The following is a 72,089-nucleotide window of genomic DNA, read 5'->3' on the forward strand; positions in this document are numbered from 1 at the left end:
CATAGAATCTAAGTCTCAGTACACAAAGCATAGTAGCTAATCAGATACAAAATGTTTGCACAACTACTATATATAATTGGAAGAAATTGAACACATGATTTAAATTCTACTTACCAAATTCCCACTAAAGGTCACTTTAATCATATATCCAAATATATAGTTGCCCTATTTTTCATTTTCTTCATAATGAAAGCTAATAAGTTTGTAGCAGAAAATCAAGAGGCTTTTATTACATTTCTAAAGGTTTGCTGAATTACTACGATGAGACATAGTGAGAAAAAAAGAGCAGAATTACACTGAGTAGAACATCTACAAGGTTGGATATTTACTAACGAATAACCAAAAGTGGGCTGACTAACTTGGTATATATGGTTGAAAGTACATGAAAAGAAAAAGCTAGGACTTACTTGGAGGTGCACTTTAATGGATAACTGAATGTGGCTAATAGGAACTCAGGGTACAGCCTTGTAATCTACAACTCTCAAGAAGTTAGGGAATAAATGTGTTGACTTGGCTCTCCATGAAGGAAGCACAGAATTTAATCTGCTTTCACAAAAACCAGAAGGGATGTTTGCTTTCTTGTGCAACAGAAGAAAATGTTATGACTTGAAAGAAAAGGAATCACTCATTAAAGTAAAACTTAAAAAAGTACCAAGATACTAAAAAATCCCATGCCACCTTAAATGTTAAATGACTAATAGTAGCAACATAGTCCAAATACAAATTGTTTTACGGTTGTTGGAAAAAATATGCGTACCTTTACTGTCCTTAAACCTTACCTTGGAGTAGAACGTGCTTTGGGTTAAAATTATCCTTGGACTCTCAGTAATTCCAGTTGACGTCAGCCCATAGAACGAGGCAGGAAACTGAAGGAAATAGTCCCTGCTCTTGGTTTGTTGTAACCTGCTCTTTCAAAAGCCAGGGTAACCAGTTCTTTTGCAGAAACGGAAAGGAAAGGAATTTTGAAGTGAGGGTGCTGATATACTTTGGGAAGCTGCTGGAGGTTACAGTACCCTGGCTTAATAACATACACCTGCGCATCCAAGCAGGAGAAAAGACCTAATCAAGAAGACACCTGGGCTTCTGGTTCCACACTCTGCAGGGCGAGTTAGTAACTAAGCCCATTTGAGCTGAAGCTAACCTGTAATGGCTTTGCCTTTCTTCTGGCTTAAAACTGAAGCAATTGCATCCAAAAATAACAGAGAAAGACGGGTTAGGAAATGCTAAAAGAAGGGAAGAAAGGTCCCTTTCTTTGAGGTCCAAGATGCAGGTGCCTTTACAAAGGATTCCAGCAGGCCACTTACTCTGGCGTGTTGTGCCTGAGGGCTAAGATGGCTGTAGCTGTGATCCTGCTATGAAAAGTTACCCCAGGGAGGAGGAGAAGGTATTTGCAACTCCTATCCCAGACAAAGGATGAATGGCCAGAATATATGAAAAATTCCTACAAATTAATGAGCAGAAAAACCAGCCAATTTTAGAAATGGACAAAAGATTAACTGGTCCCTTTGGAGAGAAGGAAAAGAGTCATGCTTGCATTTATGACAACATGGATAAAACTAGAGCATTTTGCTAAGTGAAATAAGTCAGAGAAAGACAAATACCATAAGATTTCACTTATATGTGGAATCTGAAAAACAAAATAAACGAAGATACGAAACAGAAACAAACTCATAGATACAGAGAACATGTTGATGGTCCCCAGATGGGAGCGGGGTTAAAGGGATGGGTGAAAAAGATGAAAGGGATTAAGATGTATGAATTGCCAATTATGAAGATAGTCATGGAGATGTAAAGCACAGCATAGGGGATACAGTCAATAATATTGTCATTACTGTGTATGGTGTCAGGGGGGTACTAGACCCATCAGGGTGATTATTTCATAAGGTATATAAATGTCTAATCACTGTTATACACCTGAATCTAATATAATATTGTATGTCAACTGTAATTGAAAGACAGATAAAACAATAACCATCTAAAAAAAATTTTGGAAAAGAAAATAGAAAAGGGCTGGCAGAAGTGAGTGCAGAGCCAAGTGTCTGTGCCAATGCCATTGAACTAGAGTGTCACCACGTCGAAGACCTGGAGATTCTGTTAGAGGTGCAAGTCCCTGATGGCTAACATACCTAGCTGGCCCAAGGGTTCTCCTCCTGGTCTCCAACCCCCTCTCTTTCCCAAGGTACTATGGCAGCAACACTTTGAACAAGATCTGTGTGATGATAAACCGGAGAAGTGCTAATGTAGACACAGCGTGGCCTGGTTCCTGGACTCAGATAATCTTGCTCTTGTCAACATTAGGGATTCTACTCACTTAGTTTCCTAATAACATTAGGTCGAAAACATTCCAGGAGTCAGAACTCAGTTCAGCCCCGTAAACCCTGAGAGGTTTGAAGCAGAGAGCTGGATTGGAGACCCGATCTATCAAACCACCTAATCTTTTGATACATGTCCCAAACACCCAAAAGGTTATGGGGAGAAATGTAAAAGTGAATGTAAGAAAAAAAAAAAAAGAAGAAGAAGCATTCTTAAATCGCCAACACTCATTTTCCGGAGATACAACTTTATTTGAGGCATCAAGCAATATACTGAAAGAGGTGAGTCATGCACAAGTAATGTCCTTATTTCCATAACTGTACATTTGATATTCTCTGCCCTCTTAAAAGGGTGGGTAGTGAGCGAAGATGAGAAGCACATAGCTTTTATACAAAACAGTATCTATATAAGTGCTTAAGAAAGTCCCCTTTAAATTTAGTTCTTCTTTCTTTAAAAGGCATGTTGGTTTTATTTTCGAAAACTAAAACAAGCTAGTTCTTCCACTGAGGATGAAGTTTCTCCCCAGAGTTATTAAGAAATAATGCAGCTGCCTTTTTCTTTAAAGGGATTCTTGTCTTCTGGAATTCCTTTCACCAGAGGATCCTCTCCAGAACGTTCTTCAATGTAGTTCTTTATTTCTTCAGAACATTTAGACACCTTACGGAAAAAAAGAAAGAATTAGGTCAGAACTGTTCAAACTTTGGCACTACCTTTCAGTGACATTAATATAATTGGGTACAACCAGCATTTTAGAAAATAAAATAGAAGAGAATAAAAATTTTAGCGTGCATGTATAATATAGTGAATGATACAATCTATGTAAAATATATTTCTTACTATGGTCAAGGTCAAAAAGTTTGAAAGTCACTGTATTAAATAGGTCATCCCCAGTAATTTCTTTCCACTGTGCTTCATAGGATTTCCTTCCTCTGCTAAAACAGTTATGACGTGTCCACAATAGTTGAAGAACTAAAACATACCCTGCTTTCAATTTTCCATGCTAATGAACAGGTGCAATAATAAATTCCCAAATGTTTTTGGGGTGCATCCTGCCAAAATTCTCACTTACTATGGGTGTGTGCCATGTTCTGCAGTTTCACAAATACACAGAAGCATTGGAGAAAGTCTGACTCTGAAAGGCTGAAGTTGCCCAATCGTCTGATTCTGTGTCTCTGCTCAGAATTCCTTCCTGTTAGTTGCTGGAGGGCAATGATCCTAATAAAAGACTTATCTGAGGTTTATTATGGTAAACTGAGTGAGAGTCTAGTGTGTGTATATAGTCCTTTTAAACTTTGTGTGCAGTGGAGAAAGAATTAAATAGCTTCTTCAAAAAGTCTATTCTTAAGAGAGAGTTTGCAAGAGTATGTAAAAGAAAAAGGACTAACAAGGGAAGAAAAAAATAAAAAACAATTTGTGTATTCATTAAGGCCTGCATATTACTACCGTGTTTTGCTGAAAATAAGACCTAGCCAGACCATCAGCTGCGCCTTTTGGTGCAAAAATTAATATAAGACCCAGTCTTATTTTAATGTAAGACCGGGTATAATATACTATACTATACTATACTATACTATACTATAATATAATACCAGGCCATATATAATATAAGACCGGGTAATATAATATAATATAATATTACATAATAAATACGGGGTCATATTAATTTTTGCTCTGAAAGACGCATTAGAGCTGATGGGCTGGCTAGGTCTTATTTTTGGGGAAACACAGTAGTAAGAAATTAGAAGTAAAACTTATAGAAGCTCCACCAAATTCCAATAGACACCTCTTAAAATGAGGCAAACGTTACCACTGAATTTATAATCTCAGTTAAGAATCTTCAAACTGTGATTAAATGGGTGACCACTAAAACATGTTTGCATGTATATCCCAAAATGTATATAATTATTTACTTATAAATAAGTACAGATACTATTGTGTTAATACATCATGCATAATTATAAAACGGAAGCTGGAAATTATTTTTTAAATGAGATTTAAAACCAACCCAAAATAGAACTTTTAATATTTTACTCCCATACCACAAAGACCGCACACCAGTGTGGAGGCCACTGATCTGAAATTTCAAATGAGGTCCTGGAGTTAGCTGGCTTCAAATGTGGCAAAATAAAATCTTTTCAAGTACCAATCTCTCCATTCTTGTTGACATTCACAGTGTGTGCACTTTAAGTGAATTTTCAGAAGTGACCATGCAAGTATCCATAACTTGGGGTCTGTGGCCCCAGAGAAACTTACGGATAAGATTCAAGTTCCCCTAAATTGTATCTGTTCTTAAAGAGGCTTCCTTGTTGGGTTTCCAAAAAGATCTGCAACCTCCAAAAAGAATCAGCACTTCTCTGATGCATTTCCTTCCGTGATGAAGAGGGTATGTTTGAACACTAATTAGCTGCAGCCAGAGTTCAGCCTGTGAATTTTGTGTCCTTGGGCTGAGCAGAGCACACAACTCAGACAAGAACAGTTGATTGACCAAATAACAGACTGGGTATCAGAAGACATGTGTTTTAGTAACTGCCCTATCATTATCTCTGGGGTCTTAAATGAGGAGCTAGTTAGATGCTTGGAATTCAGGTTTTTTAAATCCTTAAATGTAAGAGAGTTAAATGATCTCTAAGAGCCACAGTGTTTGTCTCGCACTAATACTCTATCATTCAAACATAATAAAATATGTTTGAATATTATTATTAGGACTTTGATGCCCCTCTCTCTATCCCCTAAGGCTATCCCTAAACATTTCCCTCCCTCTGGCATGTACACTTGGAGTTTCTGAAGTTGGAAAGAAAATCTAGCAGGATGTGCCCTAGACGTAGAGGTTGGGAGCTGGCAGGGAGGACCTGCTATGAATGATTCTTTAATTTCCACACAGTCAGCTGCATCTAGGTCCTGTCCAATTTCTAATTTGAAGTCTTAAGTAACCAGAAGACACTTTTCTCTTCTTTCCCCTATAACTTCTGCATAATGATACCAGATATTAAGATTCTCTAACTTTGCACACAAATGCTTCATTTCTATATATGCAACTGTTTAACATGTAACCTCTAAGATTAATTGTGTGAAAAACTAAGTGGCCAGCACATGCTGTACTGTGGCCTTTGCCACCCACAGGACCTCGAAACTGGATGGGTCCCTTAAAAGTTTCAAGAAACAAGCCTATTCGTGGGTCTCTTAACTTTGTTTTTTTTTTTTTTTCCTTTAAACATAGCAGAATTTTTAAAGCTACAAAAAGTCTCAACATGGATAGAAAGGACTTTGTACTACAAAATCTAGGAAGAGTAGGCATATTTGGAAGTGAAAGGTTAAACTTGAGAAAAGAAATGTGTAAAGAGGAAAACTCAGAAAAGCTGGCATCTTCCAATATCACTCAAAATGTACATCTTGAATAACAAGACTCTTGGTCATGAATGGATTTATTATCACTAGAGTAGGAAGGTAAGTGAGCATATTTACCATACCTGCTTCATAGCTGTTGTTTTTCTTAATCTTTTTTTTTTAGCATTAAACCATAGAGAAATAAAGTCAGTTTAAATTTTTCTTAGTGGGGAGAAAGGATGAGATCTTTTCCCTTAAAAAAGATATCTATCCAAAACCCTTTTCCTGGACTACAGGTTACCTGATTGAAGGGGAAAAAGGAAGAAATAAAGGCCCCTATTAACAGTAAGAAATTGAAGTAAAAAATTATAAAATCTCCAACAAATTTCAATGGAGACTTCCAAACACAGGCATATATTTTCACTGAATTTGTAATCCAGTTTGGAGGTCTATACAGTTTTTCATCAGGATCACTAAAAAGAATTTTCATATGCACCTCAGTATATGTCTAATTATTTATAAGTAAATACAGATACTGCTGTATTAGTTCACTAAGTATACTTATAAAACATAAACTGGAAATTATAACGGGATGAACTTTACAAATAAAGATAGACATTGTAATGTTTGCTTCTGAGCCACGGACTGTTCACAGCACACCTTTGGAGAGCCCTGGTGGAACTGAAAACTAGGTATTTCAAGACTTTGCATTGTGATTTTAGAAAAACCTTTCAAATACCATTCTTTCCCATAATGAAAAAAATCAAGGAACTAAGTAACCATCTGTCCTTTTTCTACAGCTTGAGGTTTTTGTTTTTTTTAAAACCAACTGTCTATAACAGTAGGCAAAATTCCTTGTCTGTTTTCGCCACTCTAGGTTCCTCACATGTTCGGACATCTGGCTTTACATTACTCATCGGATCCCTGCTTTCTCCTGTACTCCCCGTGATTCCCCCATATCAACTGGCAGTTCCCAAGAACCACTTCAGGAAGAAGCCCTATTTCAAGAGAAGCTGCAAAAAAAAACAAAACAAAAACAAAAAACTACTTTACCAGGAAAAGCCGACCCTGGTTCATTTCAGAGAAGGAAATATTCTGAGACAGGCAACTTACCTGTTGTCTCTGCAACTTCACTTCTTTGCGAAGTTGCTCAACTTCCATCTTCAGTTTCTCCTTTTCTGGCAAATCTTCGATGTGAAGGGCCGGCATCCTCGCCCCAGAACTGGGCCCGGGGACAGTGCTGTAAGTGGAGCGGCTGGAAGTGCTTGCAACCAGGGCGCGTCCCAAAATAACTGCGGTGCCTGCGCACCGCGCCCACCCGCTCAGGACGGGCCCGCCTCCCCGCGCGCTGGTCCCCAGAGCCCAGAGGGCTCAGCTGCCTCCGGGCGGTGCCCTCACGCCAGCCCTGCCCAGCGACCCGGGATCTTAAAAGCCCTGGTCTCTCTCTCAGGTCCCCACAACCCCAGGAGGCCTGTCCTAGGGAGGGTTCAGTTTAAAAGGCAGCCTAAGGATCTTGAAAAGCTTCGCGCTGCGGGATCTCCAGCGGGGATGCTGGCCCGGGACCTGGCCCCCGTCCCAGCCACGCCCGCGGGGCACCAGCCTGGGCTGGGGCCCAAGGTTTGGGGTTGTGCTAGCCCCCTTTCCTGGTGAAACAACAAAAGCTTTACTTTTTGTTCCTTTTTTTTTTTTTTCGTTCCCAAGTCATATCCGGGTTTTGTTTGTGAAGCAAAAAAAGGAGGACACTACACGGCAGGAAATAGCGGCCCTTCACCTCTCCAAGAGTTTCAAAAATATACAGCACTTAACTTTCCCCCAGTTACATACATGTTTATTGTGGGAACTGTGGACACTTAAGACAAGTCCCAAGAGGAAAATGAAACTGAGCTGTGATCTCAGAAACACCCACCACATCTGTTGATGTCTATCCATCCAGTGTGTTCAACACCTCGGAAGGACTTAAACATTTTGGAATAAAAGGGGGATGGGGATGTAAGTAGCATTTACAACGTGCAGGGCCATTTTCTGACATTTAACAATTTTCTGCATCGTCACCAGCATAGTGTGTATTCTTTCTTCAGGGGGTATTTTGTAATGATTGGCGGATAAGCAGATGATACTAGAGAAGACAGAAGAAGGAATCCTGTTCGCACCAAAGATTTTCTCCCCTCCCTATCTGCCAAGGTTTGGGTGACACTTGACACCAAGGGTTTTCAATTCCTGGGTGGAGCACCTTCCTGGATGAAGGCAGAGAATTCACGTAGTATTGGTTTCTCCACTTTCTGGAAAGCAATATTCTTCTAACTGCCACTGTGTAAAACCAGGAAAAGTGTCTAATGTGAAAAATGTTTACGTGCAGTATAAACTTTCCCTTTAACTATAAACCAAAACCCTGTTAGTGGTGTTTAAAAGACTGGAAGAAAAATAAAGCATGAGTGTAAGCAACCTTCCCAAGCAGTGAGATATTTCTCTTTCTCTCTGGGGATTACCTACTTCCTATAGAGTCAAATTCAAATAAGAGTGGAGACATTGACTGAATATTTCGGGGTGCTTCGCCTTACCCAGACATAGCCACTCCCTGTTTTGTGAGCAGAGGTTTTGTTTGTCAAAAAACACAAAGAGCTACTTGATGAGTACTCCTGGATTCTTGTCCCAGCTCTGACACTGGCCATCACTGGAAAAGGCACTTATTTTTTTTTGGATTTTGGTTTCCTAATTTGTAAAATATGTGATGGGTCAGGAGAGGGGTGAATTAGCTAAGTTATGTTTATTTCTTGTTATATTTATGTATCTACATCTGATAAGTCACTTTCACAAAGAAAAATGTAGAGGAGTTTCTTTTTCTGTATTAGAAATACCACGCATTCCAAATCTCCCAGACTCAAAGAAGTTAGATCAGCTGCTGGTAAGCAGTGAACCAAGACAGAAACCCACATCTGTCTCTAGAACCCATGCATTTTTTTGGATTCTCCATTGCTTAAGTTTAAACGGTTGGTTAAAAATAAGTTAAATATGTTAGGGAAAGTAGTTAATGTGGCCTAAATTAAATAAGTTCAGCATCCAAATTAAATAAGTTGGTTAAGTAAATTAATATATATTCCAAATCATAAACATAGAATTACTTCTGGTTTGTAATTTTTTCCCCTGTATAGTCATCTAGTTGCATGCAGTGAAAAATATTTATAAATCTAGAGTGATTCTAACTTCTTCCACAGTATTATGAGACTTAGGGATGAAATACATATTAGTCTACTTTTTTTAAGGTTTTAGTCTTATCAAATAATTCACATGCTAACATTATATTAACTAAATTGGTTAAAATGAATTGGGAAACGCTGAAATCCTTTGATCACATAGGGATGATCATTTTGTAAGTTACATAAATGTTATATAAATGTCTAACCACTATCTTGTACACCTGAAACTAATATTATATGTCTGTCAGCTGTAATTGAACATTTTAAAAAAAATCATTGGTTACATAAAAAAAAAGTTAAAAAAAAAATTAGGGCATTTGCGTAATAAGAATAAAATTAACCATGTGGTTATTTTCACTTTAAAGCATAAATGAGCAAAGACCATGATATATTTACTTTGGCATGAAAAACAAAGAAATACAATTATTTGACTATTTTTCTCATGTATTAAGTATGTTGTTAAAAATCCATATAAGGAAAACTGTTTAAGAAAATGTTAAAGGCAGTTATATTGGAATGAATTTAGTACTAACTTGAACTCAGAAAAGACCAGGGTTCTGGTCTTATTTTATCTTATGACTTTTGAAAGACAATGCCTCTGTTTTATAGGTGTAAATACACTAGGTTACCACCCAAATTCTGCTTCTCTGAAATTTATAAAGTAAATGATGACTGTTTAGGCCATCAAAATGATGGTTTCTTTAAGGAAAATCTTTAACAGACATTTCGTATACTCTTGGTTCACTTGATACTTGGTTCTATTTATTACAACAATCACATGGAAATTTTCATGAACTCAACCATTCCATGTAACTACGTGTATAAGATTCCTTTTCTAGATGGAGATAATATGAAGTCATAGGATGACCTGTGTCTGATGCTCTGGTTACCTAAACAACTAATAAGTCATCATGTCAAAATGATTTATTTTTTCAGTTTTGTTCTTTCAAGACTTTAACTTCCTTCACATATAATTGGCCATTCTCATTACGCAGCTTATTGTTTTCCTCATGTTAATACATTCTTTTAGGAATTTTGTAAGTTTGATATTAGCCTTGTTTTAAAATGTGGCTACAATCAAATCAATCCAAATTAAAATAACACTGAGGTTTTTGTTTTTTTCTTGCTAAAGCTTAAACTCACCCATGTATACATAGTGCAACTATCTCAAATGATATAGTAAGTACATGTATGTATACTTGACCCATTCTTACTAAAGGTATCAAGAAGTTTTGTTGAAGGGCAAAATGCTAAGACTGTGCCTGGTGTATTTTTTGCTTCCCCATAGTTTTGCTTCATTTTATTTAACCTAGTAATCCGTGGCACTGAAATAACTTCTGTGGAAAACAAATAAAACAGTTACTCACTGCCGCTTGTAGCTGTATAGCCTGTGGGACAGTCATGATTTCATTTCCTTCTTCCTGGATCATCTTTCTTTATACTTCCTTCCTATGATTTTTATCTTATTCAAAATTCTGCTGACAATCTATATTTGTAAGCAATGGGAATTTTACCCTACTGTTGATTCAATTAATACGTCAATAAGAATTCTGAATTATCCAATATAAAAAGTGCCTGCTTTTAATGAAATTAAACATTTATTAAGCCAATTGTAGAGACAATTTATTGGTAATCGGTATGGTCGTTTCAAAGATGAACAGGACTCTGGCTTGGGAAATTTACAATATACCATTAAGACAACCATACTAATTATAATAAGAGAAAGCAAAGTAATGTTAAATGACTTAAGAGACATACAAAATACTCTTGGGATGGAGTGAGGGACAGAAGAGATAGTTTCTTGTGAGCCTCAGAAGAGAAATAGGATTTCAAGAGATGGAGTGGAGGGACATTTCAGGTGGAGATCAGTATGACTATACTCTAGAAGGTGGGAAGACGAGGCGCCACCTCAGGGATAATTTAATATTTAAGTTTGTTGACTATAGGAAGTCTATAGGGCTTATAATAATAAAGGACATTTATTAGGTTTTCTTCTATATGCTCGTCTTTGGTCTAAGTGATTTTAAATATTCATATAATTATTCATTCTAATCCCCCATTTATACATAAAAAAAAAACACACTGAAGTTCAAAGAGCAGAAGTTACTTATGTAAAGTCCTCAAATAGGCAGTGGATGAACAAAGATTTTAATTTAGAATTGACTGACTCCAAAGTCTATTTCCAGCTGTTAGATGAAAGCTAGAGAGGTTGGTTTGGACTGTACATGTTACTAAATTCCATAGCCAAGACTGTATTTTTTAATCAGAAAAAAAAGATATATGGAACACGTTAATAAACACTAAATTGCCCATGGAAAACCCCTAGAGACAGACCACAATTAAACAAACAAACAAAAAATAAAATCTATAGTAGGCTAGATGGTGATAAGTGCTATGGAGGAAAATAGAGTGGGGAAAGGAGACAGACGTGCTGGGGTGGTTGGAGAGGGTTTTTGTAATTTTAAACAGGGAGAAAAGAGCTTCACTTGAGGACAAAAAGCTAAGAGACTCTAGTATTATATTCTGGAATGCCTTAATACCCAAAACATGTTTGATATGTGGTAGAGTGTGTTGCTAACCATTCAGCCAGAGAGCCAGAGTCTGGACCCGAGAAAGTTGCTAATTCACTTCTCTGGGCCTTGATTTTTCTCCACTCCAAAATGAAGGTGTTGGACAGGAGTCAATAGATCTTTGTTGAGCATTTGCTATGGCCAGAGTGGGAGGACACAGTGCACATCCAAACTTGGGACGAACTTTAGATTCCCTTCCAGAGCAAATAATAGATAATTCTTATCTCGTTGTTAAGAGGATTATGATGAATTAGCATTTCTGATGACTGATGCATCTAAAAACCTCACTGTAAATGTGAGAGAGCAACAAGGAAACACTAACAACAAAAATAGTTTCCCAGCGGGGTCATTTACACGTCTTTTGTTACAGAAGCAGAGGGGAGATTATCTCTTAGTCATTAGCACAAAAGTAGTGAAATTTGGCTTATGCAAACTTAATAAGATGCCAGGAGGAAAGGAATTAGAAAGAGGATGCAAACGATAGCTATTCTTGTATCTTGACTTTACACTGTCACAGAAGAAAGGACTGAACTGGTGAGAGTCATCGTGGAGATGGAATAGCATGTATCTTATTAAAGGATTGTGGATAGTTTGTCTAGTTCCTTTCCCAGTAATAATACTAATTAACACTTATTGGGCCTTACTATGTGCCAGGCAATATGCTAAGTGCTATAGTCACCCTAGTATAATATTGAATCCCCAAGAAAAAGGGGATAGAATTATCATTATCCTTATCCTACAGTAAAAGAAGCTGAGATTTAGAAAGATGAAATCGTTTTTCCAATCAGTTAGGCAGTAAAGTGCCAGAGCCAGAACTCTTTGGATTCTCATAACCTTCATTCTGGTGCTGGTTAAATCCACTGTGACCCTACACTGAACCCTTAATCCAGTTGGCATACTGGGAAAAAGTCACTTTATTGGTGACAAGTAGAACCACTGACTGGGGATTGAGGGAAAAAGGGAAACAGAAAATGAAACATCAACAACAAAAAGCTTTACAGCACATATTCTGCCAGGATAGGTCTTCTGTGAATCAAAAGTATAGACTTCCTAATTCTGTAGGCAAGAGAAAGGTTGGGAAAAACATAAGTCTAACCATAGAATTTCCAAGTGGAATACTATGAGTGTTGAAAGGGGAAGTAAAGAAATACAAAACATTAACTACAGGCAACTAAAATAATATAGACTCATTCATAAAACATAATAATTATTATTAAAGAAAGAGGTGAATCAATATTTCTTGTCAATTGTGTATTAAACCCTGTGCTAAATACTTGAACAAAAACAGGCATGCATGATCACATCCCAATTTTCATTAAAAGTTTATGCTTAGAAATTTAAAATTTCATGTACATGCTTAATATTGTTATATATGATCAAAAATTTATATTGTCATTAAAGCTCAAGATATTCCAAGGATTTTTAAATTTGTTATTATTATTATTATTATTACTTATGAAATCACACAGCCTCCTTTGAGCTCCTTGAAGGGATTTTTGTCCTCTGGAATACCCTTTACTAGTGGATCTTCCCCAGATCTTTCTTCAACATAATCCCTTACTTCTTCACAACACTTGGATACCTTAAAGGAAAGGAGAAAGAGATGACTCATTTGGTTTCATATAGAAACTGCAGAATCCAAAAATGTATTTATTATAATTTTTGTGTTCTATCTTTTACGTGTTATTCTGCTTTCTGCCAATGTGTATGTACTTTCTAGGAGAGAAGAAGAAATAGCTGCACCCTCCCCTGTCCTGGATATCTCCAGGCAAAGGATAAACAGCTGGCCACACTCCAGCTAAGGGTTTCCAGCAGATACTGCCTCCATCCAGCCTCTTAAAAGGAGACAGGATCCAGAGATCAGAACACAGCTGGCAACATAAGTCAAGAATGTCACCAGAGAGAACATTAATTAAATCTTTTCCTCATTCCAAAAATGTGACCTGTAAAGGTGGATGGGAATGAATAATTGCTAAATTCCAGGCTTATAGCCACTGCTGGAGTCTCAGAAGTATGCGTATGTAATTTTATTTTAAACTCATCTACAATGATTGATCATGACAGTACTCTAGAAGGTGAGTGCCAAAGGGTCGCGGACCTTTGGCTGATTTGTTCACATGTATGCCAGGCAGACAAAACAGAGCCTGCGTTTGGTTAGTATTCAGTAAATAAATGTTTATTGCAATGAATCATTTGTTTTGTTTATGCGCTTGCACTACACTCATCTGCACCATTGTAGTAATGACTTAGTGAAAACTTAGGCTTTAGTATTTTAATGGACTCAGCTGGAGCCTGTTCATATATCATTTAACACACTTTTTAAAGGCAATGTCCTATACATGTGTAAATATAAGTGTGTGTGTTGCGTGTGTGTGTGTATACATTTATAGATACACATGGGATCAAATTATTCATGTTTTAAACTTTCAACTTGTTTTATTTTCCCTGAATATATCATTCATGAGATTAACACAGAACAGCTTCATTTTTGGCAGTCCATTAAGTGGCCATTCCCTTAGTTACCTAACCAATTTATTGCTTTATTTTTTTAATAAAATCTCTGTGCTCCTTTTGTATGTAAATTCCAAGCAACATTAGTCATACAACTTATTACAACTCTGCAGATTCATTATTTACATTTTAGGACATATCATTTCTAACTGGGGCCAGGCACTGGTCAAGTGGCTCCTTCGTATGATGATACTTGGGGGTTATACAGTTTTGAAATAAGTTGTCATTTAGATTCACATTTCTTCTTCCTCAAAATGCAAAATTGAGATTTAGATTCACTTCCCCTCCCCGGCCCCTCACTCCTCCCAACACCAGTTCTTTTGGATCCAATCAGATGTCAGGAACAGAGGTTTAAATTGCTGTCCTAATTCAGGAGTCAGTGAAGAGTTGGTTTTGACAGTCTGGGCAGGACCACAGGATATAAGAAGCAATAAATTACCTAAAATCCTATGTGAGTGTATATGTTTAAAATTATTTTAGTGATACTTATTTTAAGAACACATATATATATAGTGTAATTCAAGATTACATGGCATGGTGGAAAGCTTCGACTGGATTCAGGACACGCCAGGCTTGAATTTTGGCTCTGCCCACTGACCAGCTAAGTATCTTAGTTAATTAAGATTTCTCCTCTACAGTTTAGTTACTTCATGTGTAAACTAGCAAGAGCAACACTGGTTGCAGTAAGTGCCTGACATATAAAGATGCTCAATCAAACGATGGCTCTTGTTATCTATTATTCCGAAGATTATCTTTAGTCTTTGCCTATTACATTTACTTTAGTTATTGCAAATCTGTCTGTCAGCTTTAGAAACTGGATGCAAAGAGTTGTCTTACTCTGATAATACTACTTCATTGACAGCAAAATAGGTTGAGGCATATTATGAATTAGTTTGGTTCATCGATATCAATAATAATTTTAAAAATAATGGTAGAAAGCACTTGCTATGTGCTAGGCATTGTTCTCAGAGCTTTGTATATATTACTCCATTTATGCTTTCCAATTGCCATCTGCATTAGATGTTACTATGCCCATTTACAGAAGAAGGAAGAGAGGCACAGATAAGTCAGATAACTTAGATGAATGTTACACAGGGAGAAAGCTGTGGAGCCAGAACCTGAATCCAGAGTCTATCCACTTAACCATACTGTAATGACACTGTGCCATCTGGTGTCAGAGTTGTGGGTTCAGGACCTGGAAGGTGTGTGTGTGTGTGTGTGTGTGTGGTTTTGGCAGTCTGAGATTCAATTAGTTTGACTTCCAAAGTAAAAATTCCCAGGTGAACTGGCCACAAGAGAATAATAAAAATATGAAGACAACGAAATTGCCTGCAAAACAACAATCCTGAGTATATAAACAATAAAACAGCTTTTAGATGTTTCAAGTAAAGAAGAAAAAAATAACTCTCCTTTTACCTGAAAATTATATTTTATTTTCCCCAAATTCTAAAGATTTGAACTTTTTGGGGTATGTGTTCCAAGCTTTTATGCTGTTTATAGATTGAATTTTATCTTGACAACAAGACATGTTTTGCTTATACGGGAAGGGCCACAGGGAAGTTTGAGACAATTACAAACATAAAATAAGCCAAAATTCCTGTTTGTATAGGGAGTAAGAGTTTTGAGCAAAGTCTGAAGATAACACAAACTCCTTTTTTTGCTTTGGCCTGATAAAATGAATTTTTAAAAAAGTTTAAAATATACTCTTATCATGTACGGAGGAACTTTTGTTTCTACGAACTTTTCTAAAATGAAGAAATCTAAAATACCTATCTACATTTGCTAAGCTTCAGTCACTGTTTGCTTGGTGGAAACTTTTATTCCTTTGCCATTTCTGCTCCTTCTGATGGCAAAGAACATTCATTTCTAAGACCTGTCAGATGTTTTTGAGAGCAACCAGTGAGTTCTTCTACTTGAACTCATTTTTATTTGCAAAGAAGGGATAGAATGTACTTATTCATTGCAGGCCATGACAGTACTGGAGGTCTTGGCTAAAAGTACTTGAACAATATCAAAGTATTGTATTAAATAAAATAAAGCTTATCAATTTAGAAAGGTAAAAACAAAATGCCTATATGCATTGCTTCATTTTATTGCTTTGCTAAAATATGGTCTCTGTCTCATAGTCTTCATTTTTTTCTTTCTTCCCTTTTAAACAACTCTAAAAATGTAAAAACATTTCTAATTTAGTGGTCATACAAAAAACAGGCTAAGGGCTAGATCTGGCCCATGGGAAATAGTTTGCCCAACCTTCCTTCGGTTTAGAGTCTAAATCAAGAGATAATTGTGAGTATTAATTTTCTTAATCTCCAATGAATTTTTACCTGAAAATTTTATTTTTAACTACATTGAGCCTCTCCAGTGAATGGTGTGCGGCACGATAAATAATTTCCCGTCCACCTTTCTAGGTTCTTGGCTGAAAACCCCCAGTAATAGAAAGGCAGATTAACAGGAGAAAAACAAACAGAAGTTGAATAACATGTAAACCCTCTGTATACATGGGAGATATACCCAGAAAACTGAATAAGTCCCTGAAATGGCCCAGGGCACCTCCTTAAATATATCTCCAGCCAAAGACAAAAGAAAGATGGGGTGATGGATGGTGAGGACCATTTATGAAAGGCTCCCAGGCAAAGCATAATATACGAGGGTACAGTGTTAAACGCACATTTAGTCTTTGCCTCTCCACTGATAAGAGTTTCTAGAGATTTATTCATCCTTCTCTTCCTGGTACAGAGACACCCTTCCAAATAGAGATTTCCCTTATAAATGTAAATGTCTCTTACAGACAGGTAACTCCTGCTTGGTTTTCAGAGCTTCTCCTATATCTGCTGTATCTTAAAAATAACCAGCCTACAATAATCCCAATCCTTATGCGAAAGAGGCATATTTTGGGGCAGCAAATTCTGCACCCTTTCAATGGTTTCTAATCTGGTAAGTCCTACAGTATCTCTAGTTTAAAATAAAATTCAAAAGAAAACAGCAGTTTACCAGCATTCTTTCCAGTGTCACTTCTTTCTTGAGCTGGTCCACCTCCATCTTCAACTTGTCCTTTTCTGTCAGATCTTCAATATTGATCACAGGCATCTTTTGCCAGCTTGGGGAAAAAATAAAAAAGGTAGAACATTAGTTTATACACCTAATTTCTGGTGTATAAAAAAGGTAGAACATTAGTTTATACACCTAGAATTTCTGGACTTGCTTCAAGTCCAATGTTAGCCAACCCTTCCCTCAGATCTTAACTTACTAAGTGAATGGATTCTTTCTTTGTGTGTTAACCAATTTCTCACAAATGTTCTCTGAACAATTCTAGCATTGAACATTAGCCTTGGGATTTTAAAGCTTCTTTGTAATCTTCACTAATATGATTAAACCAAGTGCTTGACTCTAAACATCTGCTAGTTGGTTTGTGGGGGGAGGTCAGTTCAGTGAGTGGGTAATTTTAGATACTCCAAAACTGCTCCTTTCCTCCAATTTTTGCTCAGCGTAAAGCTTTGGATTTCCAACCCTTTTCTCCAACTCCAAAGCCCTCCACCACATGATTAATCCATTTAAGTTAGTTTAAGGTCATTTTGAAGACTGCCCATTAATGCCCTAAATCACTAGAGTATTTAATCTGGTATTAACAGAGAAACAGACAAAAGGTGTCATTATAAGTTCTGTATAAATAATGGATTGAAATATGCACCAATAGAATGGAAATATAGCAAACACCTTTGTTCATCGGAAATAACCCATGTTACTTCAAAGTGTTTCTCCAAACAATACCTGGCATCTGTATGTAACTGTCACAATGAATTGGACATCAATGATGAGCAAATGTAACAGGTTAAAGGGGACATAGTGAGTCTTGATCATGAAAGAATAGACTCTTCTGCACTCTTAGCAATCTCTACTCTTCAGTTAGATAGGTAGGCTCTAGGAAAGATCCATGGGCACAGTAGCTGGTGGTACCCGCGTGAAATTGCTTGGAAAATATTTCATTATAGCCAAGTGGCGTCATGCTTGTAATCTCTATTTCTCTTTTGCCTCTCTGGTCCAATTTGTATAACGACATATTTTATGAAAGTAATCATATTCAGATCACATGCTATTTCAGAGAACAACTTATCAGACATCTACATAAAAATACTCTGCTAATCATACATCAGCAATTAACTTATTTCCTAGTAATTAGATAGTGTTTTCATTTCCAAAATCTTTGAGGAAATATTATTTCCCCTCCCAATTTTATAATATCCTGTTCTTCCCTGGGAAAGAGGTAGTTTAGCATATTTTTAGGAGTACCTGCCTACACAGGCAAGCACAGAGGTAGAAAAGAACACCCCACGTGTACCCAAAGCCAATGTTTCCTATACTTTTTATTTTTGTTATTGTGTTCTTATTTTAAGAAACAATGTGACAACAAAAATCTTATTTGTTCTTGTGTAATTATCGTTTGATATTCGAGAGTCCATTTTCAATTTTATTCTCACCTTCCTTCTCACTCTCTTCTTACTAGAAAAATTCACAAGCGCATCTATTTCACTGATCATTTTTACCTGTTGACATTGTCCTTTGCACAACTTTTCTCCATCTTTGGAAACTTCTTCCACTTGGCAATGGCTCTGACACTTCAGTGTGTGTAAGAATCACTTTGGGAACTTGTTAAAATATGAGCCCAACCTAAGAGGTTTTGATTTGGGGTAGGGCTTAGAATTTCATTTTCTCTGTTCCAGAGAAACCGTACCAAGTTAATTTCTCTGTGCCTCAGTTTACTGAGAAATAGAAGCAATATTACCTACACTGCAGATTTCTTAAGAGGAATAAAGATTGCATAACAATGTGTAGCACAGAGCAAGCACTCAGTACATGTTAGCTGAATGTACCCCTAGACATTCAGACTATGCTGTCTTACATGTCACTTGCTCATAGGGGACTTTATAAGTGCTCTTAAAGGCTATCATGTAGACATGATTTAGCTCCTTTAATATTACATGCAGTAGATACTCTTGGTGCCCTGCCTAAATCCTCCTTTCCGGGGGGTGGAGGGATATTTACCCTACCAGCAGCTGCAGGTGTTGACTGCCAAGGGCAAATCTTCTGCATAGGTCTGTCCTTAGCAGATAGGAACCACTTCAACTGGTGATATCTTGGTGGTGATGTCTCCAATTGGCTCCTGCAGATGACCTGAACAAATGACTGGTTGAAGTGGGATTCTAATAACTCAGACCATTTACCTCTAGGCTGAAAACCCTTTGAATAATTGAGAACCTTCCTGAGCTCCCCATGGGTTCAAGGACGAAGCAAGGTTTCTGAAACCATACGTTTGCTTAACTTCTGTTTTATCCTGCTTTCCTCCTTCCTTCAGATGTTTCTCCTGAGAGCTCCCCCTAAGTAAATCATTTGGACAAGGATCCCTGCCTTGGCTCTGCTTTTAAGAATCTAAAACAGTATGGATTGTAAGGACCATTACAAGAGCATCTGTATCTTTCATAACTTTTATGTTCTTATTACTTACTGTCTGTTGTTCTGTATATTATTCGGTATACAGAAGAGAATCATGAAGTGTTGATAAACCACACGCAACTTATGTCATAAATATTCACCTAGACATAGAGAAATAGTGCAATGCATCTAACATCACTTTATTCACAAATGATTTCACTTTAAAATGCTGCAATTCACCACGTTTAAGAATATTTTAAGTAAAACACACTTCATTTCATGAAAGTGAATATTAGAAGATTCAAGAATGCCTTGCCAGATTTGATGCCACAGGTCTTGTGTGAAACAAATTTAAAGAGTGAGGACCAAAACTCTCACCCCCCTCAAGGACACCCAGACACACAGAGAAGGGAAGCGTATATTGTCTGCATGAAGCGTCTAGATGCTCAGAGTTGTATTGAGGTCAAGCGTTTAAAGGGATTCAAATACCATCTAATTTACTCTCTCCCATTTTGCAGATGAAGTAAAGGTGGTCTGGAGAATTAAAATGCCCCAAATCGCACAATGGGTGGCCATAAAGCTGGGGTTATAACACAGGTGTTGCTTTTCTGCCCTGGGCTGTTTTCCATTCCAGCACACTTTTCTCAGTTTCCCTTCTTCAAACCAGTGTAAATTAGTAGATTTGCTTTTTCATACTCCAGAATTCAATTCAATTATATATATATATATATATATATATATATATATATATATATATATATATATATATATATCAAACAAGAATTTATTTATTTACCCCCCCACACACACACACGCACCACCCATTCCTACCCGGCTACCTGGGCTGCTCATATTCTAAGCTTTCAAGATTGGCCACCTCTCCATGAAGTTCTAAGTCGGGCTAGATCAGTTTACTGGCCCTATTCCCAAGTATCCCCACCCCAAACATCACCAGAATAGAAGGGGAGGACTGAAGACTTATAGACCAACAAGCTAAGGTAGCCGTTACTGCTAACCCAGGGGAGAAACATACCACCGTTACGTAGAACACATTGGCCTTTACCTCTTCCTGCATCCTGTACTACCATCAGTGGAGCAGAGATCAGAAGCAGAAGAGGAGGGGAAGGACACATATCCCAGTTGTACCGTTTTTTGGAACAGTGGGTCTCAAGGGGCGGCAATACTGCCCCCTAGGGGGACTTTTGAAAATATGTCAGGTTGTTTTTTTCGTTTGTTTGTTTTCACTGTTTTTTGTGGGCTTGGGTGAGGGGATGTAGGGAAGCTAGAACTACATAGAGTAGCTTAAGTGTCTCACCGACGTCATTCAGAGTTTTCATCAGGTTTCTTGCTAATTTATTTCAGAATTAAAACGGGGTAGTGTAAAATTCAAAGGCTACCTGTTTCTGCTTTATATATTATAGATAAGCACATTTTAAAGTATGAAAACTTGACAAAACATCTAACACGTAAGGGCTATATTAGAGGAAATTTGTTCAAATTATTTTAAAAAGTCCTTTGTTTTCTACAGAGGATCAATCACAGATTATTTGAAATAGAAATCTTGCTAGCACACTTTAAATATTTTGAGTTATAAACAATTCAGTTTGACACATTTGTAAACAAACAAATCCACTGTATCATGTACAATAAACTTGTGATCATATGGGTATACATTTTCTTATCTTCTATTCTTTTTTATCCTGACATTATACTTGGGAGTATAAAAAATAAGAGCAAATATTTTATTCATTCATTCAACAAATATTTACTGAGCACTATTATGTGTGAAACACTATTCTAGATAAATGCTTAAGGGTAGAGCAAAGAAAAAAATTAGAAAACTTTGCCCACAAGGAACTTACATTCTACTGAGGGAGACAAGACAACGAACACAATCAAAAATAAAAGGTACCATATATCAGATTGTAATAAGTGATAAGGAGAAAAACAAAACAGGGAAGCAATAGGAATAGGAAGGGTCAAGAAAAGTGGTTCAATTATTGAGAGAGTGATCCGAGAAGGCTTCTCTGAGACAAGGCTAACAGAGTGAAGACCTGAAGGAAATGAAGGAGTGGGCCATGTCTGTAACTAAGAGAAGATTGTCCCAGGAAATAATAAGTGCAAGGTAGCAGTGAGCCAGTCTGAACATGAGGAAGCAAAGGAACATGAGGGAAGAATAATATATGTTATCAGTGAACAGGTAGGTGTTGCATTGTAAAGACTGGCTTTACTCTGAGTGCCTTAGGGAACATTGGAGGGTTTTGAGTAATAGAGAGACAGTATCTCTATAAACAGGCTCATATCCTTTAGTGGCATTACTCTGGCAACTATTTCCAGTAGACCTTAGAGGGCAAGGGTGGAAGCAGGGAAGAGGCAATTTCGGTAATTAAGGTGAGACACGATAGTGGCTAAAACCAGTGTAACAGGAGTGGAGGTTGGGACAGTTGCTGAGGTTCTAAGCATATTTTAAAAATAGAGATAACAGGATGTGCTGAGAGATCAGAATGAAAAAGAAAGGGAGAAGTCAAGATAACGCCAATGATTGGGGCCTGAACAACAGGAAGAAGGAATTCGATATTTTCTGAGATCACAGAGATTGTGATAAGAGGAATCCAAAGTTTGAGATGCCTGTCAAACATTCATTTCAATGGGCAGTCCAGGAATTTAGGAGAGAGGACAGAGATTAGGAGAGAGACACCAGAACAGATGAGAAAAACCAGGGCAAATAGGAAAGACAAAAGAATGAAGGACTAACCGCGGGAGCATTCTAAATAGAGGAAGATAAGATGAAGTTTACAAAGGACATTGAGTTGGCTGCGATGAAGATTAAATGAGATGATATTAGCTAACAAATTTGGAATGTGTATTGTGTGCCAACACTGTGCAGAACACATGTATGCAATGCCTCCATCTATGTATCTACTCTTTTCCTTCTGGATCTACTCTTTCCTTCTGCCTTTCTACATGGGCCAATAAAATGATAGCAGGTAACAAATATTTATTTATTCATTCAGAAAATATTTATTGAATAACTACCATTGACCAGGCACTTCTTTGATTGCTAGGGGTTGCAGCAAGAAACAAAATCAGCTTTCTTATTTCTTACTGTGTTTATACTTCATCACTATGTAAATCATTCTTTCCAGTTGAGTTTTTTTTCCTGTTACATAACAGGTAGTTAGTCTTTTTGTTTTTTTCATTTAATCAGGTTGGTCATGCATTTTACCGCATTTGGTTTTTGAAAGCCAGCTGCTTTTGTGTCTGTTGATATTTTATTACATGACTACCATTCTCTCTCAGCCTGTTAGTTTACTCTTAAAGTACAGGTGCCTTACAGACATTCAAATATATTCTATGATAACTCACTTTCTTACCCAGAGCAACTCTGTTTCTCTGTTTCTACTGAACCAGTTGGGTCTTCAAGACACTTAAAAAGAGGAGCGATAATGGTGATAAGTAACTTTTCCTTTCCATAGACATTTATGAGATCCTACTTTCTAGGTCTTTTTTATTGGCACTAGAATACAATGGTGAATACGGCAGGAAGTTCGCTGCTGCCACAGGACTTATGTAATACTGAGAGGATCAGACAAGTAAAATACAATTAATAAACATCGCGATTTCAAATGATAAATGCTATAAAGATGTGTTGTGATACCAGAAAGTCCTCAGGAGTGACTGGGATAAGGAACAACATCTCGTGGACTGATGAGAGATAGTGCCAGGAAACCAAGACTCAATGGCCAAGGAGACAGTGAAGATCAGATGGTGAGCATTTCGCGCAGCGTGAAGGGCTAAGCAGAGGAAACAGCCCATGCAAAGAAACAAAGTTTTTGTACTAAGAGAATAGAAGACAGAGTGTAACTTGAGTACAGTAAAGTCAAGGGAGAGTGACAGGATCAAGTTAGTAAGGGATACAGGGGTCAGATCACATAGAGTCAGAATGAGTGACCTTGCATGGTAGGTAAGGAATAAAATGAGGAGCTAATGGAGGGTTTTAATTTTTGTTGAAGGAGTGAGGTATGTGATATGGTCTGATATGTTAAAAAATACTCTGCTATGTGGGCTTGAGTGGGGAACCAAAATGGAAACTGGGAGTTTCGGTAAGCATCTGATGTAACGGTCCTTTAAGAACAGTTGGATCTGAACTGTATTGGTGGCCGTGGATATAAAGAGATAAAGGAAGATTTAAAATGTGATTTGGAGATAGAATTGACCGGACTATTGATGGATTGGGCAATGAAGAAATGGGAGGTGTTAAGAATGATTCCAAAGTTTTTAGCTTGAGAATCTAAGTGTCATTTACAGAAAGGCGGAGGATTGGGGGTATATGACCAAGACTTCAGCTTAGAATGTATAATTTTTGAGATGTTGTTAGACACCCAAGTGGAGATGTTAAGTAGATATAAGTGTTTGGAATTCAGAGGTGAGATCAAGACTATACATAAATATATGTATATGTGAATAGATGTGTGTGTGTGTATGTGTGTGTGTGTGTGTGTGTGTGTGATTTATATGTATATATACTTGAAATTATATAAAAAGAGGGTACAGTTACAGAAGAAATCTCAAGGTTGAGCCTTGATTCACCCCAACCTTTACTGGGCAGGCAGAGGAGAAAGACAGATTGATTGAGAAGTAGTAGTCAACTAAGTAGGGGAAAACCAGAAGAATGTGGTATAAAGATTAAAAGAAAAGCATTTGCAGAATGAGGAAGTATTTGAAATTGTTAAGTACGGCTGGGAGGTTAGACAAAATGTAAATGGGAAAATGTGGTCTTTGGTGACCTTACAGAAAACTGCTTTGGGTGTCATGAAGAGTTGCCCTTGATAAGAGCACTTTCTATTCTCTCTTTTCCCAATATGAAAGTTTAATTGGAGTAGCATGTGCAAAAAAAGGGAAATAAGAACATGGAGGCAGATAGTGAAGATAACATTTCTGTTAAGTTTTACTGGAAAAGGGAGCAGTGAAATGGAGCCCTAACAGGAAAGGGACATGCAGTAAATTGTGAACTTTAAGTTTGGGATGAAAGAAAGTCAGATATAGGTCACTCCAAACAGAAACTATTAAAACCTGGAGGCTGAAGAATAAGATGTTGCAAAGGGATGCGAGGAGCGAAGTCCTTGAGAAGGCAAGAGGGGAAAGGACCCAGAAGAGTAGCCAAAGGGTTCTTTTCTGCCTAGAACAGGGCATGATGTCCATTGTAAGAGAAAGGAAGATAGCGAATACAGGAGATTCAGTTGGCTAGTAAGAACAAGTCTCTCTTCTCTGCGGGGTTCAGTACATCTAGTCCAGGCTAGCGGACTCAACTCTCTTCTAATACAGACTTTTCAGTTCAATTCTGTTTTTCCCTCAGCTAATGATCAACAAGAGAAAAAAAAAGGGAGAGTCGTAGGAAATGTATGCCCCTTTCAATCTGTAGCTACTGCCTCTTCCTGTCCCCAAATGGCAGGCTGTCCCTCTGATGTGACTTGACACAAAATAATTTGCACACAAAGCTAGAACAAATGAACATTTGGAAGGCTAATGACACTTTAGTACATAATGTATAACCAACATGAGATTTGGGCTAGAGTATAAATATGACAACAGTTTTGCAAGAAAGAGTGTCTTTATACCTGTAGAGGTCAAAGTCCATTACTTTCTGCTAAATATAACTCTGAAAATAAGGACTTTAGGGATTAACTCTCTCAATCCTCTAGTCTGATTATCAACTTTGGCAGATGTTTCTTTTAGAGCATTGTATCAATGTATTGAAATTGCACTTATCTTTTTCTTTTTTTTGTTTTGTTTTGTTTTGTTTTGTTTTCAACGATATACTTTATGTTTGAGTAAAAAGAAAATCTGAAATAGAGCTGCCCAGGAACTGAACTAGGGTCATGAGCACATGTTATATATAATAAGCCTGACTTTGGTCCCCACTAACGTGGAAGAAAAGGATGTGTGCGTGAGACCAGGGCATTACAATGAGATTGCCTCTTCTGGCTCCATAGTAAGAATGAGAATAAAACGAGGCATAAGGAATGTCTCATCCTTTCACGTGGCACCACCTTATTACATAACATTCACAAGTGCACTGTGTGTCCGACAGAGGGCGCATTAGAGCAAACATTTCCTACATGGCCCGACTTGCTAGAAAAATGCCTACTTGGTGAAGCAGTTACCTAAACTTTAACAAAACCCTCGTGATCCCTAATCTCTCAGAAGAGATTAACTGACTTTCTTAGTAGATGTGTAAACTCCTCGTTGGTGCCAGCTGGACTCATTTCAGACTTTATTTTGACAGGGCTTAAACTAACAGGCAGCAAGAACTTCTTTTTTTAAGGCGTTTATCCATGTAACTCTTTTCGTGACTATGCTTTATATAATATGTATGCCCAAATCACTGGCCTCAATTAATTCTCCTCATTCACTCATGAGCTAGACATGCCACTTCTCTCTAAGGTGTCTGACAGAGAGGAAGACCATCTGCTTCAATCCTTTCCTTAAATTCACCGTTACCTTCCCTGCCTGTGGGGCTCTCAGAGGACAGAACAACAAGCTAAAAGCTGAGGAACTCTAGGAGCCAATGTGTTCCAATTCAACTTTATATCCATGTGTTATGGGGCCCAGGGGTCCGTGAGAAAGAACAGAGGCAGGGATCTGACACATGCACAAATACTCCTGAACTCACTGTAGCTTTTGTGTGTTTTAATTCTGTATTTATTGTTCTACTGTAAGGTTTTGGTAGAGTAGAGCCCAGGTCTGGATATATTCAAATGAATACAGGTCTGAGTATCAAGAACTTGGGTTGTAGTCTCAGCTCTGCCAACAACTAAGGTTAAGTAAACGTGACCAGACGTTTTATCTTGCTATGTCTCAATTTGTAACTCTATAAAATGAAAATACTGGAACAGATGGTATTTATAGTTCCTTTCAGCATTCTCATTGTAAGAACTCCATGCCTTATTTTACAGAACGCAAAACCATTTTGAGCCTCTGTCTTTTGCTGTAGCCACTCAAGCGATCTATCACTTGGTAGTGCAATGACAAATCAATCTCGGTGACTGTTCTTCCCAGTTCTCTCCAGCCTTGCATTTCCTGTTGACTTTGGATAAAGGAATTGTTTTCCTTAGCTATGTTGTAACCTTTTGGCTTAGACACTGGTTTAAAGGGATAGAAGTACAATGACATCCCTGTGGAAGCCGATAGTGGTGATCACATAGCTCCTTCCACATGGTCCTAAGGAGAAATTCGGTAATTTAAAGTAGTCTGAGAAAATTTAGTCCCTGTATATTGGAAGATTTGTTTTTTTTTTTCATAGATATAACAATACTCAAGTGTTTTACAATTAATTTCCTCCCTGATAACCTAGCTTGACGATCTCAAAATGCTAACTACTCCGTTTGTTCAATTCTCCTTCTTCTCTATTCCTGCTGCATACTCACGGAGGTATTAAAGATGTCCCCTGTTTGGCATGGAACAAGGGAAGGAAACTAACATTTCTAGAGTACCTCTGGACATGGATTTCAACCTGTGTCTACCTACAGACTCTACTCCACAGAGGGGTGAAAAGCCTGGTTTTGGTCCCTTCCCACTCCTTGTGTTGCACAGCAAGCCTAAGTGGACTCAGTACTCTGCTCTGTCTGAGAGAAGCCCAAGCTCATTTCCTCAGAAGACACCATCACAAAGTGATGTCTGATTGTGTGCCTCCTTCCTGGGCAGAGAGGTGGCCTCTGACTCAGCCAAAGAGAAGAGCTGACGGGAGCCAAGTCGCAGGTTTCAGTCCTACAAGGACAGTTCAGATGGCTGTTTCCTGATTGTGGTTGATGCTTCGTCTGAAAATTTTGTGCCGAGGCACAGTGGGAACGGGGCCATGGGGTGATGTGAGTGGATTCTGTGCCTGTGTGTGAGGAGTTGAAGCACATCTCTCTGAGTGCCTAGGCATTTTCCCATTAATTCTCATAACACACTTCTAACGTACAGTTATTATATCCGTTTGACAGATACGGAAACCGAGGCTGAGAGTTTATATAACTTGTCCAAAGGAACAAGGAATAAAATCCAGGTCTCCTCTGACTCCTACATCTATTTTCCCATAACATCATGCAATTTCCCAAAATAAGTTTTCCTAATTAAAAAGATTCCTCTTTTTATATGAAGCAAAACATGTCCAAAAAATGCCAAACAAAAAACTGAAGTGACAACAGTCAAGAAGAATGACAAGTTTGACTCAGTATCCATCCTTGAATGTATTTTAGTCCATTTGGGAGATATTTTTAATCATATTCAGAAGAATGGAAACAAGTTTGAAGTTGAATTAACTTTTTTCCTGAACATGATCCTGGCTAAATGTTGGATAAAAATTTCCTTCCTCTAATAATACGTGGGGATTACTGGGAGGGTCTAATCTGATTCTCCTAGGAATGCGTCTTTCTAAAACCAGCTGGCTGTCTCACTGGTTGGTGTGCTGCAGCCAGCTCACACTGGTTCTGGCAAACTGTACCCATCTATTTCCAATTCTGGTCGTTTGACATTAGTCACAGTGGGAGCATTTACATCATGGAAATCAGTAATCTATACAAACCAGGCTCTCCACCCCTGTTTTTCCTCCTGGAAAGTTGGCTGTTAAACATTTATCCTTGTATCTCTGTCATTCTTAATCATAGATATCTGGTCATCTGACAGCATAAGCGATACTGAGTATTTCCAGACTGGGCTAGTTTTCCTAGGGATATGATTCTATGCCACTACATCAGAATAATGAAAAATGACACAAGGGGGTATAGTGTGCAAAATGTCCCAGACTATTGACCCACTGTGAGCACAGAGGGGGTCGCAGAAACTTGGAGAACGCCTATAAACTCCCTCTACTATCCTCAGGAGGAGCCAGGAATAATGATTCTCTTGAGAATAGTGAATAGAACAAGAGGAAAAGGGGGCAGAAGGGAAGATACATTCATCGAGAGAACTCAGTAAAATCTCCAAAAATATCTTTAAGATCTCATGTAAAATCCCAGTGTAGAACCTGTTTTTTTCTCTTTTCTTTTTTGGTATAAATACAATGTTAGACTCAGGCTAATGTGACAGAGGAGCGATGAACTTTAATAGATTCACTGATATTAGGATATGTGTGGAGCAGGGCTGATCTGGTCAAACACTCAGGGTCCCCCAAGGCCACCTCTCTTTGGACATTTATGCTCCTGCTCAAAAAACATAGCTACAACTGTCATATATGGCTGATGGGTGTAAGATAGTAAAATCATTTTGGAAAACGGTTTGTCAGTCTCTCATATTTCTAAATATTTTACCCTTGAGTAATAAAAGTTGTATGTACACACAAAGCACCTTTATTCATAATAATCCCAAATGAGAAACAACACAAATGTCCAGTAACAAGACATTCATGGTATATGTCATACATTGGAAGATTCCTCAGCACTTAAAAGGAACACACTTTACAACAGCGTGGGTGTGTCTCAAAAACATCAGTGGAGCGAAAGAAGTACAAAACAGTACTTGCTTTATGATTCTATTTGCGTGAGATTGAAGAGCAGGCAATACTAAACTCATCAATGGTGATCAGAACAGTGGTTGCCCTTGGTCTGGGGATGGAAGGATTGACTGGAAAAAGGTACGAGAGAACCTAATGGGGTGATGGAAATGTGCTAATTCTTGACTGGAGTGGTGATTACAAGGATATATACATAGCTGTGAAAAATTCATGAAACTATACACTTACGAGAAATTAAGAGCTTTTTATTAAATATAAAGTAGATGTCGATTGAAATATGTATAGATGTATATATGTATAAATGCAAATAAATACACGAATGCTTAAATTTCTAATCTTATTAAAGTGTCTATTACAATGAGCCTCAGCTCTACGAATTTCACACTTTCTCTCTGGCCTTCAAACACGTGGGTTTAGTGCTTTCAAAAATGCAGATTCAGGCTTCAGAGTGATGCTATACCTTGGAACCCTGCACAATCATTTCCCTCTAGTTTGCCGATTTCCCATCACTGACACAAAAGGCCCCATTTGGTCATTCCCGCCGGGCCGCAGGAGAAATTTGGGGCAACAGGTTCAACTTGGAGGGGAATTCCTCTCCTCCTCCGCACGCACTCTCCAGGGCCGGGACAGCAGCGGGCGTCACAGCCTGCGGGGCATGAATCAGCGTCCCCCAGGCTCCGCAAAGACACGCCCCGCCCCGTCCGGGGTCGGAAGGACTCTCTCCCTACAAAAAGCGGACACCCACAACCGACACCCAGGTCAGGCCGCCCTGAGTGTGGACTCTGCGCACCTTTCTCCGGCCAGTGCATTCTGGAGATCCCTCGCCTTGCGGGCCACTGAAACCTGGACACCATGGACCCTACCGGTACCCTCGGGCTGTTGGTTCTGCCCTTGCTCGTGATGGGGACTGCCCTGGGCGATGTTACTCAGGACCGGCCAGGTATCGCCCGCCCCATCCAGGACCCCCTCTTCCGTCTGGGCTTCCTCCCGGCCAGGCAGGGAGGGCTCCCTGCACCCGCCCTGTCTCTGCCCGCTTTTCCCCAAGGCCCCCTGCCTGGGACCGGGCACTCGTGCCCCAGTATGCACTTTTAATATCGGGGGCCCCTCTGTTCCGAAGCAGCGGGACAGAACTCCCTGAGGACCGAACTCCCCGAGCACCGAACTCCCGGGAGACCTCTCCCTCCCCGGAGATGTGGCTGACCTCCTCCGTCTCTTTGACTTGCCTTCTGCTCTTCCTGTAGGAAACAACGCGGAGGTCTGCCTCCTGCCCCCAGAGGTAGGGCCCTGCCGGGCCCGGATCCCCAGTTTTTACTACGACAGGTACACGCAGAGCTGCCGCCAGTTCATGTACGGGGGCTGCGAGGGCAACGCCAACAACTTCGAATCCCCGGAGGCCTGCGAGGAAGCTTGCTGGAAAATCGAGAGTAAGTCGCGGCGCGTACACACGGAACCCTGGCGCCGCTCCTCGCACACGGGAGGGCCGGCAGTAACTTAGCTAACTTGCTAGGTCCTGCTTCCTACAGGAAAGTTTAGTCTCAAATATTAGGCAAGGCTCACCGGTTTTCAGTTTCCCGAAAGTCATCACAAATTTGCAACCACTCACGTATTTTCCCTCTCTTAACTGGTATTTATCATAACTCTGAGCCTGTGCAGACTGGGAAAGATTTCATCATAAGGAAAAATAATGCAAGGGTATAAGGTAGTAGGCGCGACCCAAGTGCTTTTGTCTACTTACCATTAGTTCCAAACCTAAGATTTTTGTGCCTCCCTGAGAACACCTTTTCCTCGTGTCAATTAGCCATCCATCTGAAATACTTTGAGTGGATTTTGTTATTTAACTGTGATTTAGCTCATTATAACCTTACTTTTGTCCCCTGATAGTCAAATATGTCTTTGTTAGTATAGGGATATAATGGAGATACAGTATACTGTTGTCTGTTCTATTTTAATTATGTTTATTGTATCTGTGAAGGCCTGTAACAGAACATGGGGCTTCACCACTCAAGGAATTGAACCGAGGGGAAATGTGTATTCCTGTGAATAGTTATTTAAACTTCTTATGTAGGAACAATCAGAACACCCCAAGAGAACAGAGTGTTTCTACTGAATCACAGTTCAGTCAGGTCTGGAGACACTTTATAAAAAAAAAAAAAAAGCTAAATAAGTGGATTAATGGGCAATCTTTGGGGATTTACTATCCCAGCACTAAATATGATGCCAGTTCCCCCCAGATGTTTCTGAAAATACAGTAAAGTTCTGAAAGTAATACTAAGAAGGATAATTTTTGACTAACATTGCTTTTTGCCCTCCTTTTCTTAGAAGTTCCCAAAATTTGCCGGTTGGAAGTCGGTGAGGGGCAGTGTGGTGAGACCAGAGGAAACTATTTCTTCAATCTAAGTTCCATGGCATGTGAAAAATTCATGTCTGGTGGGTGTCACCGCAGTGGGAACCAGTTCCCGGATGAAGCTACTTGCAGGGACTTCTGTACACCAAAGAAACGTAAGTACTATTTTTATGGTGTTTCTATTTCATTTCTTAACTAAGACTTGAGGGTGAAAAAATCCCATTCGATGTGGAATTAACATGGCTTGTCTTTAGGTAATTTCATATATAATACAGTATCAATAGTCACACTATTGCTTTGTAAGGGAGCATAATTCCCATTTTTACACATGAGAAGACAAGCTAGGAGAAGCTAATGACTTGCCAAGTTCTCAGGGCTGGAAAGCAATAAAGCCATGATTCAAATTTTTGCTTCCTCTTCTGCATTGTTTCTTTAGAACTATTTTTCATCTGTTCAATTTACACATTAAAAAATACAGTACATATTTATTACTGAGTGCCATGACCTCAGGTTTGTATAGAATCAGTTGTATATATGAAATAGTGGACTATATATAGACTGAAGATGGTGAGACTTGAAAATTTCTTCCTCAAGTTTTTGGTTAGATTTGTGTATCCTTTAGTAATTGCAAATTGCAGCACAGAAAGATCGCTATTCCATGTTTCTCTTCTCCCCATTTCTTATCTACCCCCCACCACAGTCCCTGAATTGATGAGTTACTTGGGTAGTATTTAATATTTGTAGAGAGAGATAATACAGGCATTTTCCCTAGGCACAGCAGAGACACATACACACAGATAAATACATTCAACAAACCAGGAAAATTTGCCTTGACAGAGACTTTGATAAAGCTCTACAGCTATACTGTATTGAATATGCAAAATGTTGAATCAATGAGGAGGTGGTTACTGCTGGTGTTTTTTTAAATTGTTTGTGTTAATGTTCCAGGGGCCACCTGGGAATTAGATATAGGGATACTTGATTAATAATGGAAGGAGAGCTGATAAACATTTAAAACAAAACTACCAACCTAAGAAAGTTTACAAAGCATGTCATATATTATCACTTGAAACATGATTATCTGTTTGTTTGTTTTTTTACCTGACCATATCTGTTTTTTGGGTTCAATGTGTTTACATATTCAAATCATACAAGGACATAGCTTCCGAAGAAGTTCTGTCCTGTTTCTAAACATTTAGAATTAACAAAATATAGCACGTAAGCTTTCTTGAAATTTGAGGAACACTTTTTCGATGGTTTAGTTTGATATTTTGGATTCAGCATGAAGCTTCTATGGGATTAGTCTGTCTTCAGTCCTTCAGGAATCATCACAGTGTAGTGATTCCGGTATCGTTGCATTTCTAATTTTATTTCCTTTTTCATAAAGGTCCATTATATTGCTACAGTCCAAAAGATGAGGGCCTGTGTTCCGCCAGTGTGACTCGTTACCATTTTAATCCAAGACACAAAACCTGTGAGGCTTTCACCTACACTGGCTGTGGGGGAAACCACAATAACTTTGATAGCATAAAGGATTGCAAACGTGTTTGCGTAAAAGGTAAAGAATTTTTCGTACTCAGTTTTCAAACTAATTTTGTAAATAATTCCTAAGCAAAACTGTATGTTGTGTACCCATTTTACTAATAGCATACTGCCATTACTAGACGACGTCTACATAAACAGCACTGTGGTACTGATCAGCTTTGAAACAATGCTTATGCTGGTTCGCTACAGTAGACAGTAGCTGTACCCTTGTGTTTTGAAGATAAATTATTATTAACTGAGTGGACAGTAAAACTGATTTTATAATTATTAAAACTCAGGTGAGGTAATTTTGTAAGCATGTTGGAAATGGTAATTTACAGTGAACCTACAGATTGATGTGATGTTTATTTTTATTTTGTTGACTGTAGGCTTGAAGAAGAAAAAGAGTAAGAAAATGCCAAAGTTTCTGTTTACTAACAGAAACCTGGAAATTCAGAAGAAGCGATTTTAACCAGTTTTTTTTGTTTGTTTGTTTTTTGGGTATTACCTTGTGAATGCTATTGCCTTTATGGTTACATCTGAAGAATAATATGAGAACCTGAGTAAATGAATCACTAGTGATTTATTCACCAGTTTTTATTGATCAAAGTTACTTTTTAAAAATGTACATTTTTATACACCATTAGCTGCTACTTAAATGTGAATCTATTATTTTTCATGTGCTGTTCAACGGTGTTTTATGGGTTTGAATTCTTGCTGTGCATAAGATATAAAAGTAAATATGACTCACCCAGTTGTTGGGGTTGCTCTTCTGATTTCAGACGATGATAGTAACTGGAAAACATAAGACAATATAGTCATGTTCTTTTAACCCATATGATGATAAAAAGAGCCAGCAAATACATTTAATTTTGCATTTAAATGTTAGATTACATTTTAGGCCCAAGGTGACAAACTTGTAGATTTACCAACGGTTTGAAAATATTACAACTGGAATATAGACACTAACTTACTTCCATTGCTGTTGTATCATTTAAAAGATAATAAATTTTTGACTGAATTAAAAGCTTGTAAATTTATTAAAATCAGAAATGTTCTTAGAGGGAAAACATTCTCTTTCTTTGTCTCTCTTTATCTATTTACCCGTCCATCCATCCATCTCCACAGGCATATATATGGTTTACTATACATATAGATAGATGGCTTTTAATAGTTTTCCTGTTGTTACATTATTTGCTAAAACTAATGGATTGGAGACCACAAAAGTTGATAAAATCTTTCGACTACTCAAGATGTTTATTTACATCATACCAGAGACTTAAATTTAATAATTTAAATTCTACCAATAAGTTATTCTTGATAAATATGATCATTTTAAACAGTTTTCTCTTTCTCTGTAATAAAAAGATATTTAAAATTCTTTTTTTTTTGGCAAAATTAATATGTTTATAACTATGCCCCTGGGATCTAGAAAAATTATAAATGCATTTGCCCTTTGCTTTAAGGAATCCCTCTTTTAAAAATCTATCCCAAAGGTATTGTGACAAAAATACAACATGGTGTATGCCTGAGGTCATTCACTGATGTATTATTTGGAATAACTGATAACTGGGAACAAACCAGATCCTCATCGATAGGGGATTGGTTAAAGAAATTATGAATGAAAAATGAGCAAAATATCTATATATAGATACCATTTGATCCTCAGAATGCATTAAGGAAAACAGGTTTTAGAGCAATATGTATAAACACATATATATATACACACACACAAATCACAGAAGGTATAAAGATATTAAAAACGGTTGCCTATGGGGGAAGGAAGAAACAGAGGATTAGGTAGGTATGGAGATAAAATTCATGTGAATATACTTTGCAACATAGTTTTGATCTTAGACCATGTAAACATTTTACATACTTAAAAACCAAAATTAAATAAAGAATTAAAGCATTCCCTTCAAAATTGGAACCAAACCAAAATAATTGAACCCAAATGAATATCAAATAGTGGCATAACTATACAAAGGATATATGATTATTTTCAGAGACTTTCAAAACAAGTATTTAAGTACATATCTTTTGGAGGATATACTCTAAGGGTCAATTAAAATCTGAAAATGCATTTAGTAGACTTACTGCCAGTAATATTGATATTGTTATTTTGAAACTATCATATAGAAAATACTATCTTACACTATATATTCTGTAAGAAAATATAAGGACTTACATTTCTTTAGAAGTCAAGATTTTCAGTGTTAAGAGTAAAAGAGATATAAGTACAAAATTAAGAAATTACCTCTAACTTTTAAATTGGAATTACATATACTAGTATGAACTCAAAATCTATTTTCTCTTTCCAAAAAAAAAAAAAAATGTGTTTTCCACTCCTCCATTGAAAGTCCTTGAATCAGTGACAACCCAGTAGCAGTAAATGCACCTACCATCCAAATTGTGGTCTCTAAATATTATTTCTCACTAAAAGGAACTGGAGCCAGGGCTCTTAGGAGTAATTGCTGAGTCCAGGTCTAGAACAGGGCATATGTAAGATGAACCCGGGCAATCTTATTCCAGAAATCAAGGAACCTATCGAAGACTAATAAATCATGTCACAAAAACAGGAGAGTAACATTAAGGGGCTCCCACTGACCTAAAACGAGATAATCTGAGCATCAAAACAAATAATGACCGCAATATATATAAGTGTATAAATATGAATATAAAATGAGTTCATAATTACACATACACACACACACGCCTGAGGTTGCTAGGGCATTCTCATTGCTTTGTAAAACTGGTGAATTAACAGAAAGAATAAAGCCTTTATTCTTTCTTTTTCTTTATCTTTAAAAAACTTTACACAAGGAAACTAGTGTATGAGAGAAAGTTACTCATAGAGGCATCCCACCTAATACATGCATTAAAATGTTAGAAGATAGCCTTAATGAACGTAGGCATCTAAGTAATGATCACCTGTGGACGCAGAAACCATGGCATGAAAAGTTTATGGTGAACAGTATCACGGAGGAATCAGGCAAACGTCTCTGAGCTCATGGAGACTTTATTATCATTAAAAGTGTGCCAGCAGACATTGTTTGCTGTCTAATCTGATATAAAAAGTGTACACACCCTTCCCATGAAGTAATCTTTCAAAAAGAAATAAACAAAAAAACTTGAACCTGAAATTAGTTGAGCCTCTAGATCTTATTATTGTATTGCCAGATTCTAAGGCAGTATTGGGGATAAAGGAAAAAGAAGAAACCCGCGAAAGTCAATCAGTCAAATCCATAATGTTGGCCACTCTACAGGACAAATAGTTTTTCCAACAAACCAATAAAAATTTTAAAAGAAGGGGGCGAGGGAGGCAGTGATTTTACAGACAAAAAGCCGCATGTCATTAAAAGGTTTTTGGTTGAATAAGGCCTGTATTTGTAGCTGTTTTTGGTGGGTTTTGTGAATGATTACAGCAGAAAGATCTTGTGTGCGCTCTGGGGTTATCGGGTAAGTGCTACAGAGCCTTTGGGAATTTGGGGGATTCCTAGTGAAACAAGGAAATTTTATTTGGTATTTGCTGCCTATAATCCCGCTGTAGCCAAAGACCTTAGGGGTTCGTGGACCCCACTCAGCCTACAGCTGCCACTCTGTTCAGCATGGGTAGGAAGTCCATCTTTTTGACACAATTGTTCTAATACCCCAAACCTCTGCCATTGTATTTTAACGAAGAACCAAATGGAGCTGCCATAGGATATTCTGCTGTCAAAGGGAAATTCCTTTTTTGCCACAATCTGCTTCAAGACAAGTCACTACTATGGTTTCACCAGACAGCCTGACTGAAAGGAATGTCTCATTCTGTGACACAAAAAGACAAAAAAGAATTGGTTGGCTTTAAGTAACAGTCTTTGACCGAAAAAAAAAGTTACTCTGGACCACTCATACCTCCTTTATGCACACAGATTGTCTTGTCACATGTTCCACCATAGGAACTGCAGCGGAACCTTCAAGATTAACTGGATCACAGTACTTCCAAGTACACATGCTATCTCCCCCAACAGTCCTGTGGACATTTAGCTAACAATATATATTATCCAGTGACGGGATGTTTGTCCCTGTATTGTAATAGTGGCTGTATAAATTCCAGCTGTGGCACATCCAGAGATAAATCTCTGAGGTGTCCCCAGGGAGTGCAGCTGAAAAATCAACATCAGAAGGATGCCTATTGGTTTTTCTTTAGCCTCTTAATGACCTTTTGGACTCCATTATAAGAGAAGGAACTTGTCTTTATGAGCTTCACGTTTCTCGTAAACTATAGGTCTTGTGATAAAAATAAGGAAAAGTGGAGTAATGCTGAGTTGTAACTTTAACATATTCTTTTCTGTATATTCTGTTATAAACAGAGATGGACGCAAGCAAATGTGGAATCCAGAATCATCCAAAATTATTTCTTCTCTCTTCACCCACTTGTTCTATTAGTCACCAAGTGTATCTATTGAAGTCTATTCTAATCCTTCTTATCTGATTCTAGGAAAATTAAAACACTCTCCCAAGTTTTCTTCCTGCCTGTGTCTGCTCCATATCCAATCATCCACAATGATGCCAGGCTTCTCTTTCTGGAAAAAAAAAATTATCATTCTTTTGCTTGAAACTCTCCAGTGGTTTCTACTGAATCCTCACATTACTTTCCAAGTCCCTAATGTGTCACTGAATCGAGACTTCTTACATGTATACCATGATATTCTTCTCTAGATTCATGCCCCATTTCATCATCACCTATAACCTACAATTCAGTTGGACTAAATTACGTTCAGTTTCTAAAGCATGTCATACTGCTTGATTTTTCTATAATGTGGTTATTAAATTTTGTACATGAGAGCCATCTGGGGAGCCAGGCACACTGCAGCTCCTCTGCCCCATGCCCAGGGATTTGATGTAGACGGTTGAGTTGGTGTACATCATAAACAAAGGTGTACGTTATAAGCAATGGTTCTGGATGGTTAGGCTGTACATTTCACCACACTTTGAGGACCACTATTTTATGCCTCAGCATAAGGAATTTTTGTTTTTGTCTTATTGCCACTCCAAGATTGCCACCTCTGTTTTTGCAACTTCCACATCTCTTCTCCCTCCCAATTCCCCAATAGACTTCCATCTACCAGGCCTCAGACTCCAGCTGGGTTAAAACCCTCTTTTTCTTAGGGTAGCATTATCTGTATTTTACCAACTGTAGGATACCACTACACTCTCCTGTTTTTTGGATAATCTTCACATTATTTCCTCAGTTACATGTAAATTGAAGTTTTGCTTCAGAGGTAGGCATAGGTGGTTTTATTAGGTCTCCTTATGGCTCTGTACACTCTTTGGAGGGTACGTGGAGTGAGTGATTGTTTAAGTATCCAAATTATCCTAGGGAAATCTAAACATTATGTTAAAACTAAAATAATATTTTGTTTTAAAAACCATAGGTTAATGTTTCTTTTCTGTTTTTTATCCTACTTTGATTTTTATATTTCATACCTCTTAATGTGCATAGAATATAAATTATATGTTGACACTACCTTCAGAGCCTAAACTCCTTAACCCAGGAATGCATTTGTAACCTTCTGTTTCCTAGTATTTGATGCAAATATATTCTTTAGCAAAGACACAAATTGATATAATCCTAGACTAGCTGAGGCCAGCTGTTCCCCTCTCAGACTAAAATAGGGGTTAATCTTATATTAATCTTATATCTTTTGCTTAGGCTGTTCTTTTGATATTTGATACTGAAGAGGTCTGCCTTCTGTTCTTAACCATCCTCTCCTGGAAAATTTTCATCTGAACCACAGCTATAATTCACATGACAAACTGATATTCCGCCTTGTGTTTTAAAGTTAATCCTTTTGGATAACTTTTACTTGTAAAATATATTTTTTACAGTCAGCTACAATTTTAAAGGATATATTCTCAGTCCTTTTTTATTTCTTGAGTTTGTTAGGACTAGATGAATGATGGTATACCATCAGTTTAATTATTTCTGATGGAAATAAACTTTTGTTTCAAATATAGACTACAATTTTAAGTGAACAAAGCTGTTTACAACTTTTTAACAAATATTCCTATCTATAATAAAATGTGGCAAAATGTTATTTTCTAAATTAAACTTTCGTATATAAATGTCATTTCTCATAACTAATAATCAAGCCTATATTAATCTCAAATTAAGTGTTACCATATGCTTCAAGGAAACAATTATCTTTAAAATCAGGATATTTCTACATTATTAAGTCAATAGTCCTAACATATGTTAAAACAAACATTTAACTACTAAAGGCCAGGAAATTGTCCCTCTTAAATAATAGACAAATGAGATGAAATAGTACATGAATGGATCTTGAGATTATAATGCTAAGTAAAATAAGTCAGACATAAAAAATAGAGAACCATATTATTTTAACTGATATGTGGTATATAAAACTGAAAAAAACAAAAGGACAAGACAAACAAATGAAGAAACAAAAACTCATAGACCTAGACACTAGTTTAGTGGTTACCTGACGGTAAGGGGCGAGGGCAGTGGTAGACGAGGGTAAAGGGGATCAAATATATGGTGATGGAAAGAGAACTGACTCTGGGTGGTGAACACACAATGTAATATATAGATGATGTATTACAAAATTGTACACCTGAAATCTATGTAACTTTATTAACAATTGTCACCCCAATAAACTTCAATTTAAAAAAAAATACAAAAAAAATAGACAAATGGTTATTTCTGGCCTTTCTTTGCTAAGGAATCATATTGACTTTTATAATGGTGTCACAGAGTTTTATTTCTCTTTAAAAGTAATTTCTTCACTATTTGGATACATTCATTCTTCAAAGTAATTTTAAAATCTGTTTTTCAAGTTAAAAAATAATCCCAATCCATTAATTCAATTTACATATACAATTGCATTGGCTGAAATTTCCAGAAAAAAATGATGCCTAATAATGAAGAAAGTGCATTTTTTATTTCTGAATTTTATCAACATACCTTTTGCGTCAGATAGTTAAGAATGCCACTGACTACAGGTTTGAAATTAATATAATTTATCAAATTAATAAAGTATGATCATCTTCCTAATTACTAGGAGGCTTTTCCTTATATCAAGAATATATCATGGATCTAGTTAGATTTTCAACACATAAATGTGATCATATGTTTCTCCTTTGATGTTTTGATATGATAAATTATCTAACAGACATATCAATATGGGTTTATCAATACATTCCAAAAAATAAACATTGTATGAACATTAAAACAATATAATGCTGAGTTACATTTGATAATTTTTAAAGAAATTGACCTAAAATCTCTAGTCTTTTTCTTTCTAATGCTCTCTCAAAATTTAGCATTAGTGTTATGCTTATATACAAATATTCTAAAATATTCTATCTTTTTTATGTTCTAGGATTTTATAAGATTTACTTATTTCTTTTTTTGGGGGGGATTTTAATAACTTACACATTTAACAATCTGAGCCTAGCACTCTTTTAGAGGAAGTTCTTTGTTAACTTTTTCTATTTCATTTATGACTTTTAATTTATTTAGGCTTTTTATACCTTTTGGAGTTAATTTTAGTAATCAGTCTTTTCCTTTGATGGAGGCTTTGAATTGGATTTTACATCATATATTTTTAAGAATTTTTTATGCTTGATTATACCTTTATCTACTTGATTAGACTTTTTAATGAACAAATATTCAATTAAACATGATTCCAGTGTATGTATCATAATAAATTAATTTTTGCTTTTATCTTTATTAATTCCACCACCTATTTTTGTAAGTACATAAGTTTTGGGGTTTTTTCTTAATTGATTTAAATATAGAAGATTTGAAGTGTAATATAGGTTTGAAATGTAATAAATGAATTTAAAAAGTAGAAATCTGTGGTTAAATCTTTAAAAATTTATGCAAAAAATCAATAATACTAATTTTAGGGGGGGGCAAATATGATAGAGTTAAATTGAAAAATTAAGCTTACGTGGAAGGGAGACTGACTGCAATTAAAATAGTCAAGGAAAGTAAAGGTATTGACTGATATTTTATTTTATTAGGTTAGATATGATCACTAAAAAAACAAAGATACAGTATGTGGTTTACAAATTATTAAAGAAAAAAATGAAATTAGGAACATAATCAATTCAAATGAGGGTGAAAATGCAGTAAAGAAGAGTCCAACGATACAAAAGCTAGGACCAAAAGAAAGCACAATATAAGCCAATAGAAATAAATTTAACAGTAATTACATTAAATGCACTTCTAAAGACAAAGAACTTCTAAAGACAAAAATTATCTTCTTGGAATAAATAATAAATTCCAGCTCTTTGCTGTTCAACAGAAACAAATCTAAAATATAAACAGACAGAAATATTGACCATAAAATGATTGAAATACATACCAGGCAAATACCAACGAAAAACGTTAGTATATTTCTATTAATAAAATGCCAAAATTCTATCCAATATTCAAATTTAAAAAACTGATTCACCAAGAAAATGTAACTATTCTAAACTTATGTGCACTGAAGAACAGATTATGTCTGTATCTATTTACAGCAAAACTGTAAAACTTAACAGAACTATAAGGATAAATGAAAAAATATACTACCAGAGCGAGAAATCTTGATACAGTTCTCTCAGTAATCAAAAGTTTAAGAGAGAAAAAAAAATCACTAAGGATATGTATCCTATTTAAGTTAGTATAACATCACTGTAGTATAAAACAGCCAAAGACCGTACATAAATAAATGGGTTCAGTTGTGTTCCAACAAAACTTCACTGACAGAAACAAGTGACTGGCTAGATTTAGCTTGTAGGCTATAGTTTGCTGATCCCTGTTCCTAAGTATACACTAAACGTTAATGAAAATTACCACCTAACAAAAAAGCAAGACTCAACCATTTTCAAGGTATTGGTATATCAGTCATGAAAACAATACAGTTAAGTTAGTTATCATCAATACAAACTTAACTAGAAAATTTCTTTTGAAATTTAGAAAAACCCTCATGAGTCAGTAAGAAGTAGTTGGAAATTAGAAAATATTTTGAACTGAATAATAATGAAAATATTGGCTGTCAAAACTTGTAGAAGACAGTTAAGCAGATACTTAGAGAGAAATTGTTAGCATTTAATGCATATATTTAATGCACCTTATCCTAAAAAATATGAAATGCTTAAATCAATGAGTTGAGCATCCAAGTTAAAAACTGAGATTTTTAAAAAAAGAAGGTTGAATTATCAAATCAGACTCATATGAATAAGAGATCAAGCTTTATTAATCATATCAAAGATGCAAATAATCAAAAAGCATAATCAAATCACAGAGAGGTCCAGCACTTCTGGCAGGGCTTTTTTTATTTTTATTATTATTATTTTTTAATGGTATTGGAAATTCTCTGGCCCAGAACACTCATACTAAAAGAACCATTTATGTCATAAACCATCTCTGTTTTATATTCTGATGGTTATAGCTTATATGATATTTTCCAGGCAATCATGTCCTATAAATCTATAGATTTCAGATTCTTAACTTTAAATAATTCTAAATAACCAAGCATCTCATACAAAAATCCTCTCACAGATAAGACCTCTCCTTCTACAAATCCACTTGGTTTGTTTGTTATGAAGTCTGTCATGAATTTATTTACACAGAGATTAGACTGAGGCATTTGCCTTCTTTTCCAGGGGCATCTGCACCCCCAGCCAGAAATGCATTGCAAAACTTCTGCTTTAATCATTTATTTCCCAAGAAAGAGTCAGAACAATGGAATAAAGCTAAAAACAAAACAAAACAAATCCCCCCAAACCCAAAGCAGAAAACCATAGAAGGATGAACTAAGTAGAAACAAAGATTAGTGGACAGAATAAATGATGCCAAACAAACAAACAAGCAAACCTGTTTGGATTCATTGGCAATATAAGTAAAATGGATAAACTTCTGGCAAGATTAACAAAACAAAAACAAAGAAAGGGGACAAAAGATAACAAATATCAATAAGTACATCTGTGAATAGGGATGACAAGGATAATAGGAGCATATTTATCACAATTTTTATGACAACAAAACAGAAATCTTAAATTGAATGGACACAATCCTAGAAGAGAACCTGTAAAGCAATGACAGAGAAACTTGAGGGAAAGGATTGTTGGGAGCTACAAATGTGATTAACGGTAGAACTGAGACTAAAGAAAAGGTGGGAGTAAGAGTAAGAATGGAATGACTTAGTTGAATGCTAAGTCATAGTGGAAATGAAACAACAAAAATCAGGAGGCAAAGGAGAGAAAGTGGAAAACAGAATCAGCTCTGATAGCTGGGAGTCAAAGGATATCACTTGAAAGCTGAGAAATCAAGTAGTTGGGATATTAACATTTTCACAAATACAAACACTAAGATCATACTGTTGACTAAAATTATGCAATTTCACTACCAGTGAAGGGTAGACAATATGAGTTAATTTAATTGTAGCTCATAGTAGGGAAGAGATAGATAGAGGGCAAAGAAAGAGTAACAGAGAGCATTTTATAAAAGTAAACTACAAAGTTGCCAGTAGAAAAGAAATACAAAACTTCTGAAATATGTGAGAGCTGATATAAAAGGCAAAGATAATAGAACACCTAGTGAAATACATATATTTATAAAAACGGAAGAGACTTCCCATTTCCAGTCTGGCTTACAAAGAGCTTGGGGGCTGTCATTCTGTCCTCACAAGAAAAAAGCGGAACAAACTGAAAATCAACAACTCTTCATAGATATATCAGATTTGAGGTCACAGGATAAACAGCTACCCCCAAAACTGGAAAAAAAGGTGAGTGCAGAGAATCACAGCTTACCAGGAGCGGAGGCTGAGAACAGAAGCACACAGCGGAAGCCTGCAACTAGTACTAGGAACACTTAAATGGAAATTGACTAATTGCTGGAGCCTGAGCATGGGCTAATTTGAGAGATGAAAAATTCCTGGGGGCCCAGCCTCATAAAGTTGAACATAGTCGTACCATACCATCCGGTATCCGTGCTCCTGGGTATTTGAGTTGATAATTTATGTCCACACAAAAACCTGCACACAAATCATTATAGCAACTTTATTTATATTTGCTAAAAGTTGCAACCTATCAAGATGTCCTTCAACAGGTGAGTGGATAAAGAAATGGAATATTATTAGCAGTAAAAAGAAACAAGCTGTCAAGCCACTGAAAGACATGGAGGAAACTTAAATGCATATTGCTAAGTGAAAAAGCTAGTCTGGAAAGCCTACATCCTGTATGATTCTCACTATATGACATTCCGGAAAAGACAAAACTATAAAGACATAAAAGGATCAGTGGTTGTCAGGCATTTGAGGGAAAGAAGGGAAGGATAAGTAGGTAGAGCACAGTGAATTTTTAGGGCAATGAAACTACTCGTTATGATACTCTAATGGTAGATACATGACATTACATGACATTATGTATTTGTTGAAACCATATGACTGTACAACACAAAGAGTAATCCTAACGCAAACTACGTAACTTTGTTAATAATAATGCACCAATATTAGTTCATCAATTGTAACAAACATAGCACATTAATGCAAGATATTAATAACGGGAAATTGTGTGCAGGAGAAGAGGGGATAAATGGCAACTCTATTGTTTGCTCAATTTTTCTATAAATCTAAAGCTGTTCTAAAAAGTGTATTAGTTAAAAACACAGAGTAAATAATGTAACACACCATGAAAGGATTCAAACATGCCTACCATATCAGGGAAGGCATATCAGTTTTACATGATATGTAAAATGAAAGATTGCATCACAAAGAAAAAAACCTACCTCCCTACTAAAGACAAGAGACAAATCTAAAAGTAATCTGATTAAATCTAAAAATAAAAGAAGGAGTAAAGGCAAGTCGAAAATAGATTGATTTTAGTGTGAAACGGTAGAATAAAAGGTTAAAACCTGCATTAAAATAAGACAAAAAGGACATAATATAATGTTAAGGATATGACTCATAATGAAGATGTAGCAGTTATGAATATCTATACACCTATACACCTATAACACAGAATCAGTTTTCATACAGCTGAAGTGCCCATATATACAATGGATATTACTCGGCCATGAAAAAGAATGAAATCTTACCATTTGTGACAATATGGATGGACCTGGAAGGTATTATGCTAAGTGAAATAAGTCAGACAGGGAAAGACAAATACCATACGTTCTCATTTATATGTGGAATGTAAAGAACAAAATAAATGAGCAACCAAAACAGAAACAGACTCACAGGTGCAAGGAAGAAGCTGATGGTTGCCAGGGAGTTCGGGAGCAGGGTGAAAAAGGTGATGAAGAAGTACAAATTGATAGCTGCAAACTAGTCATAGGGATGTAAAGAATAGGGAATATAGTCAATAGTATGGTAATAACCATGCAGAGTGCCAGGTGGGTACTAGACTAGTCAGGGGATCATTTCTTAAATTATGTAAATGTCTAACCACTATGCTGTACACCTGAAACTAATATAAAATAACATTGAATTTCAACTGAAATTGAAAAATTAAAAAATGGGGGAAAAGGTGAAGGGCAATAAGAGGTTCAAATTTCCAGGTATAAAACAAATAAGTCACGGGGATGTAATGTATAGCATAGGGAATATAGTCAATATTGTGATAGCGTGGTACCGTGTCAGGTGGTTGCTGACTGACCATGGTGATCACGGCTTTAGGTATATAAATGTTGAATTACTATGGTGTACCCCTGACACTAATATAATATTGTATATGTTAGCTGTATTTTAATAAAAATGTTTTTTAAAAAGACAGTATGTGTAGACCTCCCCTGGTCCTATTTACTGCCACTCTGTTTACTACATAGATCACCACCTCAGAGATGCAACTAGAGATGGATTTACGTACATAGAAGAATTATCAGAGTTTAGCAGATTATAAACTGACACAGATTTGCTAAACTGATGTAAGGTATTCTTATGTTCCCACTTTAAGATGTACTCTGGCATTCTAACTTGGAAAAAAGTAGACGAAGCAGAAAAACCTCATGCTGTGTGGTTCTTCCACTCTCTGGCTTGCCAATAGCATTTATTTGGAAAACCATAACTCCCAAGATGCCAGGTTCTATGGTCATCCCTCTTCTCTCCCTCCTCTATTTCCTTCTGCATTGTTTGCTGGCAGTCACACGCGCTATTTGGCTACATATAGAAAAAGTGCTACTGATGAGGGATTGTGATATCGTTCTTCCAAGGTAGCTCCCATACACCCCGGTACTCACCACCTTGTCCCTTCTCACATTGGATCAGGAGTTGTCTGTGAGACCAATAGCGTACGAAAGAAATGATGGGACATGATGGGACGTAACTTCTGGGATTCCAAAAGTTTCCATCTTGCAAGTTCTCTCACTCTCTTTCTTCTTTTTCTGTTCTGGGTTACTCATTCTGGGTGAGTCTAGTTTCTACATCTTGCAGACACTCAGGTAGCCCATGGAGAGAACCATTTGGTGAGGAATAGAAGCCTGTTGACAACCACAAGAGTGAATCCACTTAGAAGTGGATTCTCCAGCACCGGTCCATCTTTGAGATGACTGATGCCCTGGCCGCCACCTTAGTGTAGCTTTATGAGAGATGCTGAGACAAAAACACCCAAAAGAGCTGCTCTCGGATTCCCTGACACTCAGAAACTGCATGAGATACGACATGATTGTTGTTTTAAGCTGCCCAATTTTGAGATAATTTGTTATGGGGCAATAGATAACTAATATAGGAATGAAGGTAAATAGTTTGGATTATCTCAAAAATTAGTACTCACAAAGTATATGGATGGTTGACAAGTTTTGTGGTGGTTTAGCCAAAAAATATATGTATGTATTTTTCTAAACTAGGAAACAGAGTAAGGGAAGAATGAAGGATCTTTTATTCAGAAAAGGGAGTTTTCTTTTTTTCTAGCACGGCTGCATGAGTGGGCAGGAGTTTGTTTTTTAATCTAGTTCCTTTAGTGCAAATGTTTTTCAGACCCTGATAACAGGTTTTCTAGCAGTTTTAGTTTTCGGCATCATTATGTGTTTATTTTTCTATATCTTCATGGATATGCTTGTGACCATTTAGGAAAACTCTATAACAGGATTTAGTAAGCCAATTCAATTTAGAAGCAAACTTTATTTCTATAATAAAATTAAATGCATATGATTTCAATTATTTTAAGTTTATTGATGTTCATTTCATGGGTCAGGATATGGTGTCTTGGTGAATGTTCTGCAACTATGCTTGTTACTTTTTCTATTTCTTTTTTCAGTTCTACCAGTTTTGCTTCATTTATTTTGAGACTTTTTTGTTTGGTGTGCACACTGTTGGCATCATTATGTGTTTCTGGTAAATTGATCCTTTTATTATTGTGTAATATCCCTTTTTCTTTCTAGCAATTTTCTCTGAAGTCTATTTCATCAGACACCTCCTTCTGGTCCCTGTGGTTTCTCCCCCGCCCCCCCCCCCCCGTGTAAATTTCAATGCTTAGCATCCTGCCTTGCAAATGATTGGCAATTAATAGCTATCCTTGGAATGAATGAGTAAATGAATTTCTAGGAAGCAGTCACATTTCAAAGCTTCATCATATTATAGTCCTCTCTATTTCAGGTTGTAGTCGTTGGTTTGTAAAAAGGACTTGAAAAATCACTTTTTTTTTTTTTGGCAACTACTTGATATACATGGTTGATTTTCCCATCCTTGGGAATAAAAAGCAGAAGTTAATTCATGTCAGACTGTGTTGCTTTTTGTTTAATCACCATAGTTATCTATTGTGAACAAGAAATAACTTGTGTGGCTTCCTCTACCTCCTATATTTCCGCTCTTACCTGGAAATTAATCACTACTTACATACACCACAAAGGCTTGTACAAACAGCACTTGTTCAATGTGAAACTGACAAATCAAGTACTGCTAACATTCTTTATTTCTTAGAGAAGTAAAGAGCAGGAAATGTTAAGTTCATGGAAAAGTGACATGTCCTTCAACCACATAGAGAGAGAGAGTAGAAGATCAGTTTAAATTCTATGGGGTTTCAGGTCCATTACTTTTAGAATGAAGGTGTATAGGAAGAAGGAAGTTAAGAAACACAAGTTAGCGTGCAATAGTGGTTACCTTTTGCCATTTCTTATTAAGCTTTTCCTAGACTATGAATAGTAGATGATTACAAATAGATACTTTGATTTTCTATAGAAATTGAAAAACTACATATGTTAAGGAAAAAAATCAACTTTGGTCCTTCAGAATAATTTCACATTTCTTCTTATGTTAAAAGAGGGTGGGGGAGAAAGTAACTTTCCCTTCCTTGTAATGCCAAGCATAATTAGAGAGAGAAATTTGGATTGCTCAATGCTCAGACATTCTCCCTAATATATTAATCATATCTTGTAGAGGATTGAGTTGTGTACTATTTAATGGTGAGGTAGCATTATCTGTTCAGATCAGTTTGTTCAACTTGCAGGGCCAAGGGTTCATAAGCCATGAATCACTTTCAGTCAGTTGCAAAATAGACCTGAAGCCTGAGATGGATAGGGCTGAAGGGAAATGGCTGACCTCTCTATCCTCCCAGGGAGAAGGGCAGAGTGAGGGCACGGCAAGGGGCATTTTAAGGCAGAGTGAGGGGTTCTGTTTCAAGAAGTCCTAGGGACAAGACTTTCCTGTGTTCGAGGGTGGAAATTGGAGCACTTTTACAGGAATGGGTAGTTACCCTCCTGTTAAAAGCTGTACTTTAGAAATAAATGTAGGAGTAACTTTCCTTCCTTGTAATGCCAAGCATAATTAAAGAGAGAGATTTGGATCTCTGAGATGTGCTGGCTTAGTCAGGGAGAATTAAAACTGAAGACATTAATCATGTGACTAAATAAATTAATTTCTCTCAACCAATTCCTGGTAAAGAGTTGACAGTATCCTCATATAAGGGGAGGGGAAAAGCCTTTACTCCTTTTGCTCCACTACTTGGGTGGGAGTCCACCATAGACAGCACAGCTATCATCAAATGTTTCCTAAGCAAGGGAGTCTGGAAGCATCTTGTCTGGGTCCTCCTCTTGCCTCTGCCAGGGGAGAGACACCTCCAACAGGTGCAGGTCCCATGTTTGGTTAGACATAGCAACATTGTGGTGGGAGGGTGACTAGAGCAGGTACCAGTGGCAACAGAGAGTTTTAGGTAGTTATGTGTGAAGCAGACTAATGCCAAATAGAAAATTGCTCTAGTAGGGGAAATGAGTGTGTAAAACATATGTCTAGCAGGAGCAACCCCTTGAAAGCCTCAAATGAGAGCAACAAGACGTGCTTTCCTCAGTTCAGATTGACCACTAGGGTGTTGTACCCCTCTTGATCTAGAGCTTTCTCTGAGCTGTCTGTAACCCATAGGAACTTAAACATGAAACAGGCTGGAGTGGCTAACAGCAAGAGAGACTAGACCAGAAACAGGGAAGGGACAAGCCTATAAAGAATAACTTGGGGTAGTCTATGCCTCCCTTTTCCACTGTGGATCTCCCACAGGTAGAAGTTCTATAGAGCCACTATGGCTGCAGAAGACAGGGACTGAACACCCAAGAGAAAAACTTCCCACTCTTCCAATGTTTCACTGGGGAACATGCCCCTAAAAATAGATTGTTAGGAAAATGGAGACTGAAGTTTAACTTATAATAATTGGATAATTCCAGCACTTAGCCCTACTCCTAGAAAGGTCTGAATTGTTTTCTTATGAAGAAGGCACAGGGGAATGAGTGTATTTAAGTGCTTGCCAAGATTTTTTTCTACTCATATTTCATGAAACAGTTTTATTCAAACTCTTCACATCTACAAAATCAATTCAGAGTGTTTTGAATCAATTACATGGGTTAGATTACATCATATCACTTCTGTCTACATTGGGAAGTAGCACTCTGAATCCAGGATCGGTCGTGTGGTCACTGGATATTTTATCCTAAGATGCCATTTGTACAGTATCATGGCAGATTCCCCCCCACCCCCATTCATCCTATAGGTATATATTTATTATCTTCACAATATAAGACATACTCTTCTATTTTTTTTGTTTCTTTAATTTCTGTTTTCAGATTTATCAAGGTAAAATGTATATACAATAAAACACACATATCTTTAGAGTATAATATAAATAATTTTGATAAATCTACTCAACCATATATTTCATACTCCCATCAAGATAAAGAAAAATATCCCCATCATCCTAAAGTATTCCTTCATAGACTGTTCCACACAATTACATCCTCCCCGTAGATACCTATTTTCTGATACTTTTCCCTCTAGTTTAATTTGCCTGTTCTAGAATTTCATGAAATGAATCACTCCAATGTGTAGTCTTTTGGGTTCATCTTTTTTCACTTAACATAACATCTGTGAGATAGTGTGTATCCAGTAGCCCGTTCTTTTTTATTGCTGAGTAATATTCCATCATATAAATATTCTGCAATTTATTAATCCATTTCCCTATTGATTAACTTTTAGACTTTTTCCCCAGTGTTTGGCTATCAGGAATAATGCAAATTTTATAAAGGTGTGTTTTTATTTGTCTTGGGAAAACATTAGTAGAACTGCTGGATCATTGGGGAATGTTTAACCCTTAAAAAACTGACAAACAGTTCCCCAAGGTGGTTTTTGTATTTTACACACCCACTAGCAGCATTTAGAAGTTCTCGTTTTTTCACATTCTTAGAATTGTCACACTTTTAATTCACACACTCTAATTTTTCACACCGAGGATTGTCAGCCTTTTAAATTTTAGTCTTTCTAGGAATGATATCTCCTTTGCTTTTAATTGGCATTTAGTCCAAAAATAGAAAGCAAAAAATATAAAAGAAACAAAACTGTTTGTTTCTTTTATATTTTTTGCTTTCTATTTTTGGACTAAGACACCTTTGCATGCCCTAGATGTCAATGACCATCTCCCATATTTTGCTGAGAATATTTATGGCTATTGCTTCTTGAGTAAGTTTAGGTAAGTGGTGCTTTTCAAGAAATTTGTCCATTTTATATAAATTGTCGAATGTATCTGTATGAAGTGGTTTATTATAATTTCTTACTATCTGTATAGTATCTGCAGGATCTCCTCTTTCATTTTTTGATATTGTCCAACTGTGCTTGTTTTCTCTCTTCTAAATCAGTCTACCTATGGAGTTATCAATTTCATAAATATTTTCAAAGAATTCATTTTTAGTTTTGTTAATTTTTTCCATTGTTTCTCTGTTTTTTACTTAATTGATTTCTGTCCTTATATTTATTATTTCCTTTTTTACTCATTTGGGTTTACTTTGCTCACTTTTTTTCTAGCTTCTCATCATGTAAATTTAAATAATTGACCTTAAACCTTTCTGCTTTCCTACTATAAGTATTTAAAACTATAAATTTCTAAGTCTTGTGTTAGATGTGGTTCATCAATTTGATATGTTGTTTTTATTTTCATTCAGTTTAAAATATTTTCCAGTTTCCATTGAGATTATTTCTTTGCCTCATGGATTACTTACAAGAGCATTGTTTAATTTCCAAATACTTAGACTTTCTAGATATCTTATTGCTATTGATTCCCAATTTAATTGTTTTATCTGAGAATATACTCTGTGATAATTTAATGTTTTATATGTAATAAGAGTTGTTTTGTGACACATCATATAGTAAATGTTCTAAATGCACTTGAAAATAAGTGTTATTTCACAGTGTTTAGGTGTAGTGTCCTATAAATGTCTGTTATATTTGGTCATTGGTAATCTTGTTCACATCTATATCCTTTCTAATTTTTTGTGTACTTGCTCTATCCATTACTGTGAAAGGGCCAGGAAACTCTTGAACTATGATTGTCGATTTGCCTATTTCCCTTTTCAGTTTTGTGAGTTATTGCTTCATGCATTTTGAAACTCTTTTATTTGGTATATATATACACACATATATACATATATGTGTATACACATATATGTATATATATATATATACATATATTTATATAATTGTTTTGCCTTAATGATCAATTAATCCTTTCTCACTGCAAAATGTATCTCTTAACTTGAAATTTTTTTCCTGATATTAATATAACCACTCCAGTTTTCTTATATATATATATACTACTTGCCTTGATGATATTTTTTCCATCCGTTTATTTCTATCTGTGACATTTTATTTGAAGTATATCTCTTTCAGACTCCATATAATGGGTTCTTGCTATTTTATCCCATCTGAAAGAATCTTTGCCTTTGATGCAATTATTGATATGGTTGGATTGAGGCCTACCATTTGCTGTTTGTTTTCTGTCTCCTATCTTTATTATTCCTCTTTCCCTGCCTTATTTTTGAATTACTAAATATATGTTAGAATTTCATTGTATTCTTCTCTTAGCTTGTATAGCTATCATCCTTAGGTTATTCTTCTAGTGGTTGCCTTAGGGGTTACATTATATATTCTTAATTTATCACTGCCTACTCAGGGTTAATTTTGCACTACTTCATATACAATATATGAATCTTGCAAGATATGAATCTTGCAAAAATGTATATCTTCATATACAATATATGAATCTTGCAAAAAAATGTATTTTTGCAATGTATGAATCTTGCAAAAACGAAAAATATGGGTACATTCTGCAACCCATATTCTTTAAGCCACTGTTGTCATATGTTGTATCTACATATATTATGAACTGCACAGTAATTTATGTGTTATTTTTAAGTAAGAGAAGGAAAACATCTCTTTCATATTAACCATGTAGTTATAATTATTGGAGCTCTTCAATCCTTTCTGTAGACTGTGTTTTCCATTGATGACAGAGCAAATCCTTTCTGCCTAAAGAACTCCCCGTAGATTGAAGTGTCCGTTGGCCACAGGCAAGGAACCGATGCAGTGTCTCTTAGGAATGTATCATCACAGGCAAAGGAAACAGTTTTAAATTATGTCACCTTTTTATAGAAAGTAGATGAAGAGTTGGAGCCAAGGTGAAAGACTAAATGATATGGAAAAAAGGGGCAGAAAATGGATGATATTAAAAAGTGGAACTGCAGCAGTCTACATGCATTTCTGATCTGCTAAATTTTCTTCATTTGTATTCAAATTTGATTTACACCTTCTTATATCACTCCAGTGTCGACTGACCTAACTTGCAGACTATGTTAAAGGCAGAAAAGAACAAACCAAATTCAGCTTCTACAAAGTTATTTAAATATAGCAAACTCCCACTCTTGATTACAGGGTGGAATACAAATGATTGAGGTATGCACTCTTGGATCTAACAAATCTTCAGTGTCTTTGATGTATAACCGGAGTCATTTTTGTCAAAGGACAGATATTATAAGCCACCTGCACTTATAATGGTTAGAATGTATTCCTAGATCTTTATACTTGTATGGTTTTGCCCTGCTTGATATTGAAAGGAGAACAAGGAATAACCATGAACAATTTGAGACATGTATACTCTGGGCGATGAAATCTATGACCTTTTCAAAGTATTTCAGCCTAGCTTCATTTTGTTTCTAGGTGAGGATTCAGGAAAAGACACTGTTTGAATCTTGAGTCAGTGCATTTTTCCCCATTAAATATAATCTTTCATTTGATGTGAAGGAATTTTAATTGTTATAATTCCCTATTTCTTGGAAACATGAACATACGACCATAGTTTAGTTAAGATTCTCTTTCCTTATCTGTTTTTCAATCTGGAAAAGGAATTTCATTGACCTTTATTGTGAACACGGATGCTAAATTGCCAAATGTCTTAAATCTAGATAGATGTAACTTAAATCACTTCTCCTGATGATGTGAACTTTGGGTCCGTCAAGGTATTGATTTGTCTTTGTCAGTATGAATTTGAAATAGCACCTAATGCTGTTTTCCCAAACTTTCCACCTTTTCCCCATTGTTTTCTCTTCCCATGAATGTGTGTTTAAAGATATATTTTTAATTCAACAAACCACACTTGTTAGACAGTAGCTTGTGTTCCCTCATAACAGATCAATGTATGATTTTTGTTGGAACTTTTAAATCATGGAAAATTACTTGTAAACACACATTTATTTCTTTTGGGTAAGTCAAATAATACAGGGGCTGCAATGGGGATGTAGTAAGTACAAGAGCTAGAATACAATAGTTTCCTTGATAACAACATCTATCTTATTAGAAACATTTTCAAGAGTGACTTTAGTAAAGAGATATCATTAACAGGGTCAGTAATTGCTGCTGAAATCTAGAAAAGAAAATTGGCTGCATGACATTGTTACAAATAATATTATCTGGTGACATTTTATTGAATATGTTTAATTATTTTATTTTATTTTTAAGGCAATCCGTGAGGTAAAAGTAAATATCATAGACTATTAAATATTTAAATGTATCTAAATATCCTCAACATTCTTGTCTCCTCAAATTTTCCACTTCCTGTCATATCAGTTGTTTCAGATTTCATGGATCTGCCTTGGTCCAAAAAAAAAAAACCCTCTGTTTAGAGGTGACAGGATGTCACTCTAAATAGGTCATCTCTAAGTGCTTTCAGTTACAAAGATTGTATTTATACTCTATGATATTAATAGTTTGATGAAATTTTAAGGTTCATATCTTTACCCTTCATACAATTCTCATACTACCCCTGTGGGGTTCCAGATACCACTTCTCCTGGCCTTGTGGTTCCTTATCTGTAGAAAGACCCACGCTTGATTTTTTTCTTTATTCCTCTTCTAGCCTCCATCAAAGCTCATCGTTTGCATAACTGCCAACACATAGTGCAAAATTAAAGGGGCACAGGGCTAATTCACATGATAAATGCATTTATATTTTATGTCCCTCAGTAGAATGGGAACTTTCTGATGGAGAAAGCTTTATCTTTATCTTCAGTTTTCCTCAAGCACAGGAAATGTAGTTAGCATTTCTTCTCTTCTTCACTCTCATGAAACTACCTATGGGTAAAGCAGTACTGATCTCCTAATTGCCATATACAATTTTTAAGCTTTTATCTTATTTGCCTTTTCCTCAGCATGGATAAATTGCCTATTTCTTTCTATTTTGTTTTTCTTTTGTTGTATTTGGAAACACAGCTCTATCCAGCTTTGCTTCTTCTCTCTGACTTCTCTTTCTCCATCTGCTTAATTGGGTTTTCTTTCCTGAAATAGTGGTGTTTCCCAGGATTTTATCCTCACCACTGTTTTCTTCTTATTTTTCCCCTTCTCTCCCTGAATAAAATGATCTATTTCCATGTTTCTGAGTATTTTTGAGTACTAAGTGTTCTTGCCTTTTTGTCTGTCAGGCTCTTACAGGTCCTTCGAGATCCAGCTGGCCATCAGTTTCTCTTAAGGATGCTAAAGAGCCCAGCTCTGGTATTGCCTCCTCTGTGAATTATTTCCTGGTCTTTCTCTATAGAGCAAATCAATCCCATTCTATAAGACTGTTGATTTACATACAACTCCATAATTGCTCTTATTATGCTTTAACATGTCACTTTTTTTCTGTGACTCTATGAGCTACTACAGGGCAAGTTTTGTGTCTTATTTTTCTATCTCACCAGTGTCTAGTACAGTGAACAGTATATGGCATATGCTCAATACACGTATGTTGAATGAATGAGGGAGCACATGAATAGATAAGCAAATGAAAAAGTAAATGCTATTTAACTGTATTGCTTCAAACTGTTTTAGCCACCACAGCCAGTTTACACAAGTACAGAAGCAGGGAGGAATCAAAAAGTTCCAGTCCCAGACTTACATAACTAAATTGTAACTTTGACCTTAAAATTATTCTGTCATATCTGCTTCCACAGTTTATAAACTCATGTAAACTTAGCAAAGAAAGTTCTCCCTTTGATGAAATCAACTTTAAAATATGCATTTTCTAATCTTTTAAAAGGTTCCACTGACAAACCCACCATGTCTCCAATATATATACTAATCTTTGCTTGTGTTTTGTTTGTATGACATTTAAGTATTGTCAAATATTTGAATTCATTTGGCTGCAAAATTTAATCTGACTAGAAAGTGAGAAAGAAATATAGAAGGAATGACTAGACTACTTCCTTTTCAGAAATAAAATATGGCATATTTTTTACCTGTTTATACAACCAAGATTTCAACATTCAGGAGAAAAAGTGCACTAATAGCCCATGGTTAGAGACTCTGTGATAGATAATTATTGTGTTTAAAAATACATTTGAGATAATTTCTTACTGACTCCATTGGAAGTCTCTGGTGAAATTCAGAATCCTTATAATAATATTTAATGAAATTAACTGGTCTCTTAATATTGAGCCAGTCATTTTTTAAGAAATACACTTGACACCTTCATTTGAATCACCCTAAAAATAGCAATGCTGACAAAAATGATTAATCATTAGAATACACCATCTTGTATATTCTTCGATCAACAGATACCAGTTAATTTCGGGAAAATAACTAATTTGAATTAATGGAATTTTCTCTCTTGACACCATGGATTTTAAACAACTCTGAAAAAAAAGTCTTACCCTCAGACTCTACGGTTGCATAAAATCTTGTGGTTGATTATGTTCACGTGGCTAACTAAGAGAAAATAAAATGGTTTGCTTGTTATATCGGTGTTCCAGAGTAAATTATGTGGATGCCAATAAACTCTCTAAGCTCATCAAAAGCAAGAAGGATTAGATTGCATCAGGCAAACAAATAATTTGCCATGATTGCTGCTTATTTTCAAGCACATCTTTATATATAATTGGTTCCTTTTCCTTAAAAGTTGTCGTTTTGTGTCTAACTTCATGTCTAAGATGAAAATATAATTTTCTTGTGTTGGTTTACACAACCTATCAAGAAGACAGCATTATTTAATTTATTGGATGAGAAAGACTTATTGGGCAGGAGGAATTCTTCCTCTATTTCCTTCCCTAAAGCTGCTTTAAAGCCAAACTTATAATGAAATAATGGAAGGATGGCACCCACCTGCCACCTGCGTGGGAGAAGGATTTTACACAGGGAAAATGGCGACTGTCCCGCCAGTCCTCACTCTGAAGCCACATAACTCAGTCTCTCCCTATTCATCTTTGACTCTCCCAAGTTACCCATTGGAGCCCAGGATATTTGAATGGTATTTTCATAAGTATGGAACATTATTCATTGAACAAGTCTCAGTAAGTCACTTGTGTCCCCTTCTGGGAGGGGTTGACAACAAATCCTCCAACAACTCTCAATGCAATAATAAAGACTGAGACTCTAACAGGCAAAGCATCTCAGAATGCCAAGTATGGCAAAATCCACTACATTTATTGTGGGACGCTGAATAGAATCGGTGCACTTGGGTGACAGGACAAGAGCTTCTGACTTACTATGACATGAATCTCTGTACAGGACCACCAGACATTTTTCACTTGTGACTTAGACCATCTGTGTCCTGCAGATGCAATAATGAAGAAAGCCCAGAAAGAAACCCCCAAGCTAGGATTTCTGCAGCTCAAGAAGCCTGAGAAATAAATGAGTGTGCAACTGCTTACATTCTTTTGGCGGAAGAGGAAGCAACAACCATTGCTGAAGCAGAAAAGCTGTTTAAGCAGTCCCTGAAGGTTGGAGATAGCTGTTACCCTTGTTACCCAGCAGCTCCAGCATCATGGATCCCAGTGTGAAGCCCAACACAGAAAGGTTTCCTCCAGGTTGACATGTTGGGGGGTCAGAATTGTAACATGATTAATCGGAGCAAATTTTCAGGCCAGTTCAAAGGATGATTCTCCTAGATAAGAGTAAATACTGGTTTTGCCTTTCAAAAGAATTTAAGAAAAATAAAGAAATAAAAGTCCAATTGCCATATCTGGCAGTATTGGGAAAACAAAGGATGGCAACCACAGAAGAGAATGAACAAAATTGTAATTACTGTTGTGGTTACCTTATGGTAAAGTGCAGGAAAGTCTCGGAAACATCCCAAAGATGTAATAACTGGTCTGAATATACTCAGAGCACAGACAACTCATTATAGAGACCTTTCTTTGGGATTTCTCTAATGATCATAATGACAAATATGAGTCAAAGACACAGCCAAGTTTACCAATGACCCAAAGATATAGCCAAGGAATTATACCTCTATATTGAAGGGGAGCAGAATTTGCCACCCAAAAATATGCCTCTTTGGAATATTGATTAGTTTAAGCTGGTTATCATCTGTAAGGCCCAGAAGACTCAGAAAGAACCTTTGACCTTCACCCTAACTGCTTAAAAGAATTAAAGATAGAAGACCTCTTCCAGGAAGGAGTTATCACCATAGATAAATACAGTTTAATCTGAAACTTCCTACGTATGGTATAAACAGGGAGAAGGATTGATCAAAGTCCTTTCTTTGACCCCTTGTCTCCAGATGGCCCAGCAAACACTTGTTTACTAAAGATTAACTCTTTTCATCTACCTGTAAATTCACTTTACTTCCATTTGAAGTCCCAGGCCCCTAACTCTTCCTTAGGCCAAAATAACAAATATACCTCATTTGCCTTGTTCTTTTGGAATTCTTCATGCTTATGTGAATTTCTGTGTGTATGTATTAAAACTTGATTTTTGTCTGTTAATTTGCCTTAGGGTATAAAATTATTCCACCAGCCATAAGAACCAAGAGTGGGGGGAACTTTCCATACCTCCATAATATCATATCCCCAAAGACTTTGTTCTTGACACAGTAACTAGACCTGGCTTGATTAAAATCCTAAACTCAGTTCACTATAAATGGTTATGATGAGTCAGTTTAAAGACTGAAGAACTATCTGGGATATCTATGCATTTTCCTGCTATTACTGTCTGTTTATCAAAGTCCAGAATTCTGTGAACCTGGATATCAGAAGTGGGTCATCATTCAGCACTCACTGTCCTCCTAAACGAAGAATGCAAAGTAGTTCAAAGACCAAATCGAATGCAAAATTTGGGATGAACTCAAGGGTAAGAGTGATGCAAAGAGATGGGAAAAAAACCTAAAAGCACTGCATTCATTTATTCTCAACAGACAATGACTCCAAATTGAAGAAGAGGAATGCAAAATGCATGATGTTATCCTAAGGAATTCTGATTAATAATAGGAGTCAACGTAGATCAGCATCCACAAATCCTAACAAAAATTACCCCCCCAAAAAAACCCTGAAACCTCATTGTACACAAACCAAAATAGTTTAACTAAATAACTTGTAAATCATATTATAACTATACTGGAAATGACACGGTGGCACCAAAGAGAAGAAACAAATTGTTCCGTAACATCAGGAGCTCGCTTGCTATGAAAACCTTCTACAGGTGGCTGGTTGAGCTGCTTCTCCTCTAGCCTCCTACAGAGCAACAGAATAATCTTTTGCATGTTTTTGTTGAAGCAAAAATCATACACACACACACACACACACACACACAAACACACACACACACACACACACAAAACAGTTGTATCCAAGTAAGCCTCTCGAGAATAATGAAAACTGTCCTGAGTCTGCTGAAAAAGTTTAATATTTTTCTAGACAAAATTCATCCTACATACTAAATATTAGTTTGCTTAGAAGTTTCAATGCTGCATATAGAAGCATGGTAAATCTTCCCTTATATAGACTCGGAAGAGTGAAATGAGGTCAATCTTGGGAGTATGACCTCGGTGTCTGGTGGGATTTTTAATTTTAGTCTAATTAACATGAAATGAGGTCATCTTTTTCAGAAGTCCCAGAACATGTATTATGAATGGGAATGCTTGAGATGTTTATAATTACTCATGTTAAATAAATTGCTTAGTGAGAGTATTAGGTCCCTTATCAACAGCCTTAGAGGAAATATGCAAACTAATTATTTTTCAGTCAGACACTAGAGAAGGAATTACCCGAAGATGAATAGTTGGAGTAGTTAGGGATCTGGTTTTATTTATCCTCAATTTACTTTTGAAGGTAACATATACAATGCATTTAACCTTAATTAATTGTAAATACTATAAATCAGTTTTCTAGTACATATACCAAACTTGGGCTTATCTGCAAATACAGCCAATCTGCCTGTGTACACACATAGGTAATGTATCTCGTCCATGATAACCCGGAAAGCTTTCATTTGGTTTATTACCTTTCCTGACACCATTCTTACAATGTCATCTTAGCAAATACATAGTAGCCTAAGTTCCAGAAGAAAAAAACAGCAAAACTACATAAACTAGATTTGTATAATGCTTAAGTATACTCTTGTACTTTATATGAAAAATTAAGGTATGAAGACAACCAAATTGAATAATTTTGGACAAAAGTCCATTTGGGGAAGGAAGTCACCCAAATCAATATTTTGTAGACATTATATAAGCCAGATATTTGCCAAATAACTCCTTTAATTTGGGCAGAGAAACTCTATAAGTTATAAGGAATAGTTAAGAAGAAAGGTCAATCCACCATGAGAGATTTCTACAGGTGAGATAAATCTCAAATATAATCTTAGTAAGGCCCATCACAGCTTTTGGTGACTACTTTGAGTGACTTTTTGAGAGTTGCATATTTAAAAAATATTTTCTTACTTGAATGCCTCATAGCCTGTCTTTCACATAATTAGAGTCAATATTTTAGGTTATAAGGAGTTTACAATCTGGAAGAGAAAGACATTAGTATTTTATAAAGAATTAACTACTATAAGAAGGATGTCACCTAGTACATTATATTCAGAGTCGTGAAAGAGAAGGACAAGAGATTTTGAAAATGGAGATAGAAAGAATAGCAACTTTAAAATGTCTAGAGGAAGAGAGGTCAATAGAAAGATATAGAATGGAGGTCTAGGATGGTATACTCACCTCATAAAGAAATCTGAATGTATATGGAGGAGGGATAGAAGAGAGTGGGAGAAATAGAGGATAAACTTTGAATCTTTGAATTGGAGTTTGGAGGTAGTCGATGTTGAACAGTCATGAGGGGAATGAAAAAGACGGGGGGAAAAAGAAAGAAAAGTTTGACAGGAAAATAACACCTGTTAAAATTTGTCATTAATAGAGCTGAGAGTGGGTTTCTGAAGAAGATTCTCTGTAAGCAGAAAATCACAAGCAAGATTGGCAGATTCTGTTTCCAAATAAAGTCTGACAGGCAGAATTTCACAATGTATCAGTCTGTGGATGACCAAATTTCCTCCTGCAAGAGACAGGAACCATGCCTGGGTGAAAATATGAAAATGGAAGGTGTCCATTAAAATAAATAACATTCTGTCACTGGGTTTTTACCTTCATGTTTACAACAATTAACCATTTGTTACTTTTACCTGGGAGAGTATCAGGACATCAGACTTCCCTCCAATCTTCAAGAGAACCATCATGGTATTTTCTTGGTTGTCTGCTTTCTTTCCGGCAGGCATTACATTTTTCACTATTATTACTCTATTCATTTGCCTAATTTCTCAAATTACTGCAGATACTTGGTCACTGAAACAATGTTCCTGAGAGATTTGTGCAATGGTATGGCTTCATGATATGACTTGGGAGCTGCTCATTCCAGAGGGTAATTTCTCAGTGGCAAGCTGCTGGGTCATCAGCAAAGCCAGTCACCTCCTAGGCAGATGGCCTCAGGCTTGACAGGAGCCAGTAAGGAGGACATTTACGTATACCTTTTTGAAAAGCCTAGCAGATAAGCATGGATATGTTCCCATCATTCTGATAATCATTATGTTCTGCCTGGAATGCAACATTTTTCATTATAATGAATAATACTACAATAAACATCCCGATCTTATAATGCTTACACCCTAAAATTTTAGTGGAAAAAGACCATGAATACTATCTAATACAATGGGTTCCCAATGATAGTAGCTGAAATTCTTTCTTTCAAATGAAATCTTACATGGAATTCCTTTGTCCCTGTGAAACTTCTCTCTGACGTAGTGCCATGGTTGTTTAGAGAAAGGAGAGAGGTTTCTTTTATGTTCCATCTTCCCTCAAACTTTCTATGACTGTTTCCTAAAAGAGTTCCTCTATTTTTCATTTTATCTGGGAGATACTTTTCACATTTCTTATTAAATCCTTTCTTTAAAATCCTCAGCATGAGGATCGATGCCCTTCCAATAGATTTCTTTTGGCAACTTTCTAATAGGGAGGGAGTCTTGATGAGCGATTGCATCAGCAATTCCCATGAGTCTCCTTTCCCAGGATTAAACAAGTCATTTCCCAGGTCTCAGGGGTTTCTATCTTATTTAATGGAATGCTTTCAAGAGAAAGGCCCCACATTTGACATATAGATTAAGGGGGGGAAAATCCTAACACAGACTAATTTTATTATCCAACAGGGTAGAACGATGTAGGTATAAAATTGTGTTCTTCCTGAAATAATACAGTTTAGAAAAATATTAACTCTTCAAACCAGATGATAACAGCATGCATATACTTAGACCCCCAAATTGGATTTTTATCTAATAGTTTGAGCATTGTGTATATGAGAAACCATTTCTTTGTTATTGCTGGTGTGTGTGTACGTGTATGTATTTTACTAACACATGATTATATTTTCTAACGTCTCAATCCAAAATAGAAATTTGGAAGGGAGCAGTGAGGGACACACACACACACACACACACACACACACGCCAAAAAACATGTATACACATTTTAACAAAGGAAAAAAATGTGAAAATTGTAATACTCAATGTATGCTGATAACAAAAGATGAATACAAGTCAAGTTTGACTTCTGCAATTACAAGAGGTGCTCAAAGTGTTTTCTATCAGCGTCCAGACACTTCTGATTATGGCGAATTACTGCTTGGGCAACGTTGACCAAAGTGCCCACTTATATACATTTTTTTGGCATCCCCGGTATACGAGTATATATCCTTTTTCTTTGCAAAGATGGCAACCTGAAACTAATAAGATTTTTAAAGTTTGAATATTTAACACCGTCTTTAAGTTAAATAATGACAAAGTCTATGAGACAAAGATTTATTTTCTTGCTTCTTTCTTCTTACTTTCCCTCTCTTTTTCTTTCATCCCATCAACTATTTACACTTTTTGCTTTTGTTTTTTATATAGTGCCATTTAGCAATTCACATATGCCTCCTGTGGAGCAAACAAATATAATGTTTTCTTGGCTTTTGTGACTGGCAGGGGCAGGACAAGAAAATAATTCCAGCATAAACAATTGGCTGCCTAAAAGAGTTTTCCACAAAACAAAAATAGGAAACAGTAAATTAAAAACTTCACTTTCAGAAACAGTTGTCTGGCAAACTTTCTTTCATTTGCAAAGTAATCTCTGAAACATCAATCCTGGGACAAGCCATTCCCCTTTTTGCATGGCTTACCAGGTCAAAATGGAGTTTTCTCTCACAGTTGCTTGGATGTCTTCAAACATCTAGTAGTTATACCCCAGTCAGTGTTCGTTCTAATTGGCAGAGGCTTCAGTATCCAGGGAAAAAAGATAATCACATCTTTTCACATCTCAGTGCTCAGGTATTCTTCCCACATTTGATAAGCAAGATTACACAATATTCGGAGCAAAATCTCCAGTGTTGAAATTGTTACAAGGACTTTGTAGATTCACAGTACTATTTTCCTTAAGTAAATTAATTTTATGGTTGAATCAGTACCATGGCCATACTTAAAAACAAAAAGGGAAAAACTCAATTCTCAAAATTAGTATTTCCAAACCTTATCTGAAAATTGTAAAGAATTGATTGCAGTCCAATGGGATAACAGGAGGTATAATGTAACCTTGAACTGAGGTAAATACAGAAGGCACTGACAATCCATTTGCCATACTCTGATGGGAAAGAGGTATGTTTTTCTCCTTCTGGGTACAGCCCTTCATCTGAGTGGCTGAACAGTGATCTGCTTGGGTGACAAAGCAACTGGACTCTCAGCATGACTTGGGTGAGTGTTCAAGCCAAAATAAACTTGTATTGTTATCCAAGCCCTTGGTTTTTCAGAATCATTAACTCAGTAGGGATGACAGGAAACTGCATTATCTCTGATCTAAACAGAAACCCATTTTGTCTTGAAACAAATTCCCACAAACCATAGTAGTATTCTCTGAGGCTTTATTTCTTACACTTGCCTTTGAGATATTTGCCATCCTTTTATAAGTTGGAGTTTTGATGATTAGCATTGTAGATGTCTTGTATCATCCAGAAACTTTCTAAGGAAAGAGGACTAGAGCTAGGAATTTTAGTTCTGAGAAGAAAGCATTTCTACTAAGTTTGAAGTACTAATACGTGAGAAATCAAAATTCTCCAGAGTGCATAGGTACAGAATTTGAAGAAATGGAAAAATAATCCCATTGGGCTCTTTTCAGTTGATTTAAAATAAGTTACCTATTCACTTATTATTGAGCTTCAATTGAGCCTGGAGAACGTTTCCAAAGATAAAGGACTGAAATCCTGTCACATGTGGTCAATTTAATCCCCAGGCTATCTAGTGCATCACATGAGCTCTCAGAGTGATCTAAAGACAGAATTTTAAATATTAGCTTAATATTAATTGGTCGATTTATTTGATTTTCTCAGTAATACGCTTCATATTTGCTTACATGGATTTTCCTGTCATCCTGCTCCTTCCAGCATTAACGGCCACCGCACATATTAACAGCACTCTGGTGGTTTATCTTCGGTTAATAGACTGAACAAGACTTCCCCTTCTGTCTCTTCAGGCAAGCAGTCTCCTCACTATAATCATTTATCTCTAATCACAGAAAAAATACATCTCTGTCTTGGTCTCTCTCTCTCTCTCTCCTTCTCTCTCTTTCCCTGCTCTTACTAAATAAAATTTAACCTTTGAGGAACTACCTGTGACATGATCATGGAAGCAGAAGTTTTTTCTTAATCTTCCTGAAACTCCTCCTTGAATCCAAACTGATTAGCCATAGAGTAAAAGACAAAAAAAAAAAAATACTCAAATGACATTTTCAACAAATTTTATATCACAATCCGAAATCCATCAATTTACTTAATGGGGAAACACTAGAGGCTTTCCAACAAATGCCGGAAATAATACAAGGACACCCACTATCACCACCTCTGTTAGACATGGTATTGAAGATATTAGCTGATGCAATTAGAAAAAATACAGTTAGAGAGCAGAAAGCAGAAAACAAAGGGTAAAACTAGCATAATTAGTGGGTGATATGATTGAATTTTGGGGAAATCCAAGAGAATCTATTTAAAAAGTGTTAAAATAAAAATTTAGTAAAGGAGAAGGATATAAAATTATCATACAGAAATTAATAGTCTTCATGTATACAAACAAAAATCTGTTAGAAATATAAGAAAAGGTCCATTTACAGTAGCAATAAAAATAGTTAAAAGACCTAGGCAAAGCCATAACATAAAAATATTTTAACATACCCTTAACGTTAAAACATTATTAAAACTACAAACTGTATTTGAATAAAAAGATTGAATTATCATGTTTTTTTAAACAGAAAGACTCAATAAGTGTGTATCAGTTCAATGTTAATATATAAGTTAATATAAGACTAATAAAATTCCAAAAATGTTTGCAACTAGATAGGATTATTAAATTGATAAGGAAAAATAAGCAAGAATAGCAAAGAAAACAACAATTCATGATAAAAATTCTCAGCAAACTAAGTGAAGATGGAAACTTCCTTAGTCTAACAAAGAGCATCCATGGGTGGTGGGAGGGTACCCTAAAAATAACATCGTACTTACTGTTCAGGTATTGAAGGTTTTCCACCTAATATTTAGAACAAGAAAGGATGCTAGCTCTCATCAATTCTATTCAATATTGTACTTGACATCCTCGCTATTGTAATAAAGCAAAGAGAGGAAATAAAAGGCATGCAGACTGAAAACAAAGAAGTAAAAATATCTCTATATTCTGAAGCAAGATTGTTTATAAAAAATAACCAGAAAACTTTTGGAAAGAAATAACAAAGTCAGTGAGTTTGCTTCTATAATTTAAAATGTGTGTTGATGCATGAAGAGACAGATCAATGGAATAGAATAGGAATGGCAATAATAAACCCAATTATATGCAGAAATGTAATGTATAATATAAGTGGGCTTCCCAAAGTGCTGAGGAAAAATTTGACTTTTTATTACAGGTGTTTCTCACTCTGCGTAATAAAGTAATGCACTGTGATATAGTGATGTAAAAAATGACTATTCAAGCTGACATCAGGTAAAGCAATCTTAATAGCTAATGGAAAAGTTATAATTCCGTGTTTCCCTGAAAATAAGACCTAGCTGGACAATCAGCTCTAATGCATCTTTAGAAGCAAAAATTAATATAAGACCCGGTCTTATATAATATAATAATATAATATAATATAATATAACACAATACAATATAATATAATACTGGGTCTTATTTTACTATAAGATCAGGTATAATATAATATAATATAATATAATATAATATAATATAATATAATATAATATAATATAATATAATATAATATAATATAATATATACCAGGTCTTATATTAATTTCTGCTCCAAAAGACACATTAGAGCTGATTGTCCAGCTAGGTCTTATTTTCAGGGAAAAACGTTTGTTCTATATGGTCTTTTAACATTTTTTTGTCAAAGCACTAGACATTCCTTTAATGTGGATTATGAATGTACAGGGGATTTTAAAAAAGTAAAAATAATATTTATTTAGTACACTCTAATTTAAAACAGAAACATGAAGAATGTGTGTTTTATTTCTTCATAAAAATTTAAGAGTAGTTTTAATAGTGCTAAGCTTCTTCTTACTGTCACACAACTTATGAAACGGAGAATGCATCTTTTTGAGGCCTTGGAAAATTGTCCTCCTCCTTTCTAAGTCTTAGAAGTTTCCCAAATTTTATTCTAAGTTTCCCAAATTTTATTCTTTGCACTTTCAATGTTATGAAATATCCCTTAGAGTTCTAATGTGAACTTTTTTTCTTTTGCTGGCATCCCTTCCTCTGGGATTCTTCATGTTTTTATTGCAACTGCATTCTGTATTTATGTCATCAAGTACTTTCGGCTGCACATACAGAGTTTCTCAAAATGCAGAAGTGTCACCATTCCCACACTCAGCTATTTTTTTTAAAATAATTCCACTTATGTTTGGTTCATATCTACTTACAACACAATCATTTTTATTTCTTTACCACATTTTTATCTTTGTTGAACAATTCTCTATCTGTTTTTGTCAAATATCAAATGAATTTGTCACTGGGAGACAAGAAATCAGGACAACTACATGCTTTACTGTCTGTGCATGAACTGAATCATAGATGTACAGTGACCGATAGATGTACAGAGCCTTTGAAAGAGTAGCATGATTTTTCACTGATCAAGATGTACATCTGTTGTTTATGTGGTGATTTGTAAACCAAAGAGCAAGCAACAAAATTTGTACTTTATGTAATTATTCAGTTACTATGGTAACTGGAATTTGAGCTACATTATTGAGGGACAGTGTTATTTACCTAAACCGTGGTAATTGAAATTCATGCATATTTAAACCATGAAAACTGGGATTGCTTGTAATTGTTGTTCGTAGAACTTGTTAGCCATTTGAGAAAAGATAAAATCATATTTGTACCTTACTCCCACATTGGATAAATTCCACAATAGATCAGAGCCCTAAACATAATAAAAAACCACACAGAAACTAAAAGAAAATATAGATGAATTTCTTTGTAACTTGAGTATAGGAAATATTTTCTAATCATTACTCAACATATAAAATGAAATGATTAGTAAATTTGACTACATATGTTTTTTTCAGTGTAATAAACAAAAGAAAACAAAGAGAAATTCCATAAGCAAAACCAAAGGACAAACAAAAATATTTTTAAAAAAGGTATTTCTGTGTATATCATGTACCAAAAGCTTTTACAAATCAAGAGGGTGGGGGTGGGGGAAGACCAATAATTTCCTAAGAAAATGGGCAAAAGAGATGAATAGAGCATACAAGAAGATTTATTTAAAATTATCAGGCATATGAAAAACCGCCTGGCTCCATATATAATAAAAGAAACTACAATCTAATCTATATTGAGATACCACTGGTCACCTATCAGATTTGCAAAAATAAAAAAGTGGTAACATCTTGCAAAACTATAGTACTGTATTACAACCAGAGTATGGATATTGATACAGTCAAGATATTAACCTTTTCATCACCAAAGATCTTTCTTGTTGTCTTTTTATAGCTATACCCCTACTCTTTTAACCACTGGCAACCACTAATCTTCTCTCTTTTATAACTTTGTCATGTTAATGTTAAACATATATGGAATTACCTAATAATAGTATGTAACCTTTTGGGACCGGCTTTTTTTTTAACTCAATATTTTTCTGAAGATTCATCCAAGTTTTTTAATGTATCAATACATTGTTCCCCTTTTACTGTTGAGTAGTATTCTATGTTACAGTTATGCCACAGTTTGTTTATTCACCAATTGAAGGCCATCTGGCGGTTTCCAATACAGTTTCCAATTTTTGGCTGTTATAAATAAAGCTGTTATAAACATTTATGTACACATTTTGTGTGTGTGTGAGCATACATCTTCATTTATTTCTCTGGGATAAATACCCAGGAAGGAATTTGCTGGGTCTTATGATAATTGCGTATTTAGTTTTTTCAGAAACTGTGAAACTATTTCCACGTGGTGATGGTACCATTGTGCATTCTGACTAGCAATGTATATAATCCACTGTAACAATGTCTGTCTTTTAATTGGTGTATTTAGACTTCTTAAATGTCATTTAATTATTTGATATCAGGGGTATGTCTACCATTAAAATGTTCACTTTCTGTCTGTTCTGTTTTTCCTGTTTCCTTTTTTCTGCTTTTCTAAGGTTATCTGAACATTTTTAAAGAATTTCCTTTTGTTTATTTGTAGCATTTTGCTTTAAAATCTTTGTTAGATAAGCCACATAAGTCTAACATTTCTATCATGTTTGTGAATGAACAATCATATTTAAAAAGATAAGGATAACTATTTTTCAGTAGTTATAATATGCTAAGAACTACACTTCCTATGTGTTGGTTTATTCCTAGAATAGCTCTGTGAAGTAGGTACTATTCTATTACTATTTTTATTCGGTAATCTAGCCCTCTCCCCTCCAACTCCTAGTCTAGGCTGAAAAGAAAAAAGGTGACTACATAAACTTCAAAGAATGGAAAATAAACACACCACCTGTATTAAATCCCTATATTAGAAAAAAGTGTTACATTGGGAGCAATTCTGAAAATAAATAAATAGCACATTAGCGAATACTGTGGATCTTATCCTAGACTCAAAAAAAAAAAAAAATCCCATTGTGGATTTGGATTGTAAAACAGATGTGTGCTTTGGGTTAAGTTGACACTATCGTGAAAATCTGTTGGTGGACATAGATTGGCTCAAGTCAATTAGTAGAATATCATGTTTTGTTACAGTAATTATTGGCTCAAGGATCGATATATGATTTATGTCAGCTCACACATCCTAAAGTCCAGGACTTTGCCTGAAGGTTAAGGAAGGTAAATTCTTTTTTCTTGGTATTACCTAGAACGTCAGACTTTTAGCTAATTTAAGGAATGTGAGATTGAGAATAAAGATAATAGAGAAGGGCAGAGTTAAGAAAACAGCAGAGAAAGGAAACTAGAACTCTGACAAACTCAGGTGAATCTAGCTCTACCTCTAGAATTTTCAATTAAAATAGCCAATAAATTAACGTCATAGTTTAAAAAAATTAAGTGATCCCAAAAGGCCCCAAGAATACAATCGTTCAGTTTTATGCTTTATTGACTTTTAAGACAATGCTTCTACAAACTGCTTATCACTGTTGGTCTTGAAGATTTTTTCAAACATTTTTCGATCTTAGCCTTCAGGAGGCATAAACATAAGGAACTGCCAAGTCTTGTAACAGATCAGCTTACCTGACAAAATCCCCAAAAAGACGTATAATGAGAAATTTATAATGTGCTATAGTTTTTCTTACACTAATTTTATAGATATTTATGTCTTATATTTTAGATTTTCTGTATTTTTGTAAAGATAACAAATGTACATGGAAAGAATTCAAATATCACAAGCTACAATTAATAGATACTACCCCATCCCTGCTATATGGGCCTCTAGTTCTCTTACCTAGAGGCAACTACTGTTATTATTTACTTGATTAAGCACAAGGAAATATTGTATACACATAAATCATATAGGTAATTATCTGCCCGTTTTTGGTGAGTGCAAATGATGACCAGCTGCATATACCTTTCTGTATATTGCTTCTTTCATTTAACAATATATTTTCCAGACATTCCATATTAGTCACATTGGTCATTCATTTATTATACATGAACTCTGTAATTTATAACCAATCCCCATTTTATGGATGTTAGGTTTGTTTTCAGTATTTCATATCACAAACAGTACTTCAATAAATAGCCTTGTACATACTTCTTTGCAAATGTATCAACATATATCTAGTATAAATTCCTGGAATTGCTAACCATGATATAAGTGCATTTTGAATTCTAATAAATATTGCCAAATTGCCCTCCAGAGATTCTTTTTTTTTTTGCATAAACTCTCCTCAATTCAATTTTGTTGACATTTTACCATCTGATAGGTAAAGACCTTTATATGTTTAATTTGCATTTATTTATTATGAGTGATATTGAGCATTGTTTTACATGATTATAAACTATCCGTATCTGTTTTTCTGAGAAGCTTTTATGTTGATCTTTTGCTTATTGATTTATAAGCTCTTTTAAGGACGAGCCATTGATGATCACGTGTTTATGGTGGACAGTGGGGATTGGTTTACTTAAACTCTATTCTCCCTGTCTCTAGTATTCCTTCTTTTCTGAAACTATTAGAAAACTAACACAGTAGTCCCCCCTTATCAATGGTTTTGCTTTCCACAGTTTCAGTTACCCCCCGCCAACTGTGGTCCAAAATTATTAAATGGAATATTCCATAAATAAACAATTCATAAGTTTTAAATTGTGCACCATTCTGAATAGTGTGATGAAATCTTGTGCTGTCCCCCTCCCTCCCACCTGGTACATGAATCACCCTTTTCTCCAGTGTATCCATGCTGTATATGCTACCTGCCCATTTGTTAATCACTTAGTAACTGTCTCTGTTATCAGATCGACTGTGGCAGTATTGCCCTGCTTGTGTTCAAGTGACCCTATTTTACTTACTAATGGCGCCAAAGTTCAAGACTAGGGATGTTGGCAATTCAAATATGCCAAAGAGAAGCCATAAGTTGCTTCCTTTAAGTCAAAAGGTGAAAGTTCTCAATAAGAAAAGAAAAAAAAAATGTATGCTGAGGTTGCTAAAATCTATGGTAAGAACTAATCTTCTATCCATGAAATTTGAAGGAAAAAGAAATTCATGCTAGTTTTGCAGTCACACCTCAAACATATTGTCAGAAGGTCAACACTCATCTAATGCTACATCACAATGCCTGTCATTCACTTCACTTCATCTCGTTACGTAGGCATTTTATCATCTCATCATCACAAGAAGGATGAGTATGATATTTTGAGAGCTAAAGAGACAATATTCACATAACTTTTATTACAGTGTATTATTATAATTGTTCTATTTTATTAGTTATTATTATTAAACTTTTACTGTGCCTAATTTATAATGTAAGCTTTATCATAGATATGTATATATAGTAAAAACATGGTATATAAAGGGTTCAATATTATCCACAGTTTCAGGCAGCCACTGGGGATTTCGGAACGTGTCCCCCATGGGTAAGGGGGAAGTACAGTAACATTTCCAGACTACCTTAGAGCTAGATTTCTGTAGTGAATTGGTATTGCAGTTATATGTGTTTGCATGAGATTTGGATGGAAGCAGTAATAGAGAATCTGTGTTCATTTTCCTGATACTTCTGCTTTTTACTGTTAAGTAAAATTTTGGAGATGTGAAGTTTATATACAGTATTGGTTTATTTCTCATCTTCTTGATGAAAAGAGCCTCTTATGTGCATGGTGAAAGACCCTTGTGCTAGAAGCAGCAGGTACCAGTGCCAATTCACCAGCTTTGTGTCTTCCAGTGTTTCAGTTTCCCGACTCCATCTCCCTGATCCTTGAATTCCAGCATCCCCGGATATCCACAGAGCTTATCTTTACACTTTTTTTTTTAAAGTCTCTGTTCAAATATCCTTTCTTGGGCCGTGTATTTAAAACCCTTCTGTTTTTAAGTCTCCCTATCCTCCTCATTTTATTTATCTTACTCACTGTACTTACACCATTGAACCTTCTATATATTTTCTCATTTGTTTTTTTAGTGTCTATCTCCACACTAGACATAAACCTGAGGAAGGGAGGGATTTTATCTGTTTTGTTCAATGCTACTAAACAGAACCTAGCAATGTACTTGCCTCGTGGTAGAGCCTCAATGTATACAGAAGGTGCCCCCAACAATGTATACATATTTTAAGAAGGAAAAAACTGCATTAAAATTGTAATACTCAATATATACTGATAACAAAAGATAAATACAAGGCACGTTTGACTTCTGCAATTACAAGAGATGCTTAAAGTGGTTACCATCAGCATAAT

The 72,089-nt window shown here is 36.0% G+C and overlaps 3 protein-coding genes across 3 annotated transcripts; 1 reads left to right on the forward strand and 2 right to left on the reverse strand.

The window, feature by feature from the left end:
• Positions 1–2,540: 2,540 nt before the first annotated feature.
• On the reverse strand, positions 2,541–7,290 carry GNG11 (G protein subunit gamma 11). Its single transcript, XM_033088036.1, has 2 exons — positions 6,751–7,290; positions 2,541–2,970 (listed from the first exon to the last, which is right to left on the reverse strand). The coding sequence occupies exons 1-2, from the start codon at positions 6,844–6,846 to the stop codon at positions 2,845–2,847; spliced, it is 222 nt and encodes a 73-aa protein (XP_032943927.1). The 5' UTR covers positions 6,847–7,290; the 3' UTR covers positions 2,541–2,844.
• A 5,410-nt stretch (positions 7,291–12,700) lies between these two features.
• Positions 12,701–19,044, reverse strand: GNGT1 (G protein subunit gamma transducin 1). The gene is made up of 3 exons (XM_033088760.1): positions 18,953–19,044; positions 16,904–17,009; positions 12,701–12,983 (listed from the first exon to the last, which is right to left on the reverse strand). Exons 2-3 carry the CDS (start codon positions 16,997–16,999, stop codon positions 12,855–12,857), a joined length of 225 nt encoding a protein of 74 aa, XP_032944651.1. The 5' UTR covers positions 17,000–17,009; positions 18,953–19,044; the 3' UTR covers positions 12,701–12,854.
• Positions 19,045–29,476: 10,432 nt separating this feature from the next.
• TFPI2 (tissue factor pathway inhibitor 2) lies at positions 29,477–33,787 on the forward strand. Its single transcript, XM_033088039.1, has 5 exons — positions 29,477–29,772; positions 30,074–30,256; positions 31,152–31,331; positions 32,564–32,734; positions 33,090–33,787. Exons 1-5 carry the CDS (start codon positions 29,685–29,687, stop codon positions 33,170–33,172), a joined length of 705 nt encoding a protein of 234 aa, XP_032943930.1. The 5' UTR covers positions 29,477–29,684; the 3' UTR covers positions 33,173–33,787.
• The last annotated feature ends 38,302 nt before the right edge of the window (positions 33,788–72,089 follow it).

This window comes from Rhinolophus ferrumequinum, chromosome 20 (genome assembly GCF_004115265.2).
Source record: "Rhinolophus ferrumequinum isolate MPI-CBG mRhiFer1 chromosome 20, mRhiFer1_v1.p, whole genome shotgun sequence".
Classification (NCBI taxonomy): domain Eukaryota; kingdom Metazoa; phylum Chordata; class Mammalia; order Chiroptera; family Rhinolophidae; genus Rhinolophus; species Rhinolophus ferrumequinum.

Coding starts and splice junctions, on each gene's coding strand:
- GNG11 (XM_033088036.1), bottom strand. CDS start 6,846: ATGCCGGCCCTTCACATCGAAGATTTGCCAGAAAAGGAGAAACTGAAG. Junction 2,971..6,750: donor TGAAGTTGCAGAGACAACAG/GTAAGTTGCCTG, acceptor TTTTTCCGTAAG/GTGTCTAAATGTTCTGAAGA.
- GNGT1 (XM_033088760.1), bottom strand. CDS start 16,999: ATGCCTGTGATCAATATTGAAGATCTGACAGAAAAGGACAAGTTGAAG. Junction 12,984..16,903: donor TGACACTGGAAAGAATGCTG/GTAAACTGCTGT, acceptor CTTTCCTTTAAG/GTATCCAAGTGTTGTGAAGA.
- TFPI2 (XM_033088039.1), top strand. CDS start 29,685: ATGGACCCTACCGGTACCCTCGGGCTGTTGGTTCTGCCCTTGCTCGTG. Junction 30,257..31,151: donor AGCTTGCTGGAAAATCGAGA/GTAAGTCGCGGC, acceptor TCCTTTTCTTAG/AAGTTCCCAAAATTTGCCGG. Junction 32,735..33,089: donor CAAACGTGTTTGCGTAAAAG/GTAAAGAATTTT, acceptor TGTTGACTGTAG/GCTTGAAGAAGAAAAAGAGT.